At 40.6% G+C, this 60,948-nt stretch overlaps 1 protein-coding gene across 8 annotated transcripts; it reads left to right on the forward strand.

Moving 5' to 3' along the window:
• The first annotated feature begins 1,384 nt into the window (after positions 1-1,384).
• On the forward strand, positions 1,385-53,074 carry LOC137221988 (zinc finger protein 454). Of its 8 annotated transcripts, XR_010942238.1 has the most exons (6): positions 23,732-24,865; positions 29,844-29,917; positions 31,864-31,990; positions 32,398-32,487; positions 49,624-52,348; positions 52,434-53,074. XR_010942238.1 is itself a non-coding variant. In XM_067732547.1 (5 exons), the coding sequence occupies exons 4-5, from the start codon at positions 22,333-22,335 to the stop codon at positions 50,955-50,957; spliced, it is 2,460 nt and encodes an 819-aa protein (XP_067588648.1). In that variant the 5' UTR covers positions 1,385-1,494; positions 4,268-4,363; positions 13,227-13,316; positions 22,257-22,332; the 3' UTR covers positions 50,958-53,074. The 8 variants fall into 8 exon arrangements, 6 of the variants coding, with proteins under 6 accessions (XP_067588648.1, XP_067588643.1, XP_067588644.1 ...); XR_010942239.1 differs by lacking the exons at positions 29,844-29,917; positions 31,864-31,990; positions 32,398-32,487; positions 49,624-52,348; positions 52,434-53,074 and adding exons at positions 1,385-1,494; positions 4,268-4,363; positions 13,227-13,316 and having other exon boundaries at positions 22,257-24,081; positions 24,793-27,653; XM_067732547.1 differs by lacking the exons at positions 23,732-24,865; positions 29,844-29,917; positions 31,864-31,990; positions 32,398-32,487 and adding exons at positions 1,385-1,494; positions 4,268-4,363; positions 13,227-13,316; positions 22,257-23,723 and having other exon boundaries at positions 49,889-53,074.
• Positions 53,075-60,948: the final 7,874 nt, after the last annotated feature.

Below are 60,948 nucleotides of genomic sequence, written 5' to 3' on the forward strand. Positions count from 1 at the left end.
ATGTTTTTCAATATTTTGAAATAGTTCAAACATCTCTCAAAAAGAAACAGAGTTGGACACTAGTTTAACAGAGTAAAGACATATTTTATTCAGTACTATTACAATAGGGGCTTCAGTAAAACTGAACTCAACTCCCAGTAGAGCAAAGACAGCTGGGGATTTACAGCTCCAACAAGCAGGGTAAAGGGGGTCAGTGGGTGGAAAATTACTAAAAAGGAGACAGCAAATTTGGGGGGATCCTTGCCAAAGGCTGGCCAAGGACTTAGACATCAAGAGTAGGGGATGAGGAATTTGATCAGATATTAATAATCCGGGATTCTACCTAAACTGACTTAGCAGTATTCTTGCTAAAACTGGGCTCCACAAGCCAAGGACAGGGCTCAAGGAGGAGACCTAGTAGAAAAGAAGTCTCATAGGAACCTTCCTAAAGTTTAGTCAAAGGTGGAGTCTTTGTCACATCAATAGAAAGAGGCAGATGAAGCTACCGGTTATTTTTAGAAAAACAAATATTACAATCTAAGCTACCATATAGATCTGCCCCAAATGTCATGTACTTCTCCAAATTCCAGCGGCAGACCCAGCTGTAACTGACAGCTCTGGCCACACATTTAATTAGAGATTTTGTCTGCATTCCTTTTTTTAAAAAAATTAATTTATTTTTGGCTTCATTGGGCCTTCTTTGCTGCGTGCAGGCTTTCTCTAGTTTGCGGTGATCAGGGGGCTACTCTTTGTTGTGGTGCTCAGGCTTCTCATTGCAGTGGCTTCTCTTGCTGCAGAGCACAGGCTCTAGACGCATGGGCTTCAGTAGTTGCAGCACGCAGGCTCAGTAGTTATGGCACACGGGCTTAGTTGCTCTGCCGCATGTGGGATCTTCCCGGACCAGGGCTCGAACCTGTGTACCCTGCATTGGCAGGTGGATTCTTAACCACTGCTCCACCAGCGAAGCCCTTGTCTGCATTGTATACAGTGATAATTCTGAAGCAAATACGGCAGCACCTGACACTGAGCTAGGAAAGGAGGTACAGTAGCCACCATTCATGGAGTGCTCACTCTGCATCTGGTATGTTAACTACCACATCTACTCAGTCTTCTGACAACTTTGCAAGGGACTCCTCTAGGCTCCCTTTATTTCAGAGGAGGAAAGTGAGGCTTAGCCAAGGCTGTCTGCCCCTTCTTCCCTACCCATGGGTTAGGAACCCACAGGTTCTAATGAGAGGCTTCTTTAGGGTTGCCGGGGTAAGGTTACCGCGCAGTCAACTCCTGGCTTGGCAAGCCACAACCCCACCAAAATGAGGTAGCCATTCGGGAAGCCACCACCTTCCGTCCCGCTGGAACCGCCCCTCCCCCCACCATCCGAGGCCCGCGCCTGCGCACTCCTGACGCCCGCGCCGCGCCCCCGCAGCTTTGTGGGAAATGTAGTCCGGCTCCCCGGGGTGGAGATGCTGGGAGGGGCGGCATTGGTCCGCTGGTTGCTGTGGCTCCTGCTGGGAGAGGGTGAGTGCGGGGCCACGGCGGGAGGCACCGGGTCTGGAGGGCGCCGGAGGGCCTGGCGGGAGGAGTCCAGTACAGCCGGGCAGGCCCTTTAGGGGCGGGGCGGGCTGCAGATGGGCCGCGACCTCTCGGACCCTGCGCAGCGCCGGGCTTCTAGTTCCAGATGTTCCTCCTCTCGCCCCGGGGGCCCAGCCGGGTTGGGAACACCGAGAGCTGAGGCGCCGGACGCGGTCCTTCCACCACCTGTCCCCCGAGTGGCGAGGGCAGGGGACCCGACGCGGCGGCCCCGGGTCCCAGGGGCAAGTGAGGGACCGAAGGCTCTGGAAGTCTCACGGACCCTGGGTTCCTCCCCGTCGCGGGCTGTCCCCCGGACCAACCTCGAAAGTCTCGGGGGATGCTGGACCAGGATGCGGGTCTCCGGGCTCCAGCACCTGCCCTTTGTGTAAACCGCATCTCGGGGACCGCCCTCAGTGATTTCCGATTCCTAAGGGTGATGGCGTGGGCTCCCCTTAACTCATCTCTCTGTAAGAATGGGGAGGCCGACCCTGTGCAGATTTCTGCTTCAGGGAATCCTTTTCTTTCTTTTCTTCCTTTATTTATTTATTTAAAGCAGTTTTTCTCTTACCAAACAAAAAGTTCACTGTAGGACAACTAGAAGATTCAGAGGAGCAAAAAGGAAAAAATCATTTGAAAACTGTCAGAATCTGCGTGTCAGCATGTATATACGTATAAACACAGAAGCGCTTTGTTTTTCAGCAAATAAATGGATATTAGTATTCTTTTCTCCATTTACTTCAAAAGTGAGTGCACAAGTCTTAAGCTCCGTGATTTTTTAATAAATATTTTTATCTGTGTAGTACCACTTAAGATGCAGAATAAACTTTTGTAAGTTTTGAAACTATCTACTTATACCAATTTTTAAGAACAGCTAAGTCTGCTTGTTAATGAACATGAGGAAAAGTATGTCTGTGCCATATTTAATCCTCTCTTTAGGCCTTTGTTTTCTTTCTCAGGGCTGTTGTGGGGTTTTTTGTTTGTTTAGTATTATAAACAATATAGGCCATCTGGCTACATATATCTTTGCATTCTTGTCTCATTCTATAAATCTCTTCAAGTGAAATTTCTAGATCATACTGTAAGGCTTTTGATACCTCCTGTCCTATTCTCTCTAGAAAAGTAGTAGTTTATAAAGATTGCAAGGTAAGGGTGCCTGATTGACCCACAGCACGTCTGAGTGTTACTATTCTCTAACTTTCTGAGAGGTGCAAACAATAGGGTTGTTTAGATTTGCTTATTGAAAACTAGTGAATATTTTTATGCAGTTTGCATTGTGTTATTAAATTGTGTCTGATACACAAGTATATTTCCAATTTCTATGCAGAAATGTTACATTTTCCTATGTTCAGATGTGCAAACCTTCCCTTCATGTTTGGGTCTTTGACATCATTGTTAGAGGGTCTTCTATTCCATATGTTACAAAATGTTCATCTTCATTTTCTTGTAGTACTTTAGTTTCACTTTATATGTAAATTTTTATTCTTTTCCAAATGGTAAGTCCTTGTTCCAAGTTACTGAATCATTCATCCTTTCTTCATTGATGTGAAATGTCACTTTTTTCATATCCTGAATTCTTATATATAAATTTTTTTTCTGAACTGATTGTGTTGGTAGGATTTTAATTTGTTCTATTCACCCTTTTCCCTGGTAGACTATAACATCCACGAGGGTAGAGAGTTTATCTATTTTGTTTACAGCTGTATTCATCCCTTCCCCTAAGAATGGTGCCTGGTACACAGTAGGTGGTCAATAAGATATCTGGTGAATGAGTGACACTATACAGTAACACTATGTTCTAATTATCATAGCTTTATAATATCTGGAGGGCAAGTTCTCACATCCATTGTTATACAACACAATTAACTTTTTTTAAAAAATCATTTTTTCCATAATTAACTTTACAAGATTATTATTTAGCTGTAATTGGTTGGGAATATGTTAAGTTTATAAATTAATTTCAAAGAAGTGACAACTTAGGATACTGTGACATCCTATCCAGGAGTATGGTATGTCTCTATCTGTTTAGCTTACTTTATATATCTAAATAAGCTTAATAAATAAAAAGTATAGTTTTCTCTACATTAATACTATACACTTCTTATTTGGCTTATCTGTAGGTGTTATATTGTCGATGAGAAAAGATATTCACAACCTAAAAGTTGAGAGTTATGTTTTATTCGGCAGGAATTTTTAGGACTTCAAGCCCAGGAGGCAGCATCTCAAGTAACCCTGAGAGAACTGCCCCAAGGAGGCGAGGGGTGGGTGGGGGCTGGGGGGGGGCAGGATATATAGGAGTTTTGCAACAAAGGGCAGGTAGTCTGAATGTCAGAAGATTATGGTTAATTAAAGAAAACCAGATACCTCAAGTTGAGGAATTTAGCACTTTTCTGTGTATGGGAAGATGTAAGAGTCTGGGTTCACTGAAATCATTCCTTTGATACAAATCATTCCTTTGATACTGGGGCCAGTATCCTGTGTTTTCACATCCTGAGTTTCCTCAGGGCTCACTGTGGGGAGTGGCTGCAGTCTGATGGCTGCTAGACGACAGGTATTCTCTTCCTTTCTAAGTTCCCTCAGGGCTCACCAGCTCACTGGTTGTGGCTGCAATCGCTGATGACTGTGACATCCTTTGTTTACTGATATGGCAGGCAGTATTCCATTTCTCAATAGTTTTTGTTGTTGCTGGAGTCTTGTTTCTCACATCTTTTCCTTCCCTCAGCTCTGCCTCCTCTGATCCTGCCCACCCCCTGGGAAGGACACCACAGGAAGGAAGGAGAAGGCAATGGCTGCTGGGCCTCTACTATTGGGAGTTCAGGTGAGCTCATTTTTCTCTCTTAAACCTCTCCCTTACTCCTTGTTCCTGTACTGTAGGTGGGCCTCACCACAGAAAACAGGGCCATTGAGATCTCTGAATGTTGGATGTTTTCCACAAAACTCCCCCTCAGCATCCCTCAGCTAGGTTCTCAGCTTCCAGTTCCTTATTCAGCAGGATGCCTTGGCCTGCTGAGCTGTTGGTATTGTCCAAGTGTCAGAAAAGGAACAAAAATCATGTGAGAGATGGTCCTGGTGCTTATAGGTCTATGGACTTTCAGGGAACATAAAAGAGGTCACATCTCTACAAGGAACAGTCATGATGATTGTACATGTATATGATAATAAGAACAAGCATGGTTAAGTACCCACACTGTCAGTGTTCCAAGACCTGGAAAGAGAGAAGATCAGTGTGGTGACCAGAAGTAGGGTTGGGTAGGGATACCTGGAGAGGATTTGCTGTAATGGAGTCAGAGTGTCCCAAGTTTAAATTCCGACTACCATTTAATAGCTGCACTGTCTTGGGCGAGTGACTTGACTTCCCTTGAAGCATCTGTTCCTCATGTGATGATAGAAATAACAGCATTAACTGTTTGCCACATACTTGACATTGATAAGAATTTCACTGGACTTATTTCATTTGAACTTTCAACAAACTTATGAAGTAGGTATTATTAAATGAAATAAGTAATGTAAGTAAAAGGAGCCCAGCTTTGGTTCCTGAAATGTTGAAGGTACTAGCTCAGCGGTAGGCATTCTTAGCGTTATTCCAGCCACTAACTTGGTGTTTTAGAGTTTGTCGACTGAAAAAAAAATGCACAACATGAGGGTTGTGAGTTAAGTTTTATTTGGGGCAAATTGAGGACTATAGCCTGGGAGACAGCATTTCAGATAGCTCTGAGAAACTGCTCCAAAGAAGCAGGGGGGAAGGTCAGTATATATGTGATTTTGGTGAGGTGGGGGAGGTGCATGCAATCAAGCACATATTTTTTTTTTTGTAGAAGGTTTCTGCTAGTCTCGTGAAGGTTACTGCTAGTCACGAGGAGCAGACATCACCATGAAGGATTTTAGTGCTTTTCTAGATGTGAGGAGATATAAGAATTGGGCTCATAAAATTGTCTCTTGAAAATATCTGACTATCTGAAGACCTATACTAACAGTTTTTCCCAGAGCAGAGTGCTGATCTCCACCCTGAACTCCTTTCAGGGGATGTTGAAAGTCAGCAGCTGTAGTGGCTCACAATTTGATCCTTGTAGGGGTAGATGGCAAGTGCCAATTTGTAGGTGACAAGTTTTAGAGGTGGAGCGAAGGTAGAAGGGACTGGAAGGGAGAGGGAATCAGATACAGTTTGGGGTCAAGTACCAGGAAGGAGGAGTTTGTGTGTTTGGTGGGGTGGTAGGCATGGGAGTAGAGGAGGAGTCAGAGGAATTTAAATAAGGGAGTTGGCATGATAAGAGCTTTTCTAAGAAGAAGTGTTGGATCTCCCTGGTGGCGCAGTGGTTGAGAATCTGCCTGCCAATGCGGGGGACACGGGTTCAATCCCTTGTCCAGGAAGATCCCACATGCTGCGGAGCAGCTAAGCCTGTGCACCACAACTACTGAGCCTACCCTCTAGAGCCCATGAGCCACAACTACCGAACCCCAGCACCACAACTTCTGAGCCTGCCTGCTGCAACTACTGAAGACCACGTGCCTAGAGCCCGTGCTCCGCAACAAGAGAAGCCACTGTGATGAGAAACCCGCACCCCACTCACCGCAACTAGAGAAAGCCCGCATGCTGCAGCAAAGACCCCGCATAACCAAAAAAAAAAAAAAAAAGAAGAAGCAGTGTCTGTCAGCTAGAGGAAATCATAGAGGGAAAAAAGTGAGTAAGGAGCCTAGGCTTTTTTTGCCCTGTGAGATTGCTTGAAAATGGAACCTGCTAGTTTTTGCTAGAACCTGGAGTTGTTCCTTCTCTGGAAAAGGAAATAAGACATCGGGGCACTTTACCCAGGAAACCTTAAGTTCTTGGGTTGTTTTTGTTTTTGTTTTTAGGGTTAGGTTTACTTAACTTTGTCTGCCATCCCAAAGGACTTGTGGTTTTTCTTTATTCATAAGATCATATGTTAGGATTCTCTTAAATATGTCACTTGGTTATTTACAAGAGGAACCAGTTTAAAGGCTTCATGAAGACAAGCACTAACTGTTGTGATTTTTTTTAAATTAATTAATTTATTTATTTTTGGCTGCATTGGGTCTTCGTTGCTGCGCGCGGGCTTTTCTCTAGTTGTGAGCCGGGGATACTCTTCGTTGTGGTGTGTGGGCTTCTCATTACAGTGGCTTCTCTTGTTGAGGAGCACAGGCTTTAGGCGCACAGGCTCAGTAGTTGTGGCACACGGGCTTAGTTGCTCCGTGACATGTGGAATCTTCCCAGACCAGGGCTTGAACCTGTGTCGCCTGCATTGGCAGGTGGATTCTTAACCATTGTACCACCAGGGAAGTCCAACTGTTGTGATTTCTATTTGTACTACTTTCTCTTCTCAGTGTTATCAAGCTCAGTTTTAAAAGGCAACATAACTCACAAAAATAGGTATCAGAGAGAGGGAGTTTCTGGAAGAGGGGAAGCTTTAAGGAGGGAGCACCCGGAAGATTTTGGTTGATGTAGGTTGTGGTATGGTTGTCAATAGCCTTGATTTTATTTTATTTAGTTAAAATAGCACTAACTAAATTTTTAAATCAGCTTTATTTTTCAGGTATAATTTACATAAAATAACCCACTTAAAGCATATAATTCATTGAGTTTTGACAAATTTCTGCACCAACATCATCACCACCCCAGTCAAGCTATAGAACATTTTTATCACCCCAGAAAGTATCCATACCCTTCCTGTCCACAGTCCCCATCCCAGGCAACCACTGGTTTGATTTCTGAATACTTCAGTATGTGTTTCCTAAAAATAAGGACCCTGGTTTTTTTTTTGTAGAAAAAGGTACATGTTTATTTTTCACTCAGGCATAAGCAAAGCAAGGTCATTCCTGGGAGAGGGGCATGACCCACCAGCAAAAGGGCTGTCATAGTGTCAGAGGGTGGGAATGGTGATAGATTGAGGCCTGCAGTAAAAATATATATAGTGTAAGGGCTGTGCTGAGCCCCACCCAGGGAATGCAGTGGAGAATATATTGGCTATTATTAACTTGACAAATATTTAATAGTTTAGCCAAAAGGCATTTGCTGAGCAAAGGACCCTGTTTTACATAGCCAAAATATAATTATCAAAATGAGGAAACTTACTCTGATACACTACTGTTAACTAATCTACAGACCTTACTCTTAATTTGCCACAAATGTCCTTTATCTGGTCCAGGAACTAATCCAGATCACATCTGGCATTTAGCTGTCCTGTCTCCTTAGTCTCCCTTAACCTGGAGCAGTTCTCAGTCTTTGTCTTTGACGACTTTTGACACTTTTGAAGAGTATAGTGATTGATTTAGGAGGTATCAGTGCAGCATTAGAGCTGTATTCCTTTTGTCATCTTTACTAATATTTTCATCTTTCCTACATTGGCCAGTGATGTGCCTGTGAATTGCCCGAGTATGACTTGTGTTTGCCTTTAAATTTTATCTTCCTTTTCTGAATATAAATATTAGGCATATAGTTCTAAAAAGAAATTAAGGCCATAAGATATATTTCTAGGTCTCAAATCCTCAAAAATAACTATGGATGTACATTCTTCTAGCCTTTAAGATAGCTTTTTATATCCTTTGCCCCTTTTTATATTGAGTTGTTTATATATAAAAGAAGCCTTTTATATAATGTGGATATTAGTCCTTTCCCATAAATTGTCATTCTTGTTCTCTGTCATTTTCTTCTAAAATTTTTTATAATCTTCTACAAATAAGTTTTGAAGTCCTATGCAGTTCACTTTCCTTTTCCCTTGTTTGGCTTTGGGATCGTTGCTGTGAAAGGCTTTCTGTACCCTAAGGTTATAGAAATACTTTTCTACATTTTTTATTAGTTTTATCATTTTAAATTTAGATTCTTGAGCTATCTGGAATTTATTGTATATATGTGAGGTTGTATTCTAACTTCATTTAACATGGTGTGGTGAGGCATTTCATCATTCATCCTTTCATTTAACAGATTTTTAGCACCTCCCTACCACGTGCTAAGCAGCGTTCTGGGTTCTAGGAAGGTAGCAGTGAATGAAACAGGTAACACCCCTTCCTCCTGGATCTTCTCTTCTAGAAAGAGGAGGCAGCAGTGAAGAAGAAATACTGCTGAGGACGAGGTTACGTGCTGTGATGGCCACGCAGCAGGGTGGCCTGGCTGAGTGTGACGGGGCACCTTTGAGGAGATGGCATTCAAACTGTTGTAAATCTGTTGAAATAATCTATTGAATAATCTGCTTATTATCCATTGATTTGAAATGCTACCTTTAAAATATACTAAATTTATATATGTATATAAGATGTGCACATATAATATATTCACACACATACGTGCATGAGTTTATTTTTCTGGATTCTGTTCTATTGCTCTATTTCTACTATAGTAACACACTATTTGTTTTAGAATTTATTTTGTTATTTTATAAAGAAAATCCACCCCCCCCCCCTTGTTTTTCTTTTCAAAATTTTGGTTACTGTACTGTTCTTATACATTTATCTTTAGGGTCAAATTTTGTTAGCTATAATCAAGTTCTAACAGAAACAGTTAAAAAGAAAAAATATGCAATTTGGATTTGGATTCATTAAATCTGTATGAATTTGAGGAAGATTACCATATTTACAATGTTTATTCTTCCTACTGAGTAAAAAAATTACCCTTCATTTTATTTGGATCTTTCATTATGGATTTTGTTAACTTTGATCATGAGGCTCTTGCTTATTCCTAGTAAGTATATTCTGAGGTGTTTCATTTTTGTTGCACTGTGATTGGGATTTATCCATGATTGTGACTTTGTTAAAAAAAAAAAGAAGAAATTGGGTTGCTAAGAATTATATTTGAAGACACTTTGCTGTTGTGGTGCCTAAAACTTCATCACTATTGTATCTTCTTTATAAAGTATACTTTCATTATTAAAATATCCCTATTTATTCCATTTGATAATTCATCTTTTTAAAGAATAACAATATCAAAAAAGCCTGTGTTTCAGGTTTAAGAAAACCTCTGCATAAAGGAGATAAACCCACGAAGCTGCTTATTTCAAACACCCTGAGTTACCCCGTGCTTCATGTAGTGCTGGGGAGAAAAAAACGCATAATAAGTGGAAAGGAGAAAGGCAGAAAACATTTTAAGGGATTAACAACAAATACATTTTATGAACGATACAGTTAAGTTTCACTTCAGCCTTTTAAAATGCCTTTCTGTACTAATCTACCCAGGGCTCCATAGTACGTTACATAGTAGGGACAAGCTCTGCAGCACGAGGGCTGGAGGTTTGGGGTGGGTAGGTTCTGCACGTAAGGGAATCTAGGGAATAGAAGAATCTAGGGAAGTGGGGAAGATCAGCATATAGCCCATAGGAGTCTGAGTTTGGGCTTTTAATTTTGCCCAATATGTTCAGCTAAAAAGGCGATTGCCTTGTAATTAATTTATTGAAAGTAGAGTAATTTTTGGAAAGAGTGTCATATTTCTGCTCTGTTGTTTTTCAGAAAGAAGGGGCTTATGTTTTGTTTCCACATATATTCTACCTTATCTGATATTGATATGGTCTCCTCCATGCCTTTTTGTTTGCTTTTGCCTGCTATATCTTATCTCTATCACCACCCCTTTTTAACAATTTTTTGGTTTGTGTTTTAGGTGTATCTCTTGTATGTGCCATATAATTGTGTTTTAAACCAATTTTACAGTTTTTGTCTATTAATAGACAAAGTCAACCCATTTACATTTGTTGTTATGCATGTATCAAGTCTTTTTCTGGTTATTTAATGATTTGTCCTTATTATGCTTTCTTGTTTCCTTTCTTCTCCTTGCTTTAAATTTTTGAACTGATGATTTTTCTTGTTTCCTTTTCTTCCTTTCATAAAATGAAAATTCTGCCATGTATTTATATCCTGCTAGTAGCTACTTTTACTTTTCTTGACACTATTTGTCAGTGATTTTTAACATATTTTTTGTTATTTTGATATATTGATTTAAAAGTATTAGGAGAAAACAATGAGGTAGAAAGATATATGATAAATTCTGTGCCTCAGGGTTGACACTTTTTTCTGGAGTTCATAGCCAGTAGGATGTAAAATACACAACTTGCTTGGAAATTGGTTTCATTCCATCTCTGGTCTCTCCAGTCCTTTTCTTTCCACTAACTTTCTCCCCTTTGCCTATTCACATATTACAGTGCTCTCTGTCCTTAAAGGAAAACCTTTTCCATTGCTTTATTTACACGACTTATTCCTTACTTCTTTTCATACAGTGTTATCTCTCATCTTCACAAAAAGTTTGAAGTAATTTCATCTGGCTGCTTCTGATTCCTGATCCTATCTTCCTTATCTTCTCCACTGTAAGCTGACTTCTTCCTTCATGACTCTTCTGAAATTAGCTAATTTTCGAATCAGCAGATTCTTTTCAATCATCATTCTGTTTGACCCACCCAGCTTCTGATAGTGTTGACTAGTCCCTCCTCTTTGAAACCCTCTTTCTCCTGAGCTTCAATCCTGAGTCTCCTTCCATCTCCCTTTCTGTCTTTCTCTCGCTCTTCCTCTTGCTGAGGATTGCTAGGGTCTTTTCTTGGCCTTCTCCTCACAACATGAGGAGTTGAATGGCCTTGGGTTCAAGCTGTATGATCTTGGAGAGGTTATTTAACCTTTTTGTTCCTCAGATTCCTCATCTGTAAAATGATGACTTTAATTCTGTCACTTTAGCAGGTTGTCCTTTGGATTAAATGAGCTGAGGCATACGAACCTCCTATTAGTACAGAACTGAGTACAATGTGAGTTATCATTTATGGTAACTGCCACTCAGTTAGTGTTCCCTCCTTGTATTAGTTAGGGTTCTCCAGAGAAACAGAACCAATAGGATATATGTAGATATACAGAAAGAGATTATGAGGAATTGGCTCACACAATTATGCAGGACAAAGAGTCCCCATGATCTGCCATCTATACTCGTAGGGCTCAGGAAAGCCAGTGCTGCAGTCCCACTCCAAACGCGGAGGCCTGAGATCCAGGGACCAATGGTGTTAAGTCCTGGTCTGAGTCTGAAGGCTCAAGAGGTAGGAGCATTTATGTCTAAGGGCAGGAGAAAATGGCTATCTCAACTCAAGCAGAGAGAGCAAATTCACCTTTCCTCAGCCTTTTTGTTCTATTTGGGCCCTCAGCAGATTGGATGATGCCCTCCCACCTCTTTGCTCAGTCTACTGATTCAAATGGGAGAACTCTCACAGAAATACCCAGAAATAATGCTTTACCAACTCTCCGGGCATACCTTAGCCCAGTCAAGTTGACACATGAAATTAACCATCATACGCATCAAACAGATAGTGAATGCTTACAGAGTTTTATTTCCTAGTCTAAGGGCTAGAAAACAAAGCTCAAATGGTCTTATAAATTTGAAATGCCATTTTCAAGTCCAGCTGGGTGTTTTGTTGGTTGTCTCATAGACCAACCACAGTCTAGATTTATCCTGTTTGCACATGCTTTCCCCGCATTAACTGGAATTCCCACCCAGTGATTGTAAAGCCTAAAACTCCATGTGCTGCTTCTACAACTCTCAGCTTTAGGGAGCTCCAAAGACCTCGTTGTGAGTTCCCCTGCTCTCCCTGGATAGGCCCCCACCCACTGGGAAAGGCTCCACACCCAACTAGCTCCCCTGTCAGCCTGGCCAGGTACACACCTCCTAATCCTCAACCTAATGGTTTTCACCTCCCTAGCAGCCCACGAAAGTGTTCAAACAAGCCAGTCGCATCTTCCCGTGGGAACCAAGGGTCACCTCAGCCTCCTGTCAGCACCAAGTCTGCCTCCCACAGCCCCTGCGGTTCACTGTGCCTGAGTACAGGCCCCGAGTGGTCTTGCATGGCATGGGGTTTTGAGACCAACTTGTGACTAATGAACTCCTGTCAGGCTCATCTGTCCAGTGCTGGGTGTCATATATTCGGTCACCGTGTGCTATTTAGGGTGGGGAATACCTCCTTCATCAATGGAGTGAATAGGATACAATCAGAACACCACCTACTCTTCTCCAGTGCTAATCTAGAGCAGCCTTCCCTATCCTTCCCTATGACTCCTTATACCTCCTCTTCCTGTCCTTAAATGTGAGAGCACTTTGTATATTTGTCTCTGATTATTTCATGATAATGTCGGGTTTTGTTGCAGGTGTTTAGTTTCTTTTGGAGGATAATATTTTTCTCTCACAGATCTCTTCTGTCCCTTCTAATGCTGCTTGTTTTTTTGTTTTTTAATTTCCATAGAGGGTGTTATTGGCATAATCCTTTGTTCAGTAGAAATTTATAGTTTCAGGAATCAGTGACATTCAAGGATGTGTCTGTAGATCTTACCTGGGAGGAGTAGGTCCAATCTAAATTCTGCTCAGAGGAACTTGTATGGAAAGTGATACAGTAACCTGGTTTCGCTGGGTAAGGACTTCTCCTTGTAACTCAAAACCTACCTATTGCCATCTTTCCCACTATTGACATCTTGTACAGCCTCTGAAATTTGTGAATTTGGACTTGAAATCCTGATACTACAGGACATGGTTTTAGGGTAGTTCCTTAGTGTCCTGTCTTTCAAGGTGAAAGGCCTTCTCTATAGAGAATGGAAAACTGGGAAATCTCAGAAGCCGCACCTTCCTTTGTTACAGAAGCCCTGAAGATGAAGGGATAAGACATATGCTGGGAGTGGTTTTTATACTCAGTTCAGAAGTCAAATTTAGTGTTTTTCCTCCCGAGCAGGGCATCAGCTTTCCAAACCAAATGTGATATCTCAGCTGGATTGAGAACTGAGCCTGATGACAAAAGAACATCCAGGGTGCATTTCCCCAGGTAAGGATCTGGCTGCAAGAACTTGTTCCATGAGTGTCACCTTGAGGAGAAACCACTACAGAGGTCCCTGGGTCTCTTGAGACCTGTACCATTTGCTGTGTGTTTCTCAAATGCCTCTGCATTGTTGATGTCACTCATCCTACTGAGGTCTTGCATGTGTCCTTACCTCAGTGGGAGGTAATATCTTATGAGGATTAAATGAGTTACTACATTTGTGACTCTTTTAAATTGCCTGGAACATACTGAACATTCAGTAAATATCAGCAGTTATTATTTCCTCTTCTGTCATCTGTGCTTTCTGTTCTTTTTCTTTCTTTCTTTTTTTTTTTGGCCATGCTGCGCAGCTTATGGGATCTTAGTTCCCTGACCAGGTATCCAACCCGGGCCCTTGGCGGTGAGAGCGTGGAGTCCTAACCACTGGACCACCAGGGATTTCCCTCATTTGTACTTTCAATCCCTGTCTTTCTATCCCGCTCTACTTTATTCTCTTTATTTTTTTTCGTGAATCTTCTTGGCCATTACCTATATCCATAGCTTCCTTTCCATTATTCATTTAAACATTTGTCAGCTTTTTAAAAGGAGACTAACGTTTCTCTTCCTGTGAATTATATAGGTGTTTTATACAGTCTTCATTTAAAAACAAATGACGAGTGAGTTTAGCCCTGTTCTTTTTACTAGTAACCTTACATTTTATGTATTTCCTTTCTCATTCCTAAATTTTTAATCTGAATCTACTACTTATTTAATCCCATTCTCCTCTAAGCATTTAATGCTTCATAATCTTTGTTATCTGCCTACTAATCCCCCTCACAACTGAAATTTCTTTATTAGATGTTATCATGACTTTTCTCTGAAAAAATGCATTTTATACCTTTATCTTTTCTACTCATGTGAGTGTTGATCACTTCTTTTCATACACTGTTTAAAGAGTTAGGCAGATACTTTTTGATGTCTGGATAGTGTATGGCTATCTAAGTACAGAGCAATAAAAGAAATCAGTAAAAAAACATTGATAGGAAAAAAATCATCTTGTGACCATCGCTGCTTGTTTCCATTAAGCTTTCTAAAGAACAGGATTCTGGAAGAGTCACTGTGTCAAAGGATATATACATTTTTCTGGCTCTTGCTACATATTGTATTTGGATATTATCTTATGCTTTTCATGCTAATTTTTTGGTATAGAATGATTGCTTAAGGTAGCTTTAATTAACTTTATTACAGATTTCTGTGGATTCAATTACTATTGCTATTTGTATTCTTACATAAATAACAAACAAATGTTTTTTGAGCACTGGGCCCTGTTCCTAACATTGGGTGTAGAGCAATGAGCAAAACAGGCAGAGTTTCCACGGGGAGTTTATAGTCTAGTCGGGGAAACAATAAATTAATCAAGAAAGAAGGCAGGGAAGGAGAAGGGAGAAGAAAGGAAGGAAGAAGGGAGGGACTGACTATTCATAGAGTCAGGTGCTGCGTAGAAAAACAAAGCATCATAAGGGAAGTAATCAGTTAACAGGAGTGCTGTTTTATAGGGGTGATCAGGGAAGGCCTCTTCTTTAAGGTGACTACTGAACAGATACTCAAAGTGATGGTCATGTGGGAGCAGATTCTGGACACAGGGAGCAGCAGGTGCAAAGACCTTGTGGTAAATTGCATGGCATTGTTTGAAGGGAAAATATGAGATGTGAAGATTTCTTTAAACTTTGTCTTTCAGTCCTTCTGTGAAAAAATTTATTTCTACTATCATATTTTTTATTTCTACGAGCCTTCTCTTCTCTAAGTGCTCCTTCTTTTTTAATAGCAATCTTTTAAAATGCATGTATTAAATTCTCTTGTCTGTATGAGGATATATAAATTATATTTTTGGTAGGGGTTTTTTGTTTTGGTTTTGGTTTTCTTTTGCAGCATTTTGCTCCCTAGATTATTTTAGTGCATTTATTTATGACTTTGTCATTCTTTCACTGTCATGTTGGTGGGTTTTCTAGAAGCATCAAAGGCAAACAAAGGTATTGCTCATACTGGATTTTCCTCTCCCAGTTTTTTACCCACCTTCCAACTTCTCTATTGGGCTGAATCCTAAAGAATTATCACTTGCATATGATTACATTTCACACTGTATTTCTCTTGTCTCTTTGAATATCTATCTAGCCACTAGTATGTAGGCTCACTGAATTGTCATGATTGAGCTTACTTTTATTTATATGCCCTGCCTAGCATGTTGTTTGTGAGAGTAGGTATTTAATATCTTTGTTGAGTGAATATTAGATGACATCAAGTAGAATTTTTAGTAATCAGGTAAAACTATAGCTTTGAAAATTATATTTATTACACTCATATCAATGAATATTTTAATTATGAGGAAGAGCGAATAAGAAGGGCAAAGCAGCAAGGATGGAATCTTGAGGAATAACATTTGACTGGGGGCCAAAGATGCTCTAGCAAAAGTGACAGAAAAAGTGGTCAGAGGGAGAGGAGAGAGTTATGGAGAGCTGGGCCAAGGGAAGAGAGAAAAACAGAGAAGAGTGCAACAGTGCCAAGTAAGAAATGAGAAACACTATTGGTCTTAGTGTAGAGGAAGTGGCCTGTAACCCAGGGAGGAGCACTCTGGTGCTGCAGGACATGTGCCTGGGGAGAAGAGTGAAGAAGTAAACGAGGACTTTTATGGGGAATTCCCTGGCGAATTCCTTTTATGGGGAATTCCTTTTATGGGGAATTCTAGTGGTTAGGACTCTGCACTCTCACTGCCAAGGGCCTAGGTTCAATCCCTGGTCAGGGAACTAAGATCCCACAAGCCGTATGGCAAGTCCCACCACCACCACCCCGCCCCCCACCTCCCCTAAAAGGAGAGACTTTTAAGTACAGACTATCCTTTCAACAAAGTTAACTTTGAAGGAAAAGGAAGAAAGGGCAGGACCTGAAAGAAGTCAGATGTAGAATGCCTCCGATTTGTTTTTTACTGAGATAGAGACTTGAATGTATTTACAAGAGTAGAGAGGTACCTGTTGGAGAGAAGGAAATAAAGACACAGAAAAGTGGAGGAAGAGAACGGAGCTCAGAAAACATGATGTGCAAATTCCAGATCTTGTTCTTTCTAGATTTTCTTTGATGTTGCTGCCAGTTAGTCTCATTATGCTGTCCAAAACCAAGAGGGGAAAGCGGCAACCAAGTGCTGTGCTCAGCTCTTCCCCAGGTATCATCTGATTTACCTCTCTGTGTGAGTAAATGTATATGTGTGTATACATGCACACACAAAGGGAGAGAATTTATGTGCTCTTACCGAGTCCCCATGTACCTTCATGCCACCTTCATAATGAGCCTCATTAATGGTTAGTACAGGCACATATCTTTGCTTCCAGTAGGAAAACTAATCTAAAAGGCTGTAATCAATGTAGGTGAATCCAAAAAGTTTGTTCATCCTTGCACAGGCTCTCAGCACTGGTGGTTCCTTCTGCCTGGGATGCTCTCCCTTTGATAGTCCTGTGACACCCTCCTTGGCCCCTAAAGTCTTGTCTTCAATGTCACCTGTCAGTGAGGCCTTTCCTGAAGATTGTATCTAAAATTACAAACTTTTCCCCTTACCCATCATGTTCCCTATTTCCATTTTATTGCTTTTATTTTTTCCATAAGGTATACCACTTAAATACTAAGTATTTTACTTATTTATTATGTTGATTACCCTTCTTCCTCTCACTAAAATATAAGTTCCTCCAGGGCACTTTTGTTCATTGCTGTATCCCTAGCACCTTGAACAGTGCCTCACTCAATAAATAGTTATTGAATGAATGATTTATCATGTTCAGAAGATCGATCTGGCTGCTTTGTGGAGAATGCACTGTAGGGTAGCAAGAGTGTTACGTAGGAAGTCCAGTCAGGTGAGTACTGAAATAGTCTGGTTGAATGGAAGGAGTAACTTAACTGTTAGGCTGGAAGAAATATAAAAGGAGAAAAGAAAGAAATCAGCTTGCTCTAGGAAGAGCAGAGCCTGCTGCCCAAGTCTCTCACCCAGGCCCCCGACCCCTGGTCAAATACTCTGCAGGCTCTTGGCCTCTACTGTGGCCAGTCCCAGCCATAAATACTGAAAGAGCTGTGCTTTCCCATACCCCTTGGTCCTGGGGACTCTTATGTCCTGATGAGTACCAAAGTTAATATAAATCCTAAAGTTAACTAGGCATTCTAAGACTATAAGGGAGTATGGGCCATCACTTGAAAGAACTGCTTAGGAATAAAGGAACGGAAGAGAGAGCTGTATATTGACATAAAATAATAATGATAACCTCTAACAATCATTGACCTCTTATTGTGGCCAAGCATAAAGCTGTGCATGTTACAGGTTCTTATTTAATGAAAGCAAAATGGCAAGGATTGGAAATGTCGTCCAATCCTGAAAGAGCTATGGTTTTGATATTTAGTGCTCAGTTCCAGGCTTCAATACTTCACTAATATGAGTAAAGCCACCTTAACAATTCTATGTTTTCCACAGAGACAGTTATGTAATCTGGGAAAAATGAAATTTCCTCCCCTCTCATTTGTCTACAAGTGGTCACACTTTTGGAACAATATTAAATAGTTGCAGTAATAGTAAGCATCCTTTCCTTGATTCTGTTTTTTATTTATTTTTATTTTTAAAAATTTTTTTTTATTTTTTATTTTTTTTTTTTTGCAGTACGCGGGCCTCTCACTGTTGTGGCCTCTCCCGTTGCAGAGCACAGGCTCCGGACGCGCAGGCTCAGCGGCCATGGCTCACGGGCCCAGCCGCTCCGCGGCATGTGGGATCTTCCCGGACTGGGGCATGAACCCACGTCCCCTGCATCGGCAGGTGGACTCTCACCCACTGCGCCACCAGGGAAGCCCTTGATTCTGTTTTTTAGTGTGAATTCTTCTAGTGTTTTCTTTTTATGCTTGGTACAATGCTAATATTTTTGTTTTTGAATCTGGATTGGATGTTGGATATTATCAAATACTTTGAAGCATCCATCAGGTTGATCATATGCCCCTTTTCCCATGACCTATTAATATATTACTAGATTCCTAATAGTGAGCATTCTGGAATTCCTGGATAAATCCTTTGTTCAAACATTTAAACATTTAAGTAACATTTCAGGAATGCTTTAGGAGTATTGCAATTTCTGAATCTTTCATATTTAAGAACATGTATTGTTTTTTTCCTATGCATGTATAGAGTACTGGCTATGTGGAATTCTTGAGTCACATCAGTTTTTCCTCAATCCTTTGTAGACATGACTCCACTGTCCTTCGCCATCCCATGTTCTTGGAGAGATCACTTAGGCCAGTTTTAAAAAAATTTGTAGGGCAGTCTATTTTTTTTCTTTTTCTTAAGCAACAAATCTTCAGAGGTAACTTTTTAAGTTAGGTCTCTAAATTCCATGAAGATATACTGAACACTTACTATTAAGTTTTCTGCAGTATATGTTTCCACTTAAAATGATCAGTATTTTCCAAACTAGAAAATATTTTGTTGTTCTTCTCATTTGTTTTTTGAAATGTCATATATACAGAAGAATGTGTAAAATATGGGTACTACTTAGCAAAAACCTGCCTAGTCTTCTAAGCCCTTTATAAATATCAACTAATTATTGTTCACATATCAACACTAGATAGGTACCATTTAACAGATGAGGAAACTGGAGCACAGGACAGGTTAAGTAATCTGCCCAGGGTCGCACAGCTAACAGTGATGGAGCCAGGCGGTCCGGCTCCAAAGTTGTTGTCTTAATTGTACTGCTTTTTTTATAGTTCATGATGATAAAAATGAATAATAACAAAAGAAAACACCCAGGCACCAGAACCCAGATTCAGATTCAGAAACGGAACACTGCTAGTACCCTAGTAGCTTTATATGCACCTCCTCATTCCCATCCTCTTCCTCTACCCAAGACATAACCACTGTTCTCACTTCTGTGATAACTCCCTTCCCTTGCTTTTCTTTATAGTATTGCTATCCACAGATGAACAATATATTTAGTTATAGTCTGTTTTTAAACTTTATCTAAATGGACTCTTACTGTATTTATTTTTCTGTGACTTTGCTTAAATTATTCATTTATATTGATATGTGTGGCTCTAGTTTATTAATGTTTACTGTCTTAAGCAGTTCAGGCTGCTATAACATAATACCATAGACCAGGTGACTGAATTTATCAGACATTTATTTCTCATAGTTCCAGACGCTGGAAGTCTGAGATCAGGGTGCTAGCATGGATGGGTTTTTGGTGAGGGCCCTCCTCCTGGTTCACAGGATAGAGCAAGTTCCCTCATGTGTGCCACTTCTTATCAGGGCACTAATCTTATCAGGGCTTTACCCTCATGACCCAAAGACTCCCACTTCTTAATATTGTCTCACTGGGGATTAGGCTTCAACATATGAATTTTGGGGAGAAGCAGACGTGAAATCCATAACATTCACTGTTTTCATTTCTCTTGTATAAGTATTTGACAATTTAGTTATCCTTTCTCTTGTTGGTAGACATTTGGGTTGTTCCCAGTTTTTTGCTATTGTACACAATGCTACTTTAAAAATTATGAATCATGGTGAACCTTTACAATATAGATTTACCTAAGTGTATGGACCTACTAGTGGATTTGCTAAATCTTATAGTCTGTGTGCCTGTTCTGCATTCTAGGTAGTGCTAAACTGTTTTTCAAATACTTGAACAAAATTACACTCCTACCAGCAGTATGTGAAGTTCCCCATACTGCACATCTTTCTAAATTCTGAGGCTGTCAGTTTGAATTTTTGAATTTTGTTTCTCAGGTGGATGTGGTAATAGTATCTCACTGAGGCTTTACTCAACCTTCTCCTGGTTACTGTTGGATTGGCATCTTTGCTTATGTTTACTCACTATTCAGGTTTCCTTTTCTTTTTCTTTTTTTAAAATAAATTTATTTATTTATTTTTATTTTTGGCTGCATTGGGTCTTCGTTGCTGTGCATGGGCTTTCTCTAGTTGCGGCGAGCAGGGGCTCCTCTTCGTTGCGGTGCGTGGGCTTCTCATTGTGGTGGCTTCTCGTTTCAGAGCACGGGCTCTAGGCGCACAGGCTTCAATAGTTGTGGCATGTGGGCTCAGTAGTTGTGGCTCACAGGCTCTAGAGTGCAGGCTCAGTAGTTGTGGTGCACGGGCTTAGTTGCTCCACAGCATGTGGGATCTTCCCAGACCAGGGCTCAAACCCATGTGCCCTGTGTTGGCAGGCGGATTCTTAACCACTGCGCCACCAGGGAAGTCCCCAGGTTTCCTTTTCTTAAGTGTCTATTCAAGTCTTCTGTCCATTTTTCTAGTGGGCTTAGTGTTAAACAGATATTGTTTTCCAAGTCTAAGTTCTAGAGCTCTTTTTGGGTCATGTGTTGCAAATCCCTTCTCCCAGTATGTAACTTTTTTTTTTTTAACATCTTTTTGTTTTTTTCACATCTTTTGATGACTGGAAGCATTTATTCTTCCAATGTTTATTCTCCCATTTGGTTTTAATGCTTTCTCCCCAACCCCTTGTTCTCCTGCTTTTATTATTTTAAAATTTTCTTCAACCTCTACCTAGTTTGCAAATTTGATATTTTCTGTGTGTCATTCATCTTTGAATAGTTTTGTCTGTCTGGACATTGTATTTGTCTAACAATGTGAATAGATGTCGCATGTCCTTTATGTTGTTTACTGGGTAGCACTTGGAATGATCTCAAAGAACTTCAGTTGGATAGCTGGATATGATAGAGTGAAGTGGGGCAGGAGGGGTTATTTGGTGGTGTGTGTGTTTTACAGGTGGAGCCTGCTTGGCTTTCCACTTTTTCTGTTTTATGTAACCAGGTCAGATTGGAAGGAGGGAGTCCAGTTCATGTGTATCTTTTGCTTCATAGTAAACCTCCTGCCCACAGACCTTTGGTCTGTTGATTCAGTGTTGATCATTTTGATCAAGCTGACAAGGTGATTCTTGGATTGTAGTCCCTGTCCTCTGCCTCTCTGCCTCCAGGATGTTTTGTCTGGGATAAGAAATGGGATCTGAGAAAATAAAGTCTGAGTGGCTACAAGGCCTTTCCTCCAGCCCATCTCAAACAGTTCAACAGATTCTCCCCTACCTGCCTCTGCCACTAGTTCATATCTGTAAGGAATGGATATTTAGGAAAGGGTAGGGCCCTTTAGGACTCTCTTACCTAAAGAGAGTGAGAAAATCACATGCTCCTTGTGGAGCAGAGGAGCTTTTAGATTTTGCCATCCTCCCTTGAGAGTTTAAGTTTCAAGTGTGTTCTGGTATTTTTATGTTCCAGACAAGTATGTTCCCTAAGCATAGTTTATATACATTAATTTACTTAATCCTTATCAGATTATTTTATCCTCATTTTATATCTCTGAAAACTCAGACTCAGAGAAACAACTACTTAAGATGATAAGTGATTAACAGCCAGTGTTTAAACCCACGTTTGTCTGACTCTAGGGTAAACAATCTTTTCACTGTGTCACACTGTGATATTTTATGAAGATTTAGTATCAGAATTATAGGCAGCCTTCGGGAGGGAAGAAACTGCTGGTAGGAGTACCAGATAAATGTTCCAGGGCTTTGTGATCTGCCTCTCCCAATCCCAGCTCATCTGTATATCTTCCCTTAGTTCGATCTTCATTATTTAGTCTTGTCCAGTGGTCAGTGATTTCAGTATCTGCATAGGCTCCTATGCAGATACTGCATATGCAGCCTCCTGCATACTCCTATGCAGCCTCCTGCATAGGCTCACTCTTTCCTCTGCTTACCCTGCTTCTAGTTTCCCTGTTATTTATGGATGGCTCACTGTTTTTCCCTCCCTTCCAATTCTCTTCCTAATTATAGGGACATCTTTGAAAGCTCTCAGATGTGCCCTATAGTTATTCTCAGTTTCATTCTCTTCCTCCTGCCTTATACAGTTTTCAGCACAGAAACCAATGTATATTTGAATTTTTATTTTTTTCAGACTGGGAGATAAGACTTGAAACCAAAGAGTCAACTACAAAGCCCTAATTACTGAAGATTTATCTTATGGGGTAATAATGGAAAGAGAAGGTCTCTGGCATTCTTCTTTAGGGGAAACCTGGGAACCTGATAATTGGTTAGAGGGGCAACAGAAAAACCAGGATAGACATCTGGGCCAAGTGCACATTACCCATAAGGAAACCCTCACTGTGAGAAGGACATGTGGAGGTAATGAATTTGAAAGATGTTTCAGTCAGGGTTCAATCATTGATACACAACAAACTATTCCTGTGGGGAAAAGTCCTCACAGTTGGAATTCACATGGAAAAGACACTAAACAAAATGCTGAATTAGTTAAAACTCAAAGAATGTTTGCAGGAAAGAAAATCTATGGATGTAATGAGTGTGGGAAAACCTTCAGCCAGAGTTCATCCCTCCTTAAGCACCAGAGGACTCATACAGGGGAGAAACCCTATAACTGTAATGTATGTGGGAAGCACTTCATTGAACGCTCCTCGCTTACCGTACATCAAAGAATTCATACTGGAGAGAAACCTTACAAATGTAACGAATGTGGGAAAACCTTCAGTCAGAGCATGAATCTTACTGTTCATCAAAGAACTCATACTGGAGAGAAACCATATCAATGTAAAGAGTGTGGAAAAGCTTTCCGCAAGAATTCATCCCTTATTCAGCATGAAAGGATTCATACTGGAGAGAAACCGTACAAATGTAATGAATGTGGTAAAGCTTTTACCCAAAGTATGAATCTCACAGTGCATCAAAGAACTCATACAGGAGAAAAACCCTATGAATGTAATGAATGTGGAAAAGCCTTCAGTCAAAGTATGCATCTTACTGTACATCAGAGAAGCCATACTGGAGAAAAACCCTATGAGTGTAGTGAATGTGGAAAAGCCTTTAGTAAGAGCTCAGCTCTTACCCTGCATCAGCGAAATCATACTGGAGAAAAACCCTACAAATGTAACAAATGTGGGAAATCCTTTAGCCAAAGTACATACCTTATAGAGCATCAGAGACTTCATTCTGGAGTAAAACCTTTTGAATGTAATCAGTGTGGGAAAGCTTTCAGTAAGAATTCATCTCTTACTCAGCATCGGAGAATTCATACTGGAGAGAAACCTTATGAGTGTATGATATGTGGGAAACATTTCACTGGGCGATCATCCCTTACTGTACATCAGGTTACTCATACTGGAGAGAAGCCTTATGAATGCAGTGAATGTGGAAAGGCCTTCAGCCAGAGCGCATACCTTATTGAGCATCAAAGAATTCATACTGGTGAGAAGCCCTATGAATGCAATCAGTGTGGAAAAGCCTTCATTAAGAATTCATCCCTTATAGTGCATCAGAGAACTCATACAGGAGAGAAACCCTATCAGTGTAATGAATGTGGAAAAGCCTTCAGTCGGAGTACAAATCTTACACGGCATCAGAGAACTCATACGTGAGGGAAGCTTCCATGGGATCCTTCACCATGATGAACTCTTCAGTGATAATCAGATCAGTCATGTGATGTAGAAACCTAATAAATGTAACGATTGTAGTAATCTTTTAGTTGAAGTATAATATACCATATCAGAAAATACAGAGCACTGCAGAGAAACCATATAAAAGTGGAGAAATCTTGATTCAGAAAGTAAAACTTTATACCAGAAGGTTTAAGTAGCTAATGTTCTAAGCAATGAGGATTCATGCTGAAGATAAGTTCTATTGTATTATACTGCAGATTCTCCTTTGGACATCAGAGACTTCACACTGGAGAGGAAATGTGAGAGTGCTTAACTGGATAGCCCAAAGACCTGGTATGTAGTCCTGATCTGCCACTAACTTGGACAAGTCACCTACTTTCACCAGGTCCCAGTGTCCTTATTTGGTAAATGAGGGATTTTAGATTTAGAAGGCTCCAAGATCCCTATAAGATCTAAAATGCTACAAACATAAATATGCTTGATTTTTCACCATGTTATATATGTTATCTAGATGCTCCTATTCCATAATCCGGTTTTCCTGAATGTTTTGAGTCAAAATTCTCTACCTCTGCCAACTTCTATTATCCCTCCATGTCCTTCCCCCTCTCCCTGTTATTTTCTCCTCTGAAATATTGGCTGCTTGCTACCAGATGGTAGAATAATTGTGCAAATCTTAATGCAATAGCATGCTGTTTTAAGTTCTCAATTAACAGTCATTAAACTATTGTTAAATAAGCTAATTACTTAGAAAACAATATAACAAATATAGTCTTTGAGTACACAGGATTCAAATACATCTTTGTGTTGTACTCTATCAAAGTGGAAAGCAGAAGAGGCTGAACACTAACAGACATGAAAATTTGACATATTAACAAAATCTTTGCTACTCACAACATATTCAAAACAATCATAGAGAAAGATTTTATAGATCTATAGTTATGAGAATAGTTAAGGCAATTTATTTTATACACATTTAATAAGTGCTAAATAGGTGATAAATATGATTAGGAAATCAAACTGCATAAGATTGTTTTGTTTTCCAAGGGCTGAACCGAGAAACTGGCAGTGGGATGGGAGAGGAAGGGAAGAATTCAAGCAATAATAAGGCAGAATCTAGGTAATGTAATCAATTAAATGTGAGCACTTGAATTTATTTGGGTGGATGGGTGCCATAATTAACACAAAACGTTGACTGACTTTGTGGGGCAATGATGAGTTTGGTCTGGGGGTATTTTATGAGCCTGTGGGTATCCAAGTGAAGATTCCTGATAGGCAGTAGAATAAGTAGAAGGGGCAGTGATAAAGGGTTTTCTGGGAGTACTGTCTTTGAATGCAGTAAGTGGAAGGCGTCATCAGTAGAAGCTGAGGGGAAACAACAGGCAAAAGAAAAATGAAAAACAAAAATCAGGAGAAGGTGGTGGCATAGAAAAAAGAATTTTAGCATAGGGATAGGAATATTTCATATTTTCAAATGCCACAGAGGATTAAAGTAAGATAAAAATAGAAAATGGCCTTTGGTTTTGGTTATTGATAACCTCTGTAAATTTCAGTGGGTTGAAGAGTGACTTAAAGGTTGAAAGGACTTAGTAGTTTGAGAAAGGAGAGATTTAGGAAGATAACTAGAGAGAGATTGTGGTTGAGAGAGGGTGTATATATCAGAAGAGCTTTTGGCTACAAATAATAGAAAGCCCAGATAACAATGGCTTACAAGCAAATAGGGATTTGTTTTTCTCCCATAACAAATCTGGAGGTGGTTGGCATTGGTTCACACAAAATAATTCAATGCTTTGAGTTTCATGACTTTTTCATCATGTCACATGACGGCTCCTATAGCTTCAGGTAAAATATCTGCATTCAGAGCAGGAAGAAAGGGGGTGTGTAGCACCAGCAACATCTCTGCCTTTTATCAGAAAAGGTTTTCCCAGAAGCCCCTCAGCAGACTTCTGCCTAAACCTCACTGACCACAGCTGTGTTGCATGGAGGCTAGGAGCAAAGGAGGCTGAAAAAAATAAGTACTTAGCTCTTCCAGCCTCTATAGAGGAGGTAGGCAAGGAAAAGGGGGGATTGAGAAAGGTGTTGATTTAGCCAACGAATAATCTGCCAAGAGCATTTGTATGATTTAAGGTAGAAGAACTGAGCATGTTTATCACTGCATGGGAGAGTCTGAAGGTGCAGAAAGGAGGGGATGTGCAGCTCAAAGTGGGAAAATAAGATTTGGGGCACAGGTGGAGGCTGCAGGGATCTTTTTTCAACAGGAGGAAGGAAACTTTCCACTGGGAGAGGTGGGAATCAAGAAACGATGGGTACAGAAGTTATCTGTGGGTGGCAATGGAGGAGGTTCCCCATGGACTCTGAGTGTTTGGAATTTGAGCAGTTTGGTTTCTTTGGGCTACAGGACCTCTATGGGTTTAGAAAAGGCAAGGACTAAGGAGGAATGAAACACTGAATTAATTGTAACCTCAGAAACTTAAGATTTTAAATAATGTCTCTCCCTTGCATCCAGCTTCTTCCTTTCTCTTCATGTATATTCTTGTTCCCCACCTGATCTCGAGACAGAAATGGAGGGGAAGAAGGAGGCAGAGAGATGGGTAGAAAACAGATGGAAGATTATAAAGACAGTAGCAAAATTAAAGGCTCAAAAGAAGGCAGAAGACAAGGGGGATAGGAAGAATAAAATGTATTGAAGCCTAAGATGGATGCAATAACCCCAAACTGGTAAAATATTAACACTTAGAGGGAGCAGCAGGAGAAATGGGTCAGATAAATGGGTCAGTAGAAGGTTTCACTACTTTTTCAGGAGTTTTGGAAGCTTTGGGCCCTTGTATGTCAGTGCTCAGCCATTCTGGGCAACAAGGCAGGAGGAAACTTCTGCACCTTTCCTCTATCAGCAGGAGCAGGACTCCTGGTCCCACTTACTAGACATGAGACCTTGGGCAAGGCACTTAATATATCACTGTCTCAGTTTTCTTATTTGTTAACAGTGCAAACCTCATAGCTTTGGATTACATTCAATACTAATGTAAAGTGCTTATGAAAGTGCCCAACACATATTTAGTGCTCAATAAATATTTTATTATTATTATTCTTATATATCTGAAAACAGAACAATATCCAAACTCCTTAGCATGGCATCCACAACCCTTAATTATCTTAGGCTCTCAAAGCAAATGCCTTGTAGGAAGGTGATATAATTGTAGGAGGCTCTCTCTTCCCCCCACCCCACCCCCACTGGTGTAACAGCCTCCTAACTGGTTTCCCTGTATTCCCTCTAGCCGCACCACAGCCTGTTCGCCCCACAGCGGACCAGTGATTCTGTCAAAATGTGTTCAGCCAAGCCACTCTTTTGCTCAAACCCCTTCAGTGGTTTTCTGTCACAAGAGAATACATGCAAACTTTTTACGATGTCCTTCAAGCCCTCTAATTACCCTTCCAACCTCCTCTCCCACTCTCCCTTGTTCACTATGCCCTCTCCTGTCACACTGGCCTTGCTAAACCACAGGCTCACCAAGCACACTTCTATCTCTGGTCAGCATTTCTGTTCTCTTCCCAGATATGCACATGGTTTCCTTCCTCACTACATTCAAATCTCTGCTCAAATGTTACCTCCTCAAAGAGAACTTCTCAAAACGCTGCTGAAAATAATTCCCACCTCCCCACCCCCGTCACACTCTAAACCGTAACACAGCCTCAATGTGTCATCACTACCTCATCAATACTTTCTGTTTATTGAGTACCCCCTCTAGTAGAATTCCACCTGCATAAGTTCAGGGTTTCACTATTTCTCCAGCCCCTAGAACAATGCCTGACACATAAATGCTCCAAAAGTGTCTATAGAATGAAATCTTCAGTAAAAGCCAAAACAGAATGCCATAGTGTTACGTAAGTAAAGTCACTGACACTGCTCAGAGGTCCATTCTTGGCTTTTTTTCCGCCACCGACAAAGTTAAAACTCTCTCATCTTTCCTTCCCGAGCTCCGTGAAAATTCAAAGGCAACTAAGTATCTCCAGTCGGATCTTTCTATATTTTACCTCATCCTTGCCCGCCTCCGCAAAATACTGTCCACAAAAATAAATACCACCTCGCTAAATACCACCCAGTTGTACAAGACAGACTCCTTGGCATCCAGCTCCTTCCTCCTGATAAGTCGTGGAGAACCAAGTTTATTCTACCTGTCGACGTTTCTCGCGCCGTGCCCTTGGTCCCGTGGCCACCACTCTAGTCCCAGCCACTATCCGCTGGGTCCTGAACTGCCGCAGCAGCCTCCTCACTGGTCCGCAAGCCTTCTGCCCGCACCTCCGTCCTCCCGGTCCCCGGGCCCCACTCATCGCCCGAACCACGCCCCAGCACGAACGCCAGGCCACACTGTTAGCTTTTTTGCATCCCCGTGGCCGAGGCACAGTCCCGCTGCCTTCTCAAGTCATCTCCTCGCGGTCCTCCCTCAGGAACGCCCCTTTTCGACTTGTCGCCTCCTTCTGAGTCCTTGGGGGCCGTCCTGGATCAGCTCTACTCACCGGATCAGGTGCCACTTCCTCGGACTGACCTTCCTCATCCCTTCGTTAACTTTTCGTTGGTCTCTGCCTTCCCTAGTCTGACCCAAACGGAACCAAATCCTCACGTGCGGGTTAGCGCGCGGGTGGTTACCTGCCTAGGGAACCGTGACGCCTCCGCCGAGGTCCCTGGGAAATGTAGTTTCTGCAAGGAAACCCCCTTGGCCTGGGTGGGGTGGGGGGTGGGGGTGCTGAGCGGCGGGGCCCTAATCTGCTCAGGCGCGCAGTATCAGTTTCTCCGCCCGGCGCTGGTGCGGGCGCTTGCCGCTGATTCGCCCTCTGGGAAGTGGAGTCTGCGAAGCAGAAGCGCTGCAGCTCTCTGACTTGAGGGAATCCGGCTCGGCGGGTCTCCCGGCAACGCGCAAGCGCAGTTCGGAATCGGACTGCAGACTCCACTTCATTGTGTTCTGCCTGCGATGTGGCGGTGGCGGTCTCTCGCCGCGGGCAGAGGCTCCTCGAAGGGCAACCCAGTGGTGACTAGACACGGTGGCCGAAGCCGCATCGGGAGAGCGGGAGCAGCCTTGGGGTGGTGGAGCCCGGTGGGAAGGGCGGATGAAAACCGAGTAGGTCTGGGTCGTGGTCCGTTCTGAAGGACGGTAATCTGATGCCCCAAACTTCCCGGGACGTATGGCTAAGGTTTGATTCCAAAGACAAAAAGGCCAGGTGTGAGCTTTCGGGTTTAGGGTCCGAATCTGCGGGTGCATGTGGAAAAGGATGCGGTCAGGGCCTCTGGCGTGTGTTTTGGAAACGACTCCGGGAAGCCCATTTACGCTCTGTGGTAGATGCTCCCGGTGTGGTCCGGATCACAGTATCCGGAACTCGCTGAGGCCGGGTCAGCAGCTGCGCAGCCCCTGCAGCAGCTTCCCAGGGGACCTGGCAGAGGGCGGGAGGGTGGGTTGTACGATTAACATTCGTGGCGCCCAACGCCCACTCCCACCCCCACCCCGCACAAATACATAGCTTCTCTCCCACCTTTGACTCCAGGTCTCCCAAACTGGGCGCCAGAGGAGGAGAGGCTTGAGGCCAGAGAACGGCATGGCCTTGAGAGACGTCTCGACAATGAAAATCCAGCCTTCTTAGCTTCTTTTCTAGGAGAAAGAAGACGACCCTCCTTCTCTACTTCTTTCACTCCCCGCCCAAGGATTAGGCAGCCGTCCAGGCAGGAGACACACTTTTCTTGAGATCTCTCAGCATAATTTAAGGGCAAAAGGCTGGAGAGTGTGTAGAAAGTGTGAAAACGGGCTAGAGGATGCTTTCTTCAAGAAAAGTCAAAGTATTTAAATACAGAAGGGAAGATATGGAGGATCTGACTCAGATTGCTAGGGGGAAAATTGGTGGGGGATGCTGGGAGTAGCTGCAAGGTGAGCTATTCCCTTTACAGTGGAGGCCATCAGAAAGACCCTCCAGGAGGAAAGAGGATTGGGAGCAAATAGGGACTAAGAATTCACTACCTGGAGTATTGGAGGATTCCCAGGGTGTGAATGCTCAAAGCCCCACTCTGGACTGCTGTGTGGTATTTTTTGACCCAGTCCTCTCCTCATAAACAGTAGAAGGTGTTACCAGCCTGAGGCTCATCAGAGAAGAAGGAATGGCAGTCAGGTGCCTGCCAACCGTGGTCCAGGTGAGTGAGGGATTGCTGTGGGCTTCCCCCTCTAAATTGCCTTAGGAGATTTGAATGTAGTAGTTGAGGAGGGTGGGCCTGTTTGTTTACCCTGACCAGGAGCTTTTCTCCCAGTCCAGTCTCTCTCAGGAGCCTGACCCGCTCCTGCCCGCCCCCCCATCTTGGGCACATCCTGGTGGGTGTCAGAGCTCAGGAACTTGCTAAAGCTCACCTAAGTGACACAACTGGAAGTGAAACCCAGGTTGGTCCAAAGTGGAAACCTGCACTCTTTCCACTAGCAAGTAAAATAAGAGTCTAAAGTGGTAAAGGCAGTACCTAACATAGGAGTGACAGAAGAGAGAAATTGGAATGCTTTCTTAGAAAGGTGGGATTTACTGGGCTTTAAAAAAAATTATATTTGGCTTTTTACTTCAGAGGAATATTGGGTACAAATGAAATCATTCAAGTGGTATGTTTTCAATTTCAATAAATTACTGAAAAGCTTTGAGCAGTGCTAACTTCATTAGAATAAGGGTATGGACTCCACTTTGAAGGAGACAACATTCATTTGAGTGTACAAATTCTGATGAATTTGGTAAATTTGTTCTAATTCATTCACACTTAAACCTGTCCAGGGGAAGAATCTGTGGCAGAAATCACTGGAAGGGCTGAGCAGCCGATTGAAAGTGCCATGTCAACCCAGTCCCAGCTCACTTGTTGCTCACCCTTCTCCTTGGTTTCTAGCTTGTCCTTTAGAACCCATCTCAGGCACCACTTTTGTTTTGAAACCTGTCTTCACGGTGCCAGTCCACTGTGATATTTCTCTTCCCTAGCCTTTTCCTCAAATTCATTGTTGGTGTCACACAATGATCTTGTGTTTACAGGCTGCCATAATTTTGGTTGCCATTCAGCAGACCTGTATTAGGGATGTAAAATGTGCCAGGTATTAGATCTATGCCCATGAAAGAAAGGTGAACAATGTTCCCTGACAGATTGGTTCATGGGTTCAGTCCAACAAATGTTCCTTGGTTCAGCCTACTTTGTGCAAGGCTCTGGGTGCAGGTAACAGAAACCTAACTCAGACTACCTTAAGCAAAAGCAGATCTTTATTGGAAGGATACTGGGATATTGCCCAAAATCCAAAGGCCAAAATTCACCTGTACTTCAGCTAGGCAAGTGGGGTCTAGAATAATCTAAAAGTCCTTTCTCTTGGACCCTTGCCTTTCTTCTCTGGGCTTCTACTTAACTCTTCCTTCTCAGTTCACACCAGCTCTCTTGGCCTCTCAGCCAAGTGTTTCCACAGAAGGTACTAGCTGTGATCAGAGGGAACAAGGTCACATTGTCCAGAAGGACTGTTTCCATGGGAACCGTGTATGTGTGTTGGGTTCAGCTGAAGAAAAGCAGGAGTTGCTGAGTAATACATTTGTAACAGGTGCTGGGTACATGGGCCATGTTCTAGAAGACATGATGGGAAGACAAGGGAGATGTGGAAATGGTCCATAGCTTCTTGGAGTTAACAGTCTAGTGGGGGAAACCAAAAGTAAACCAAAACTCAGCAAGTGGGACAGTGCTTGGATGGCCCTGCACAGGTGATATGGGAGCAGTTGAGGAGGGGTGCTGAAGAGGTAATGCTGAAGCCAAGACCTGGGTAGGATTGGTCATAGGGGTGGGGGTACAGGCAGGGCTGTGCAGATTGATGGAGATGGGAGAAAATGTTTTGGGCAAGATGAACAGCCAGTGTGAAGTCCCAGTGCTGAGGAGGCCTGTCCTCTCCACAAGGTATTTTTCTTCAGGGGAACGAAGTCTGATAAAAGCTTGACCCCTAGGAGACCCTGAGGAAGTGCTTCCCTTGTCACAGAACACCATCCCCCTTCTGTGCTAACAGCCCTGCAGACGGTCACAGCATTTCCCAGAGAGTCATGTGAGGGAGTAGCCACCAGTCAACGGGGATGGGTTTGCCCTTACAGGAATCAGTGACCTTCAAGGATGTGGCCGTGCTTTTCACCCAGGATGAATGGGCGCAGCTGAGCCCTGCTCAAAGAGCCCTGTACAGGGATGTAATGCTGGAGAACTACAGCAACCTGGTGTCCCTGGGTAAGTGGGAGCCTCTGAAGTCTCATCTTCATATTTGGAGATTTCTTTGGGACCCGTAAACTGGTTCCATACAGAAGTTTGGGTTGGGAGTGAGCTGTTCTGAGGATGTTATCTCAGTGCCTATCCTTTGTGTCCTGGGCACAGGGCTCTTTGGAGTCTAAGTGCAGATGTCTCAAAGGTGACTAGAGGTCGAATCCTCCCTCCCTTCCAGCAGAGAGGAAGACGGGAACAGATTCTCTGTGTCAGGCCCAAACCATCTTTTCCTCCTTCTGGGAACTGGTGTCTACCCTGGGCCCCTATCAGGTCACCATTTCCAGGAAGTTCTATGGACCATACCTCATCCTTGCAATGATTTTATCTCTGGTATGAACAGATATGGCCCATTTTTTTTTTCCCCTCAAAAACAGGACTCTTAGGACCCAAGCCAGATATGTTTTCCCAACTGGGAAAGGGTGAAGAATGGATGCCGGAGGACTCCCTGGGAGGCTTCTGTCTTGGTAAGCATGCTGCATGTGGGAGGCATTGGGAGGAACACAGCACGTGCGCCAGGCCTGTGGACTGAGAAACGAGCATCTTTTCCCTTCATGTTCACCTCAATACCTTGTTGCCATATTTGTCCCCACGTGCATGTGGCACTCCTTTCTTGTGGCAGTTTGTGCCTCCCTGGATCCTCCTCCCCATGATTTTTCTTCTCTCTCTATTTGGCATAGATGGACAGCTCCCCACTGTGCTTGTGTGTCCTGTTGTTCCCTTCAGCATCTGACCGTGCAGTCTCTGCTCACATTTCTCCAGTGAGGAGGAACAGCATAGGTTACACACAGCTGAGCAGCTTCTGGTCCTCAGGGCCAGTCACCATGTGCCTACTGAGGCAGCTCTTCTAGCTAAACATTGCACATTTCTTCAACCACCTTCATATTTGTTCATCCACGTGTACCTACATTCAGCATTTAATTATTCTCCACCTTCTGCTGGTGCTGCACTGGGCTGTAAGCACCATACGAGCACAGCCAGATTTTTTGCCCGTTTTGCTGTATTGCTCATGCCCAGCACAGTGCTTGGCACCTAGTAAGTGGCAAAGACTTGTTGCCTGGGGATACAGAGAACACGGCAGTTTAGTGGCTGTTACTTGTTTTGAGGAACCCATTGGATCTGGTAGCTTAAGAACGGGAGCAGGGGTGCCTTTCCCTAAACCCCCCAATATTTTAGAGAGCTATTGGCATGTTCAAGACATTACATTTCACTTTCTGCCAGCATTTGGCCAATTGTAAAATATTTTTAAAAACCTTTTGTTACTGATTTTTCACAGGAGCCCAATGAAGTAGGCAGGACTTTATATCCTACAGTAAGTAACTGTTTACTGGAATGTCTAGGATCTAATCTGTTATGGAATTTATATGTCTTAACTCCAAAACTCAGTTATCAAAAAAATCTTTTAACTTACCCCAATAGCATTCTGAATTTGTATGTTCTATTACACCCAAACTAAGGCATTTTTAATATTTCACTCAGTATTATATTATACAAGCAGTGTTATAACAAAAAAAGACAAGGGATGGGAATTAAAAGAAATTAATCCACTGTCCCAGTACTCTGGCCTAATAACATCATTTATTCTTCCATTATTCATCATTGACACTAATTCTTTATTGCACTTTTGAGGGGGGATTGTGAAGATGGAGAGGACTTTTATGCCTAGAAGGGATTTTATAGTCAGGTATGAGTAATGACATGAAAAACCATGAGGTCATGGTTCAGTCCTTCCCAGATGCCTTTCATGATCCTCTGTTCCAGCACCTCTTGTTTCCTGGACACCCTAAGCTGTGAGCTGATTCACGAAGGATGATTAGTGGTCAGCCAGTCAGGCATGGAAAGAAATCTTATATTTCCCAATAAACTTTTGGGATTTTGTGTTGCTGTTGTTGTCGTTTGTTTGGTGGGGTTTTTGTTTGTTTGTTTGTTTGTTTTTGTTTTTTGGCTGCACCATGCGGCTTGCGGGATCGAACCTTAGTTCCCCGACCAGGGATCGAACCCAGGCCCACAACAGTGGAAGCACAGAGTCCCAACCACTGTATCACCAGGGAATTCCCCCAGTAAAGTTTTATAGTTGTTCTTTCAATTTCCTATTAAAATTATAGTTCTGTTTTTTAATAGAACTACCTCCTTGTTTTTCAACTGGAAATTGCTGCTGTAAAGAAGTGGTAGTCATTTCCAAATATTTATTCCCCTTGTCACTCTCCAATTCTTATTCTTAAAGTGTTCACTGAATTATTTTTAGTGTAGTTTTTTATTTCTGTTTCACTTCTTAATGACTGGCTAGGACTTCAAAAACCATGTAGAACAATGATAGTAGGTTTATCTCTGATTTTTCAAAGGATCGGATCTAGAACTTTTCCGTTGTTGCATCAATCACTCTTGGTTTAGAAAGACACTTAATTTTAATAATAGTAAGAAAAAGTCCTTCTGATAGCTTTCTTTTAAAATTTTTCTCTTCCCTGGACCATGTTCTAGTGTAGGCAGGGAGCTGACATTTGAGCCCCTGTAGATCAGCACTGTGCTGGGTGATCTCCGGGGATTTGTTAGCTGCCCCATTTCAACCTTACAGCCTGTGAGGCAAATATGATTAACCCCACTACAGAAAACCCAGAAAACTCAACTTCAGGATGGTTAACTAATATCAATGTATTTAATGTTGCCATTTTGTTGCAAGTCAGGATGAGGGTTAAACCAGTGTGACCCTCAAATGGTGTCATTCCCCCCCCCTTCTCCAAAATAGCTTTAATTCTTCAGAAATTGTTTACCCAGTAAACCTAAAGAAAATGACCTGATCCCTTAATTTGAGTAGATTGCTAATAACTTTTTACATTTCTTCCTTATTTATTAATCTGTTTAGTTTCTTTTTGTTATATCAATTGTACATTTGCCCTTTAGCTTTAAATTATCTTTTCTTGAGCCATAAAATGTATTCATTTACAACTGTGCATGGTATTCATCTATAATTTTTTTTTACATCTTTATTGGAGTATAATTGCTTTACAATGGTGCCAGTTTCTGCTTCACAACAAAGTGAATCAGTTATACATATACATATGTTCCCATATCTCTTCCCTCTTGCATCTCCCTTCCCCCCGACCCCCCCTCCCACCCCTCTAGGTGGTCACAAAGCACCGAGTTGATCTCCCTGTGCTATGCAGCTGCTTCCCACTAGCTATCCATTCCACGCTTGGTAGTGTATATATGTCCATGCCACGACTCCCGCCCTGTCACAGCTTACCCCTCCCCCTCCCCATATCCCCAATCCATTCCCCAGCAGGTCCGCGTCTCCATTCCCATCCTACCCCCAGGTTCTTCATGACATTTTTTTCTTTTTTTTTCCTTAGATTCCATATATATGTGTTAGCATACGGTATTTGTCTTTCTCTTTCTGACTTACTTCACTCTGTATGACAGACTCTAGGTCCATCCACCTCATTACAAATAGCTCAATTTCATTTCTTTTTATGGCTGAGTAATATTCCATTGTATATATGTGCAACATCTTCTTTATCCATTCATCTGATGATGGACACTTAGGTTGTTTCCATCTCTGGGCTATTGTAAATAGAGCAGCAATGAACATTTTGTCACATGACTCTTTTTGAATTATGGTTTTCTCAGGGTATATGCCCAGTAGAGGAATTGCTGGGTCATATGGTAGTTCTGTTTGTAGTTTTTTAAGGAACTGTGGCTGTACCAATTCACATTCCCACCAGCAGTGCAAGAGTGTTCCCTTTTCTCCACACCCCCTCCAGAATTTATTGTTTGTAGATTTTTTGATGATGGCCATTCTGACAGGTGTGAGATGATACCTCATTGTAGTTTTGATGTGCATTTCTCTAATGTTTAATGGTGTTGAGCATTCTTTCATATGTTTGTTGACAGTCTGTATATCTTCTTTGGAGAAATGTCTATTTAGGTCTTCTGCCCATTTTTGGATTGGGTTGTTTGTTTTTTTGTTATTGAGCTGCATGAGCTGCTTGTAAATTTTGGATATTAATCCTTTGTCAGTTGCTTCATTTGCAAATATTTTCTCCCATTCTGAGGGTTGTCTTTTGGTCTTGTTTATGGTTTCCTTTGCTGTGCAAAAGCTTTGAAGTTTCATAAGGTCCCATTTGTTTATTTTTGTTTTTATTTCCATTTCTCTAGGAGGTGGGTCAAAAAGGATCTTGCTGTGATTTATGTCATAGAGTGTTCTGCCTATGTTTTCCTCTAAGAGTTTGATAGTTTCTGGCCTTACATTTAGGTCTTTAATCCATTTTGAGCTTATTTTTTTTTATGGTGTTAAGGAGTGTTCTAATCTCATACTTTTACATGTACCTGTCCAGTTTTCCCAGCACCACTTATTGAAGAGGCTGTCCTTTCTCCACTGTCCATTCCTGTCTCCTTTATCACAGATAAGGTGACCATAAGTGTGTGAGTTTATCTCTGGGCTTTCTATCCTGTTCCACTGATCTATCTTTCTGTTTTTGTGCCAGTACCATACTGTCTTGATTACTGTAGCTCCGTAGTATAGTCTGAAGTCAGGGAGCCTGGTTCCTCCAGCTCCGTTTTTCGTTCTCAAGGTTGCTTTGGCTATTCGGGGTCTTTTGTGTTTCCATACAAATTGTGAAATTTTTTGTTCTAGTTCTGTGAAAAATGCCAGTGGTAGTTTGATAGGGATTGCATTGAATCTGTAGATTGCTTTGGGTAGTAGAGTCATTTTCACAATGTTGATTCTTCCAATCCAAGAACATGGTATATCTCTCCATCTATTTATATCATCTTTAATTTCTTTCATCAGTGTCTTATAATTTTCTGCATACAGGTCTTTTGTCTCCTTAGGTAGGTTTATTCCTAGATATTTTATTCTTTTAGTTTCAATGGTAAATGGGAGTGTTTTCTTGATTTCACTTTCAGATTTTTCATCATTAGTGTATAGGAATGCCAGAGATTTCTGTGCATTAATTTTGTATCCTGCTACTTTACCAAATTCATTTTTTAGCTCTAGTAGTTTTCTGGTAGCATCTTTAGGATTCTCTATGTATAGGATCATGTCATCTGCAAACAGTGACAGCTTTACTTCTTCTTTTCCGATTTGGATTCCTTTTATTTCCTTTTCTTCTCTGACTGCTGTGGCTAAAACTTCCAAAACTATGTTGCATAAGAGTGGTGAGAGTGGGAAACCTTGTCTTATTCCTGATCTTAGTGGAAATGCTTTCAGTTTTTCACCATTGAGGACGATGTTGGCTGTGGGTTTGTCATATATGGCCTTTATTATGTTGAAGTAAGTTCCCTCTATGCCTACTTTCTGCAGGGTTTTTATCATAAATTTTTTTTTCAAAAAGTGTTGAATTTTGTCGAAAGCTTTGTCTGCGTCTATTGAGATGATCATATGGTTTTTCTCCTTCAATTAGTTAATATGGTGTATCACGTTGATTGATTTGCGTATATTGAAGAATCCTTGTATTCCTGGAATAAACCCCACTTGATCATGGTGTATGATCCTTTTAATGTGCTGTTGGATTCTGTTTGCTAGTATTTTGTTGAGGATTTTTGCATCTGTGTTCATCAGTGATATTGGCCTGTAGTTTTCTTTCTTTGTGACATCCTTTTCTGGTTTTGGTATCAAGGTGATGGTGGCCTCGTAGAATGAGTTTGGGAGTGTTCCTCCCTCTGCTATATTTTGGAAGAGTTTGAGGAGAATAGGTGTTAGCTGTTCTCTAAATGTTTGATAGAATTCGCCTGTGAAGCCATCTGGTCCTGGGCTTTTGTTTGTTGGAAGATTTTTAATCACAGTGCTTGTGATTGGTCTGTTCATATTTTCTATTTCTTCCTGATTCAGTCTTGGCAGGTTGTGCATTTCTAAGAATTTGTCCATTTCTTCCAGGTTCATCTATAATTTTAACATTTTACATTATATCCTCTTTCTCATTTCCAACTTTATCTGTGTATTTTTCCTCTAAAATTTGTTGAGACTTTTTGTAGAGAACCAGCTCCTATTTCTCTTACATGCTATAATTTTATTTCAACACTTAGCATTATCATTTCCTTTTTTTACTTAAAGCAAATATATTTTGATAGTGTAATCCTATCTACAGAACAGAATATGTAACATTTTTGAACAGCCTGAAGAATGGGCAAACACCCTCCATACCCTGCTGTCCAGCTGAAGAAACAGAACAAACTGCATATGTGAAATTCGATGTGTCCCTCCTCATCAGATCTTCCTCCTTTCATACCAGAGAGCCACTAGCTTGAATTTTACATTAGCTCCTGTGCTGCTCTTCTTGCTCTTTACCACATTTATCCATAGCTCTGAGCAATATTGTTTAGCTTTGCACACTTTAAAGTTGATATATACATATATATATGTATTGTACTATAGATACCTTTCCACAGCTTGCATTTTTTTCAATCCTTGTTGAGATGTGTAGCTCTAGTCATTTTTAACTGCACTCTGATACTCCTTCAATGGCTATACCTTTATTTAACTATTTTCTTGCTGATAGACCTGTAGGTTGTTTCCAGACTTTTTGCTGCCTTTTGAATGATGCTGACCTGAATATTCTTTTTTTTTTTAATTTATTTATTTAATTTTGGCTGCGTTGGGTTTTCATTGCTGCACACGGGCTTTCTCTAGTGGTGGTGAGTGGGGGCTACTCTTTGTTGTGGTGCGTGGGCTTCTCATTGAGGTGGCTTCTCTTGTTGCAGAGCATGGGCTCTAGGCGTGCAGGCTTCAGTAGTTGTGGCACGAGGACTCAGTAGTTGTGGCTCATGGGCTCTAGAGTGCAGGCTCAGTAGTTGTGGCACATGGCCTTAGTTTCTCCACAACATGTGGGATCTTCCTGGACCAGGGCTTGAACCTGTGTCCCTTGCATTGGCAGGCGGATTCTTAACCACTGCACCACCAAGGAAGTCCAGACCTGAATATTCTTGTACATACTTCCTTATACACATGGGCCTTGTTTGGGAATTTCTTTAGGTGTATTCATAGGTGTAGAAATAGTGGGTTTAAGAGTATATGCTTCTTCAGGTCTACTACGTGGTCCCAGATTGCTGATTAAATTAGTTGATACAAATTATACTAATAGTTGAATCAGGTCAGTTGATGTTACTTTGGCAAGTAACAGGAACTGAACCAAAATTCCTAAGAAATGGTATCTCATTGTGGTTTTAATTTGCACTTCCTTGTTTACTGGTGGACTTGAACATCTTCATATGTTGATTATTTGTGTTCTGTGACATATTCTTCATCCATTTTTCTGTTATAGTTTATCTTTTTCTTATTCACTTGTAAGACTTCTATATATAATTAGGAATTGAATACTTTATCAGTTAATATGTGTGCCAGTCTATAGCTTATCTTTTCTCTTTCTTTACTAGCAGAAGTTCGTAATCAGTCTTTGTCTTAATGATCTTTATCTTAGTGCTTTCTGTGTCCTGTTTAAATAATGCTTTCTACCCTTAGCTCCATGAGGGAAGGACTTGGCCATGATTGCTCTTGTATCTCAGCTCACCAGGTCCCAGTATGTACTTGTTGAATGAAATCATGAATTTTTTCTAATAATAATTTACTTTTGTCTTTTTTTTTTGTATAAATCTTATCAGAGGTTTGCCTTTTTAATAAATTTAATAAATAATTTTTGACTTTACTGATCGTTTCTATTTTATCTTTATTTCATTAATTTTTGCTCTTCATTATTTCTTTCCTTTGAATTTTTTGGAGCTTATTCTGTCCTTTTTCTTTATTTTTAGTATTAAATGTCATAACAATAATGCATTTAGTTTAACGAAACTACAATGTTTATTATGAAAACTGATGGCCTCTTATCCCCCCTTATCCCCATTCTCTCCTCTTTAGAAGTAACCATTTTCTCTTCTTTCAGTTGATTATTTGGTACATTTGTTTCCATGTCTTCAAGGAATGTGTTTATATTGCTACCTCTTGACTTTTCAGTTTTAGGCATTATTTACTGAATTCCTTCTATAAAAGTGAGGATTAAACTCACCTCCCCGACTATTCGTCTTACTACCTTTTCCATTCCCTATCCTTCCAGTAGGGTTATAGTGTACTTAATGGTCAGAGAAATAGTCATTGTTTACATTCTGAAGCACTATTCACAGCTGATCCATGAAGTAAGTCCTGGCAACTTTTGCTTTTGCTTTCCTAAGCAATCTTCCCAGGGTTCATTTAGTTTAATTTAATTTAATTTAATCTCAGACCTTCTCTAGTTGTCTGCATCTCGATTCTCAAGACTTTTAGATCAGAAGTCATTCTGACAATTTCATTTTCCTGGAAAAGTCTCTTCTGGAGCCATCTGACCTGCTCCTTTCTGGAATAGCAGGTACCTAGCTGTCATCCTCCTGCAAATCCCGTCTTTCCCGGCCTGCACGTCCCACATCATCCTTTTTCTTGGCTTCTCTCTTCATTTGCACATGTCTTCCAGTAGCTTCCTAAGAAAGGATGCACAGGAATAAGTTTTTGGTAACCTAGCAAGTCTATAAATGTCTTTTTCCTGCCGTAACACTTTCTGGATAGTTTGACTAGATAGAATTCAACACTGGAAATCTTTTTTCTTCAGAATTCTGAAGACATTGCTCTGTTGTTTTCTAGACCTAAGTCTGCTATTGAGAAATCCAAAATCTTCAGGTTCTTCATCACTTGTGACCTGTTTTTCCTCTCTGAAAGCTTGCATGATCTCCTCATTTACTCCAGTGTTTCTCAGTGGTGTACCCTGGTGTGCTCCTATACTTGGATCCACTGAGGATTGGTGAGCCTTTCCATCTAAATTTCTGCCCTGTGGATCTTGGACATTTTCTTCTAGCATTTTTTAATTTCCACCTTCAGTTTTCTCTATTTTCTCTTGATGGAATGCCTGATACCACCTGGACTGGTCTTCTAATTTTATCTTTTATATATATATATATATATATATATATATATATATATATATATATATATAAATCTTACTGTCCCCAGTAAGTTTTTTTTGTTTTTTTAAAATATTTATTTATTTATTTATTTATTTATGGCTGGGTTGGGTCTTCGTTTCTGTGCGAGGGCTTTCTCTAGTTGCGGTGAGCGGGGGCCACTCTTCATTGCGGTGCATGGACCTCTCACTGTCGTGGCCTCTGTTGTTGCGGAGCACAAGCTCCAGACGCGCAGGCTCAGTAGTTGTGGCTCATGGGCCTAGTTGCTCTGCGGCATGTGGGATCTTCCCAGATCAGTGCTCGAACCCGTGTCCCCTGCATTGGCAGGCAGATTCTCAACCACTGAAAAACCAGGGAAGCCCTAATTTTATCTTTTTATTAAAATTTCCATCTTTATTTTTTTTTGTTCTACTTTTGACAGGTTTCTTCAGTTATGTCTTCCAGTTCATCTATTGAGATTTTTAAAATATTTTTAATGAGCTTCATTAAAGTATAATTTACATGCAATAAAATTCACCATTTTAAGTGTAATATTTGATCAGTTTTGACAAATTTATCACCAAATCAAAGGAATAACATTTTTGTCATCTCTAACCAAAAATGCCTTCTTACCTCTTTGCAATTAATCCCATCCCCTGTCCCCAGCCCCTGGTAACCACAGGTCTGCTTCTGTCACTGTGAGTTTACTTTTCCAGGATTGCTTTTCCATTGCCTAAAAATAGTTGTTTCACTTTTTCCCTGGTTTTCTAATTGTTTATGGTGGGAATTCTCTGTTGAGTTTTCAAATTCTGCCATCCTTTTTAATTTCCAAAAACTCTTGTTTTATTTGTAAGCTCTTATTCGTGTTTTACAATGGTAATATCTTACCTCTAAAGGTAATGATTTCCAAAAACACTTTCATCTCCCTTTATAGGCACTGTGTTCTCAAATTTTCTCTTTGATTGTTTTGATATCTCTTTGGTATCTCTTTCTTGTTAGAGGCTTTCCTCAGTTGGAAGAGGGAAACCTTCCAGCTCCTCTGAGTTGGGGAAGGGATCTGAGGGCATAAAGGCTTCATAAACTGACCTTAATCCAAAACTCCTTATTTTATCCACCCCCACTCTCAGATGTACTTGATAGTGCCAAGTCTTGAAACTTTTGATGATTTGGAGGAAATTGGGTCAGTTTCTGGTCCCTCCCTGGGGGTGACCTCTTGACTACATTGTATAGGGTTTGGATCATACTACTTGCATACCTTGTTTGATACCCTAGAGTTATCGATATATAGTTTAAACCCATACTTTTTTTTTAGTGCGGCCCAATGCAGCTACAGGTACTGCTCCTAATTCAGCCCCCATGAAGTAACCTGGGCCCCAGTGAGAACTGACTCTGAGGGTCCAGTCTTTCCCCATCTCAGTTTATCTTCAGCGTCGTGAAACCAGGGTGTGTTTGACCCCCTCTTGATAACACAATTAGATGAGTGTTTTCCTGTAACACAAAACGTTAAAAAGCCAGTTTTCTCTTATATATAGGTGATATGTTTTATGATCACAATCCAGAAAAGGCTTTAATAAATATAGCTATCTAATAGCTGCTAGAAAAGAAAGCTAGCAATTGGTTGTTTTTATTGAGCCAAATTATTATTTTTGAAAGCCACTCCCAGATTTTTTAAAGTAAACTTTTATTGAAGTAATACTAACACAGGAAAATACATAAATTATAAGTGTACAGCTCATCAGATTTTTACAGTATAAATACATCTGTATAACCAGCACCTATATCAGGAAATAAAATGTTCCTAGAACACCAGATATCCCCTCCCATCCCCTCTGTTTCTTTTGTCCTGAAGATAATTACTACCCTGACCATAGCTTTGTTTTGCCTATTTTAAAACTTTTTATAAATGGAATCATATGTGTCTACTCTTTTGTGTCTGGCTTCTTTGCTTTCACAGTGTATTTGAGATTCATCCATGTTGTCTTATGTAGCAATAGTTGATTCATTCTCATTGAGGTATGATATTTCACTCTGTAAACCTACCACTATTTATACATTCTACTGTTGCTAGACATTTGGTATATTTCTGACTTGGAGCTATTATCAGTAATACTGGAACTATTATGAACATTCTTGTACATCTTTTAGAGAATGTACGTTATACATTTCTCTTGAGCATATAGCTAGGAGTACTATGTTCATGAGTAGGCAAGCTTTTTTTTTTAATTTATTTTTTTTGGCTGCTTTGGGTCTTAGTTGCAGTGCACGGACTTCTCTCTAGTTGTGGTGTGACTGTTTTCTCTTCTCTAGTTGTGGCGCACAGGCTCCAGGGCACGTGGGCTCTGTAATTGTGGTGTGGGCTCCAGAGTATGTGGGCTCCATAGTTTGCGGCATGCAGGTTCTCTAGTTGAGGGATGTGAGCTCAGTAATTGTGGCTTGCGGGCTTAGTTGCCCCGCAGCATGTAGGATCTTAGTTCCCTGACCAGGGATCGAACCTGCGTCCCGTGCATTGTAAGGTGGATTCCTTACCACTGGACCACCAGGGAAGTCCCTGCAAGCTTTAATAGACACCGCCAAATAGTTTTTTTAAGTGGTTATACCCGTTTATACTCCAGCCAGCAGGATACGAAGGTTCCATGTCCTCTTATATACTTAGTATTGTCATTAAAATTTTGTTTTTCACCATTCTAGAGGATATATGGAGTATCTCATTGTATCTCAACTTATGACTAATGAAGTTGATCATCTTTTTATTTTTTTATTGATCATTTAAATATCCTCTTTTGTAAAGTATCTATAAGTCTCTCCCCTATTTTCTATTTAGTTGTCTAATCTTACCTTATTGATATATTTTAGGGTTGTACATTTGGGATTTGATCCTCTGTCATATAGATACATAATGCATTATAAATATTATTTCACACTTCGAATAATGATGTTATTTGGTAAACAGAAGTTCTAAATATTTAGGATAGTCCAATTAATTGGGGTTTTTCTTAAAGTTAATGCTTTTTGTGTCCTACTTAAGACATTTAATGCCATGAAGATCTTCTGTGTTTTCCTTTATTCTTTTGTTTTTCATATTTAGGTCTATAGTCCACATGGAAGATTTATTTTCATTATTTTCCATAAAGGTATTCAGTTGACCCAGGATCATTTACTGAAAAGACTATCATTTCCCCCATTGTACTGCAGTGTACCTTTGTCATACATAAGGGGACTGCATGGGCATAGGTCTGATTCTGGGTCTATAATCTGTTCCGCTGGCCTGTTTGTATACAGACTGGACTTCCTTAAATGTTCAGAAGAATTCACTAGTGAAGCCATCTCTGCTTGAAAATTTCTTTGTGAGAAGGTATTAAATGGAAGATTCAATTTATTTATTAGATGTAGGACCATTCAGATTTTCTGTTTCTTCTTGCATCTGTTTTGATACACTATACCTTCCTAGAATTTAGTCTTTTAGTTTATTGGCATAAAGTTTCCTCATTATGCTATTATCTTATAAATCTCTTTAGAATTTGTCTTGATGTCACCTTTATCATTCTTGATAGTGGTAATATGTGCCTTCTCTCTTTCTCCATTAGTCTTGATAGAGGTCTGTCAATTTTTTATTAAGTTATCGATTTCTGTTATTTTTATTATTTCTTTCCTTCTCCTTTGTATTTAATTTGCTATTTTTCTGATTTCTTGAGATTGATAATTGATACAGATAGATAGATGTACATTTCCTTCTAACCATGCTGTAGCTGCATTTTGTGAGTTTCATTTCATGGTTCTATTATCATTAAGTTTAAAATATTTTCTAATTTTTGTTTTGATTTCTTTATCAGTTATTTAGAAATGTATGGACTAGTTTTAAAATATCTGGATTTTCTAACCGTCTTTTTGGTGTTTTGTTATTCACTTCTGGCATAATTCCACTGAGTTCAGAATACACATTCTGAATGATCTCTGTCCTGTGAAATGTGTTCATACTACTTCACCTCCCAGTATATGTTCAGTTTTTGTAAATGTTCTATATGCACTTAAATATGTATATTCTGTCATTGTTGGGTATAGTGTTATAAGTATATCATTTAGATCAAGTTTGTTTATCTTGTTATTCAGATCCCCTATTCTTAATGGTTTGATTTGTGAGTTATTGAGGATGGTATGTAAACATATCTCACTATCATTGTTAAGGTTTCTCTATTTTTCCTTTTTATTTTCTCAATTTTTACTTTATACATTTTGAAGTTATATTATGTGAAAATGTAGATTTGTTATATTTTCCTAGATAATTGAACCTTTTGTCAATATGAACTATCTTAAAGCCTGTTTTCTCTAATATTATGAGATTTGTCTGATATTAGTGTAGGTATACCAGCTTTCTTGTGGTTAGTGCTTGCTTGATATCCTTTTCCATTCTTTTCTTTCCTTTTAATTCTGGATCTATATTTTTGATATTTCTCTCCTGAGTGCCATATAGTTGGATTTTATTTTTTTAATCCAGCCACACAACAGTTTTTTATTTGTTTGTTTGTTTGTTTGTTTTTGCAGTACATGGGCCTCTCACTGTTGTGGCCTCTCCCGTTGCGGAGCACAGGCTCCGTACGCGCAGGCTCAGCGGCCATGGCTCACGGGCCTAGCTGCTCCGTGGCATGTGGGATCTTCCCGGACCGGGGCATGAATCCGTGTCCCCTGCATCGGCAGGCAGACTCTCAACCATTGCACCACCAGGGAAGCCCAACCTTAGTTTTTTAATAGGAGAATTTAGACCAATTACTAATATGTATAGGATTGGACGTCTGCTATTTCATTATTTAATTTTAATTTTACTCACCTGCTTTAAGTCCATTTTTTTCTTGTCTTCTTTTGAATCAACTATTTTTACTGTTCCATATTCCAATGAGCTTGTACCTTCTTTAACTAGTCTTAAAGACTGTATGAGCTTGTATCTTCTTTAACCAGTCTTTTATTGGTAAGTCTAATAAGTAAAACCAGCTTATTACTATCCAAAATAAATAATTCCCAGGCAATGCTAATAGCTTAAAACAATACTATTTTCTTTCTTTCATGTCTTGTGGTGTTTTTGCTATGTATTTTAATTATGTATATATTTTCAACCTCTCAAGACATTATAATTATTGTTCTGTGCAATAATATTTTTATTTACTCTTTCCATTGCCTTTTCTTACTTTTACACCTGGGATTATCTTTCTTCTGCCTGGAACACTCCTTTTATTGTTTTTTTTTTAATATGGGCCTGCTGGTGACACAATCTCTGTTTTTATTTGTACAGAAATATCCATTTCATATTTACCTTTTTGGGACATTTTGTTTCTATTGAGTTCTAGTTTAGCAATTTTCAGCACTTCAGATGCTATTTCATTGTCGTCTTTTTTTTTTTTTAGACAATTACAGAGCTATTTTTTTAAATTTACTTAATTTATTTTTGTCTGCATTGGTTCTTCATTGCTGCACGCAGGCTTTCTCTAGTTGTGGTGAGCAGGGGCTACTCTTTGTGACGGTGCGTGGGCTTCTTGTTGCCGTGACTTCTCATTTTGCGGAGCACAGGTTCGAGGTGTGTGGGCTTCAGTAGGTGTGGCATGAGGGCTCAGTAGTTGTGGTTCATGGGCTGTATAGCGCAGGCTCAGTAGTCGTGGTACACAGGCTTAGTTGCTCCACAGCATGTGGGATCTTCCCAGACCAGGTCTTGAACCCATGTCCCCTGCATTGGCAGGCAGATTCTTAACCACTGTGCTATCAGGGAAGTTCCTATTTCGTTGTCTTCTGTTTTCCCTTGTTTTTGGTTGAAAAGAGAGCTATCAGTTTTATTTTTTTTCTCTTTTAAAGGTAATATATTTTTCCTCTCAAGGAAATTTCAAATTAATCTTATGTTTTCAGTAGTTTGACTATGGTGTACCTAGGTGGATTTTCTCTGAATTTATCCTGCTTGCAGTCTGTTGTGCTTCTCAAATTCATTTTTCAACCTTTTTTTTAAAAAATAGTGTTTTTTGCCCCATTCTTTTCCTTCTCCCATTCCAGAACTCCAGTCACACATGTGTTAATAAATGTTTTCACCATGTCTTATATGTCTTTTTAAATTTTTTCCTCCAGGTTTTACCATGGATATTTTCTGCCTATGTATTTTTTTTAGTTCACTATTCCTCTCTTCTGCTATGTCTGATATACTGTTTCTTAAAATATTTATTCATTTTATTTATTTATTCAAAAATTTTTTTTTTCTCTGTGTCAGGTTTTTGTTGTGGCATGCAGGATCTTCTTGTTGCAGTGCAGAGGCTCTTCGCTGTGGCACGTGGGCTTCTCTCTAGTTGTGGCGTGCGTGTTTTTTCTCTCTCTAGTTGTGACACTTGAGCTCCAGAGCACGTGGGCTCTGTAGTTTGTGACACACGGGCTTTCTAGTTGCGCACAGGCTCAGTAGTTGTGACGCACAGGCTTAGTTGCTCCGTGGCATGTGGGATCTTAGTTCCCTGACCAGGGATCGAACCCCTGTCTCCTGCATTGGAAGGCAGATTCTTTACCACTGGACGATCAGGGAAGTCCCAATGTCCAATATACTGTTAAAGCTATCTATTGAGTTCTTAATTTCAGTTATATTTTTCAGTTCTAGAATTTTCATTGGATTCTTTTGTTCCAATTCTCTGTTAAAGTTCTCATTCTTATCTGTTTTATTGAACATGTTAGTCACACTTATTTCAAACCCCATGTCTGATAATTTTGGTATCTGAGTTCTGAGGGTCTTTCTCTATTGTCTGTTTTTTCTCTTGATTCAATAATTTCTTAGTACTCCTGGTACTTTTTGACTGAATCCTTGACATCATGTGTGAAGGAGTGAATACGCTCTGGGTGATGTTATGTTCCTCCAGAGAAAATTTTCCTTCCCTCTGGTAGACAGCTGGAGTACAAGCAAACCACCCTAATCCATCCACCCAGGGACTCATTAGCTGGAGATTGGGTTGAATGTTTATGAAGCTTTACCTATCTCTTGTTTGCCCTTGCTGTTAGGTTGTAGACCTCCAGGAGTCCCAACTGAGAGCTTTACATGTTTACTCTGACCACTGTTCACCCCACAGCCCCCCAGAAGGTCCTGAACTCCAGTTTTTGGCTCAACAGTACTATAAGACTATAGAGAATTCTGAATTTCTGCTTAGCTTAGTCTCTTGCCCTGAGAAGTTTAAGAATTCAGCAGATTCTCTGACGAAAAAAAACACTGTTAGAATCACCTCTGTATTTCCCTTCTATCCCAAATATTAGACTATCAAGTTGGCTTCAAGTGATATCTGATGCCTTTAGACAGATTTTTTTTTTCAATTCAGATTTTTTGGGTGTTTTTTGCAAGAACCTGGTCTTCCACAGGCTACTTTGTCAGGTCCAGAAGCGAAAGTCAGTTCTTAAGATTTTGAGATTTGGCAAAACTGGTGTTTAACTTTAAACATTCTTTGTTTTGAGCAAGGATATATTATTCTAAGCTCACAAGGATTTTAGCCTTAAAGTGCACCTGTTTAACTTTCTTTTCCAGGTAAGTACAAGGAGTTTTATTATTATTATTATTATTATTATTATTATTATTATTATTATAGCTCTTTATAGATTTTCTGGAGTGAGTAGGAGAAAAAAGCATTGAGGGAGGCTTGTTCTTGATAGGCTTTCCCAGGAATCTTTGCATCATCTGTGTTAGTATCAAGTCCTTATCATTGCATTTCTTAGTACAAAGTCTTAAATAGACTTAACACAAAAGACAGATATTCACAAATACGTACAGAAAACTAGTATGCATTCAGAACTCTACTTGTTAATATCAGGATACCCATGAGACCAAGTGAGACTGTTGTTGAGTAAGTGTGGAATTTGTTTTGGGGGAGAGGAATAATTTTGTCAGACAATTCATGAGACCTTGGCCCAGATCCCAGTAGCAGAGTCCCATTTCTAATGACTATTATACTCCTTTCCCCAAATTCAGGGCCTTGCCTCCAAGACATACTGGATATATCCTGGCAGATTTGCTGCTTTCTTCCTAATTTTTTATGTTCACATATACATCCTCATGGTACATTTTCCTTATATCAATGTCACATTATTCATATAGGTTTGAAGATGTTGCTTCCTCACTGGTAGCAGGAGGTTCTAACTTTATTAGTAGGTATCAGTGTTTCACAGGCTCTATAGTAGCCTAACTTTTTATTTTCCATCTGAATGCTAAAATGTGTCTATAAAACATAAATGCTGGTTTTAGTAGTTACTCCGAAGCTGAACTTTTTTTCTACCAAGTGTTGACCTCTAGTTTCAATGGTTTCTTAAGGTCACATCTAGGTTATTTTAAAGACCATATCACTAAAACAGATAAGGTACATTTTTTTCTTATCTGTTAGCATAGTGTGGTCTTACAGGTATTTTTGAGGCTTCAAAATTCAGGTAACTTCTCTGTAATCACAAAGAAAATAAATATTGTACTCAGGATCCCAGCTCAGGCCTGTGACTTCTGAATGCCAGCTCCAAGCTCTCCTGCTTCATACATTGTATAGTTGTCAACCCCTTCCTGCCATGTCCTCTGTTCACCTCTTCTCCCTTTTCCTGTTTTATCTTCACTTCAAGAAATCTTCAAAATTACAACGTCTCTGTTAGCATTATAAACAAGGTCACGTTCTTATCCCAACTAGATGTTTTACTAGGATAAAACAGACATTTGAATTTTTGATGTCTTTCAGATTGGATGACTACACCTGTGAGTAAGAAATCAACTCTCAAGGCAGATATTCCTGAAGGAGAATTGGGTCAGTGGATGATAAAGGAAAGATTCACTAAAGATACTCACTGGAAATATGATACACTGTTGGAATGGCAGCATGGAAGCCAGGAGATAAAGTTGCAGCAAGTGATGCTTGCTCATGAGAAAACTTCATCTGTGGTTGGTAACCAGAAATGTGATGAATCTGGGAAGCACTGCACCATGAGCTCATCCTTTGTTCAGAGTCAGGGATTTCAATCTAGCAAAAAAGCCTTTGAGTGTAGTGAGTGTGGAAAAGTCTTCACTAAGAGTTCAACCCTCAATAAACATCAGAAGATTCATACTGAAAAACTTAATGCAAATCGGAAAATTCTTATTAAAGAGAAGCGATATGAATGTAGAGAATGTGGGAAAGCCTTTCACCAGAGCACACACCTCATCCATCACCAAAGAATTCACACTGGTGAGAAGCCGTATGAATGTAAGGAATGTGGCAAGGCCTTCTCAGTGAGTTCCTCACTTACTTATCATCAGAAAATTCATACTGGAGAGAAGCCTTTTGAATGCAACTTATGTGGAAAAGCTTTTATCCGAAACATACACCTTGCCCACCATCATAGAATACATACTGGAGAGAAGCCTTTTAAATGTAACATATGTGACAAAGCCTTTGTGTGCAGGGCACATCTTACCAAACACCAGAATATTCATAGTGGAGAGAAACCCTATAAATGTAATGAATGTGGGAAGGCCTTCAATCAGAGTACAAGTTTTCTTCAGCATCAGAGAATTCACACTGGGGAGAAGCCTTTTGAATGTAATGAATGTGGGAAGGCTTTCAGGGTGAACTCTTCCCTTACTGAACATCAAAGAATTCATACTGGAGAGAAACCTTATAAGTGTAACGAATGTGGGAAAGCTTTCAGGGATAATTCATCCTTTGCTCGACATCGGAAAATTCATACTGGAGAGAAACCTTACAGATGTGGTTTGTGTGAGAAAGCCTTCAGGGACCAATCAGCCCTAGCCCAGCATCAGAGAATTCATACTGGGGAGAAACCTTATGCGTGTAATATATGTGAGAAAGCATTCAGTGACCATTCAGCCCTCACTCAACATAAGAGAATTCATACTAGAGAAAAACCTTATAAATGTAAAATCTGTGAGAAAGCCTTTATCCGAAGTACACATCTGACTCAACATCAGAGGATTCACACGGGAGAGAAACCCTATAAATGTAATAAATGTGGGAAAGCTTTCAACCAGACTGCAAACCTCATTCAGCATCAGAGACATCATATTGGAGAAAAGTGATATGGAAGAGCTTTGAGACTAAGTGTATTAATTATTGAATGCAAGAGAATTTCCATTCTACATAATAACCATGAAAGCTTACATGAAGATAGTCATTTTATTTACTGAGAGTCAAGGTTCACAGTAGTGTGGGTTTTGAGAACTTAAGAATGTCAAACACTCCTCATAATTCAGAACTGCCTCAGTTGAATAGTCTGAATTAGTCTGAATTACCAAGTATCAGAACCAACATGGACCTTCATTAACAATATAGAAATTAGTTGACCATTAAGATAAATTATAAAATTGTAAAAATTGAGAAGCACAGGAACAAAAAAGTAAGAAAATGGTCTATAAGCATTTTACTGTACTTGATTCTCTTATATAGGAGGGTTTCTACCTTTAATGGAATGCTTTGTTTTCCTCACCCCCACTATTTACACCCAGTGTAAAGAAAGTGCAGTCACCTGTGCACTGGCCCAGGAGTTACTTAAATTATGCTTCCCACCTTCTGCTTCAAACCAACTTTTGTCAGATTTCCCTGGTTCATGTGTCCACTGGCTTCTTACCTGTATTCTTCTCCTGGGACAGTTCATTTGAACTGTGTGTCCCTTTTTGATTTAGCAACTCCTAACTGATAACATCACATCAGTTACTACCACCCAGTTTGCCCTTGAAGACTGTGGTTATCTGACCTCACACAGTCCATGATTCTGGATGTTGTTCCAAACCCAGCTTTCAGAACTCAGGACCCCTATCTGGAAGGCAGAGGTTGATAAAAATTCCTGAGTAACCCAGGTCCTCTGGGCTTCAGTTTGACTCTGACCCTCGGATAATCCCTAAAGTAGGGGCTTAATCTGTGCAGACATTCCCCCCGCCAGTTGTTCTGCACTGTAGTTACACTACACATGGCAGTCAGGGGCATGCTCAGCTTCGGGTGTGACGATCCCAGCCACCTAGAGATGTTCTGGGCACTGCTACTTCTGTGACTTGCCATTTCCTGATGTGCATCTGACAAGGGAGGTTAGAGCCTCAAGGGAGTTGTCAAAAGGCTCTCACCCACTTTTTCCCTTGACTGGGCAATCCTCTGTGTCCACTGCATTAGTGTATATTTGTTACTCCCAGAATATTGAACTGCTGCATCCTGGTTCTTGCCCTGCTTTTGTCTACTTTTCTGAAGGTATCAACTCTGTTCACAGAAAACACAGAGAGCTTTGAATTTCTGATTTTGCATTTGGAAGTGGCCATTTCGTGTCCTCCACCTGGGTATTCCACCACTTAAAGATTACTCCGTTCTGACAGTGGTGAGCAGCGTGTTGAGTAATTCCATGGAGTAGTCAACAGCACCATGACATTCTCTGGCAGGGGCAGTGTCCATGCCCAGAAGTCTGAGTAATACTCTAGTCCTGCAGGTACATTTCCTTCACTATCTTTAATTCTTCAGTGCTGTCTGTAGAAGTCACAGATAAAATAACATCTGTGTCCCTTCACACACAGCCTCTGGGGGCACCTCCCCTTCCCCACCACAAAGAATGTGGAGCCTGCACTACTGCAGACTGGAGCATACTACAGCATGAAGGTGGAAGAGCAAATCAACTGTTGTCTGGGAAGCAGTGTGACAGGTTCCTGGTCTGTGGAAGTGCTCTCTATCAATTTGGGCAACTGCCGGCCCCTACGAATGCTGCACCTCAGCTCCAAGTTACAGGAGAGGATAGGCTGTCGTGGTGGAATCAGGACTTCAGGTTGAACATGGACTTGGAAGCTTCCAGCAGCTTTAAATACCCAAGTTCTCTAAATTCAGCTCCCACCTAATAAAGGCCAGTGGTGTGGGTAGGCATCTCCTGTTAGATCAGCAACTCATCCTTTCTTCCTTATTGTGCTTCAGGTGAAGCAGCATTTCAAGAGGTTGCTTGGAACTCTCCATGCCCTGGGCCCACACATGTTCATCTGCAGCCTTACATGGCTGGCAACCCCAGATTCCACAATAAACTTGGAAAGCTGCTCACTGCTACAGAGATCTGCCTTCAGTACTATCCCTATGGCCCGCCTTGTCCTCACTATTACCTCCTTGCCTTGAATCCCTCACAAGGAACATATTTCTCAGCTAACTTTGTTGTTCCTTATTTTTTTTTTTTTTTTTTTTTTCTGTATGCAGGCCTCTCACTGTTGTGGCTTCTCCCATTGTGGAGCACACGCTCCAGACGCACAGGTTCAGTGACCATGGCTCACAGGCCCAGCCACTCCGCGGCATGTGGGATCTTCCCGGACCGGGGCACGAACCCGTGTCCCCTGCATCAGCAGGCGGACTCTCAACCACTGCACCACCAGGGAAGCCCATGCCTTTTGTTTTTAATGAGAGCTGCTGCCCCTTGGAATGTGCTTGCATTTGGGCTAAGGCCAAGACCTTCTGCCACTCATCCCAGTGGCAGCTCCAGCAGCTGTGCTTCCACCAGCATTAGTGCAGTCTGAAGGCCCTCCATATGATTACAGTCCACTTTCCCTGAGCCCACCACTGTCAGGCTTGGGTCTTCATGAAATTAGACCTCTGAGATGCCTCTGAGATGCCCCCTGGCTGGGGAGACAAAAAGTAAATGGCCTATTAGAAATGCCTGAGTCAACTTGGATATATTTATGATAGTACTGTTCATCTGACCAGACCATTAGCATTGGCTTTATTACATTATGCCATATGATTAACACCTTATGGTATGACCACCTCAACTAAGTGAGCCAAAATTCGCCTGGGTGCTATTTCATACTTTTTAAATCTGAAGTAGGTTCTCCACACCGACAGTCTAACCTTGGGCTTAACCCCCCAAAAGTGCGTTTTTGAGAACTCTGAGTTAAAGTCCCTCAGCCACCTTTTCTTCTGCCAGCTGATCTGCATGGTATTAGACAAGAGTTGAGCAATTATTTATTTTTTAAAGTTTCTTTAACATACTTTATCTCATAGTAATTTTTCGTGAATACCTTGTTATAGAAAAAGTCTAAAGTAATGTAGATAATATTAAGCTTATATTGGTGAATTAGTTTATAAAAAATATATTCATATGAATTGTCTTATCTGTGCCTAACAAGAGTTGAGCAATTATTGACAGGGACTTTTCTCTACACCAACCTCCTAGGAGGAGCAGTTCATTCTGCACCTCGCTTTTCTAGTTTTACTGATAGACACCATGACAGAAGATGAGGACCACTGTTTGGGACACTCCAGGGTTAGATGTGCCGTCCTTAGCACATCCAGCCCAACCCCCACTACTCCTTACTGGCACAAACACTTCCCAGCACACCCACGACTATGCCATCTCAAGATAACGGGTCTGGGGCTTCCCTGGTGGTGCAGTGGTTAAGAATCTGCCTGCCAATGCAGGGGACATGCATTCGAGCCCTGGTCCAGGCAGATCCCACATGCTGCAGAGAAACTAAGCCCGTGTGCCACAACTACTGAGCCTGAGCTCTAGAGCCTGTGAACCACAACTGCTGAGCCCGTGTGCCACAACTACCGAGTCCGCATGCCTAGAACCCATGCTCTGCAACAAGAGAAGCCACCTCAATGAGCCTGTGCACTGCAAGGAAGAGTTTAGCCCCTGCTCGCTGCAACTAGAGAAAGCCTGCGCAGCAACGAAGACCCAACGCAGCCAAAAATAAATAAAAAATAAATTTTTTAAAAAAGTGGGGCGTGTGGGTAGGGAGAGTTGGGAACCATGTGAGCAAGGTGAGATTGGATGAGAAGAGGTGAGACCACACAGCCGGACCAGCCTGTGCGATGAGCTTTGGCAGTTTAACACAAAGGAAGCTACTGTCAGGTTTTAGCTTTTGCATTTCAAACTTCTAAGCTACAGAGAGTTCCCACTGATATATAAATTTTACTAGAGCATAAAAGATTGTAAATTTTTCTGATTTTTTTCTTTCCCAATTAATTTCCCTTGTAATGAATAAGAAATTCCAAAGTTGGAAAAACTATTTAACCACCTAAAGTTCAATTGCTAATTTATTTCAGCAATATACCTTAACCAACGTACAGGGTTGCTCTCTGACACAACCCTGATTATTACCTGATGTTATTTTATAATTTCTAGCTCTTAGATACAAAAAATAAAGAATTATAAATATATTTTCAGGCAGGCATATGCCAGATTCCCCCTGGTAAGTTGCCCCAGGCTCCTGACCAATCTTTCTGGTGTGCTCCAGTCCATCTCCCACTCCAGCAACCAGTGATGTGTCCACCCTGCAGATGGTGAGGTCTCACCCACTTAAAAGCAAGGCCTTCAAGACCCTTCGCAACCAGATCCATGTAGACTCTCCAGCCTCATCTCCCTACCTTACCCTGCAAAAATGGAACTGCCAGTAACTCCTGGCATGCCAGATTGGGTTATCATCATCTCTTTGTCTAGTTCCCCAAGAAGGCTGTGAGCTAATGTTAAGAACTTGGCCCAGAACCCAACTCAAATTGAGCACATAGTGCTGTCAACAGATATGTGTTAAATTAGTAAACAGGTGATCCTCACTATTTCCAACAAATAATTTGCTGAGGCCTGTATGGTTTATGACATATCTCTTTAAAGTAAAATGCCTTCAGTTGGCTTATGGGTTATAAAATGCACTTCTATTCCCAGGGCTACATTATAAGGGAAAATTCTGTACTCAGCCAGCTACCCTGTGTATAAATGTTGGGGAGGAGAAAGGAAGTGGGAGGAGTGGCTGCGTTATCCTCTGAATGTTATTCAGTAGATATATCACTGTTTTTAAAGTGATTTAATGTGGTTTCTTTTTTTCCTTTTTGATAGCACGTGGTACAAATTCAAAACTTGTACAGTGAAAAGCAACTGCCTCTCTCCCATTCCTCCACCTTCCCAGTTTCTCTCCCCAGAGGCAACAGCAGTTACCAGATTCTATGTGTCCTTCCAGAGATAGTCTATACATATACAACCCCCAACTTTTTTTTTTTTTTTGCGGTACGTGGGCCTCTCACTGTTGTGGCCTCTCCCGTTGCGGAGCACAGGCTCCAGAGGCCCAGGCTCAGCGGCCATGTCTCACGGGCCTAGCCACTCCACGGCATGTGGGATCTTCCCGGACTGGGGCACGAACCCGTGTCCCCTGCGTCGGCAGGCAGACTCTCAACCACTGCACCACCAGGGAAGCACTCCCCAACTTTTTTATAACACAGATACTGATATGTTGTCCTGTGTTTTGCTTTTATTTAACAACATATCTCAAAGATGTTTTCATTGTAGTACATATAGAACTTCCTCATTCTTTCCGGTGGCTGCAAAATATTCCATTGCTTGTGATAAAGGAAATATTCACATATTGAAGTATGGGGAAGTCATTCTGGCTTATACATGTGTTAACTTGAATTTGATGCTAACTAAAACAGCCTGTTTGTGGCCTATCAAACATACATTGTACATCTGCTTTAATTATTAAAGAAAAGGACACATTGACCAAAAGTAATGTCCATATTAAAAATAAAGATTAAATGCCTCCCTTCCTGGGACACCAATGCTGGTACTCCTTCTATGATAAGGCTGCTTTCCAGGTGCCAAGGCCATACTGACTTACTGTGTATGTGCTGATCTGTTTTTTGAAAACTTGAAGGAATGTATCCCTGACTTGTTTAATGTTCTTTGTTCTAACAAGATATAAAACTGTGCTGAAAGCCATGCTTCTCTGGAGCAGTTCCTCAGAGTCATCTGAGAGGCTGTCTTCTGGGCTATGGTTCTCAGTTTGGCTCAAATAAAACTGTTTTCTATTCCTATTATAGATTATTTATTGGTTGGCCTCATCGACACATGGATGCACCATAATACACTTAAATCAGTGCTCCCAACTGAGGTGCAGTGAGGTTGTTTTCAATCTTTCATTATTTCAAACAATGCTGCAATTAATGTTCTTAGATATGTGCCATTTCGTGCAAGTATTTCTGGTGGAAAAACTCCCTGAAGTGAGCTGCTAGGTTCAAAGGGTGTGCGCATTTTTAAATTTAGAAAAACAGTGCCATCTAGCCCCCCTTAGAGGATGTACTGTGTGTATTCCACGGGCCATGGGAGGTGGGGGCCATGCCCCACAACTTGCCAGCACAGAACATTAGCTAACTCTTTGATCTTTGCCAATCTGATAAAAAGGGTGTCTTAAGGTGGGTTTTTGTTCCAGCTTGATTGAGATATAATCAATATACAGCATTCTGTAAGTTTAAGGTGTACAATGTGATGATTTTTTTGTTGGTGGTGTATAATTTCTTTACAATGTTGTGTTAGTTTCTGCTGTACAGTGAAGTGAATCAGCTATGTGTATACCTATATCCCCTCCCTCTTGGACCTCCCTCCTACCCCACCCCCAATCCCACCCATCTAGGTCATCACAGAGCACTGAACTGAGCTTCTTGTGCTTTATAGCATGTTCCCACTAGCTATTTTATGCATGGTAGTGTATTTATGTCAATCTTAATCTCCCAATTCGCCCCACCCTCCCCTTCCCATCCTGTGTCCACATGTCCATTCTCTACTTCTACATCTCTATTCCTGCCCTGCAAATAGGTTCATCTGTACCATTTTTCTAGATTCCACATATATATGCATTAACATACGATATTTGTTTTTCTCTTTCTGGCTTACTTCACTCTGTATGACAGACTCTAGGTCCATCCACATCTCTATAAATGACTCAATTTCGTTCCTTTTTATGGCTGAGTAATATTCCATTGTATATATGTACCACATCTTCTTTATCCATTCATCTGTCATTGGACATTTAGGTTGTTTCCATGTCATGGCTATTGTAAATAGTGCTGCAATGAACATTGGGGTACATGTGTCCTTTTGAATTATGGTTTTCTCAGGGTATATGCACAGTAGTGGGATTGCTGAGTCATATGGTAGTTCTATTTTTAGTTTTTTAAGGAACCTCCATACTGTTCTCCATAGTGGCTGTATCAATTTACATTCCCATCAACAGTGCAAAAGGGTTCCCTTTTCTCCACACCCTCTCCAACATTTATTGTTTGTAGATTTTTTTGATGATGGCCATTCTGACCAGTGTGAGGTGATACTTCACTGTAGTTTTTATTTGCATTTCTCTAATAATTAGTGATGTTGAGCATCTTTTCATGTGCCTCTTGTCTATCTGTACCAATGGCATTCTTCACAGAATTAGAACAAAAATTTTTGTTCTAATTTTCTAATTCCATACAATTTGTATGGAAACACAAAAGATCCTGAGTAGCCAAAGCAATCTTGAGAAAGAAAAATGAAGCTGGAGGAATCAGGCTCCCTGACTTCAAACTATACTACAAAGCTACAGTAATCAAGACAGTATGGTACTGGCACAAAAACAGAAATACAGATCAATGGTGCAGGACAGAAAGCCCAGAGATAAACCCACACACATATAGTCACCTAATTTATGACAAAGGAGGCAAGAATATACAATGGAGAAAAGACAGCCTCTTCAATAAGTAGTGTTGGGAAAACTGGACAGCTACATGTTAAAGAATGAAATTAGAACTCTCCCTAACACCATACACAAAAATAAACTCAGAATGGATTAAAGACCTAAATGTAAGACCAGACACTATAAAAACTCTTAGAGGAAAAATAGGAAAATCACTATTTGACATAAACCAGAGCAAGATCTTTTTTGACCCACCTCTTTGAGTAATGAAAATAAAAACAAAAATAAACAATGGGACCTAATTAAACTTAAAAGCTTTTGCATAGCAAAGGAAACTATAAACAAGATGAAAAAACAACCCTCAGAATAGGAGAAAATATTTGCAAATGAAGCAATGGAAAAAGAATTAATCTCCAAAATATACAAACAGCTCATGTAGCTCAATATCAAAAAAACTCCAAACAACTCAATTAAAAAATGGGCAGAAGACCTAAATAGATATTTCACCAAAGAAGACATACAGATGGCCAAAAGGCACAATGTGATGATTTGATACACATATATATTGCAAAATGTTTACCACAATGAGGTTAGTTAGCACAGCCTTCACCTCACATAATTACAATGTTGTTCTCATTGTATGGTGAGAACATTACAGCTCTACTCTCATAGCAACTTTCAAGTGTACAATGCAGTATTGTTAACTCATTCACCATGCTGAACATTAGATCCTGGCACTTACTCATAACTGAGAGTGCAGTTGTCTTACAATGAATTAGATTGGGCATCATTTCGTGTGCTTAAGAGCCACTGTATATCTCATTCTAGGTTTGTTGGCTTCTAGAAATCAATTTGTAGGTTCTCTTCCATAACCAGGCAATTAGCCCATTGTCATGAGTTGCAAATGTATTTTAAGTTTTGTTTTTGGTCTTTTAACTTTGTACATAATGGTGTTTTTATTTGTTACAAAGCTTTATTTTTAAACAAAATTGATTAATTTTTTCTTTCATGGCTTCTGAGTTTTAAATCACAGGTAAAAAGTACTTATCCACACCAAGATTACTTTTCAAATTGTCCACTGTTTTCCAGTTTTATTTTTTACTTTAAAATCTTTGAGCCCTTGAAATAATTTTGGGTAAGATGTAAGACTATAGGGCAAATTTAAATTTTTTCAAGATGGCTATCCAGATGTCACAACATTGTTTATTAATTAAGCCATATTTCCCCCTGCTGATTTAAGATGTCATCTTTATCTTTCACCACATTTCACACATATTTTGGTCTTTTTGGACCATTCTGTCCCATTGGTCTATGATCTATGAAGCTGTACTTTGAATTATTATAGCTTGATATATATGTGTGTATATATGTATATATGTTTATATAGATTGACCTTAAAATACAGACAATAAAATTTATGTATTTCTGAAGTAATTTATCTCAAAATCTTTCTTCACTTTACTTAAGAGGATAATTATAACTTAATTTTTTGTGTGTGTGTGTGGTACGTGGGCCTCTCACTGTTGTGGCCTCTCCCACTGCGGAACACAGGCTCCGGACGCGCAGGCTCAGTGACCATGGCTCACGGGCCCAGCCGCTCCACGGCATGTGAGATCTTCTCGGACCGGGGCACGAACCCGTGTTCCCTGCATCGGCAGGCGGACTCTCAACCACTGCGCCACCAGGGAAGCCTTATAACTTGATTTTAATGCTGGGAAGAATGTCGATGAAGATTTTAAGTCTTTCACGTCAATGAAGATTTAAAAAGTGAGAAACTGGGTCTTACCTTTTAGACCCAGTTTTCAAGGATGTGTTTCAGTCCTTTGTACACATCCTTTTCCTTCACAGTTGAATTCCCTGACAACCAACCTAGTCTAAGGAGCAACTCTGAATGGAGCTCAAGAGTCACTGCTTTTGGCACATTTAAGGGTGTCCATGTGTCTTTGTTTCTATGTGGTTTTAGCCCTTTATCTTTTCTTGCTTTATTTTTAACTTTAGTCATTGGACAAAAAGTCAGCATGATATAAAAAATCATGGTTAACAAACTTGACCTTATAGGACTATATACAGAATGCATCATTGACCCCTGCAGAAAACTGATGGTAATGAAATGTTACATATCAAAGCTAATGTAGACCTCTTATTCTACTTGAAATGCTAGATTGTGTGTGATCCCCTTCATGGATGATATTTTCAAGCTTGTCTTCATAGTAAGCAGGTTATTTTATTATTTTTTCTTGAAAATGTGGTCCTTTTTTTCCATGTGAATACTTCAAGGGAAGTCATCACTAGCTTTTGTTTAGTATAAAAAAGGAAAAAAGAAAGCTACAAAAAATAACCTTGGACTTAAAGGAAACCTAAGTCTGTCACTAGGAGCCTGGTTGAAGAATTCATATTTTTATAAAGGAAATAGAGTTCAGATTTTTCTACATAGCAGTTTTTAAAGAAGCAATGCTAGTGCAGGGGTTGAGAGGCTTATTTCCCAGGCTCAAAGTGATTTTGGGAAGGTGTAGCAGGTTATTTTTTTAATTTGTGTCTGATAATTTCAATATCTGGAGTATTTGCTCCAGATAGTTTTCTGCTGGTTGTTTATCATGGTGCTTTATTTCCCTCTTTGACTGAT

The sequence above is a fragment of the Pseudorca crassidens genome, chromosome 3 (genome assembly GCF_039906515.1).
Source record: "Pseudorca crassidens isolate mPseCra1 chromosome 3, mPseCra1.hap1, whole genome shotgun sequence".
In the NCBI taxonomy this organism is placed as follows: Eukaryota; Metazoa; Chordata; class Mammalia; order Artiodactyla; family Delphinidae; genus Pseudorca; species Pseudorca crassidens.

Coding starts and splice junctions, on each gene's coding strand:
- LOC137221988 (XM_067732547.1), top strand. CDS start 22,333: ATGGAAAGAGAAGGTCTCTGGCATTCTTCTTTAGGGGAAACCTGGGAA. Junction 23,724..49,888: donor CGGCATCAGAGAACTCATAC/GTGAGGGAAGCT, acceptor CTTTGTTCAGAG/TCAGGGATTTCAATCTAGCA.